The following is a 72,089-nucleotide window of genomic DNA, read 5'->3' on the forward strand; positions in this document are numbered from 1 at the left end:
CAGCATATGAGGTTAATATCAGCAAAGTTGTGGCAGAACTGATCTACTTCAAATGCAGGCAAAAATAAATTTTCTATTTTTCAAAAGAGAATTAAAAAAAAAATTACTGCCATTAAAAAGAAGGTGAGAGGATGACATTTTAGGAACTCTGATACCAGTATTATGACCATGAATTAGTTTCACTTTGCTCTTAAGATCAGGGAGGTAAATGACCTGACACTGCCATGTCTAGAACGCTAGCTTTTTTTCATTTTTATGCTTTTTGACCCATAAAGTCAATAGAAGATGTCCCAGAATTCTTCCAGCAGAAGTTTCCAATACAATTGTGATACAATTAATGAAAGTCACATACACACAAAACCCCAGGCTGACTTTGGTGAGGCCAAATCTCTGCTGTTTCCTGGGCCTTCTGTTTCATGTGGTAATGTTCCCATTAGTACCTGGCATGACAATAATCTGAATTAAATTGAAGCCTGTGCCTTTCAAAGCTAAAACCCACAATGTTTGCTTGTTAGACTGGCTAATTTTTATTAAGTATGCCATTTCAAATTGTACTTGGGGTCAAAGAAAAATTTATTTTTTTTCTTCTAATTTAATCAGTATGAAAGAACTGAGGAATCTCCAACTTTTCAACACGAACAGTGATCAGTGTCTTGGGTACCTGTACCAAACTGTAACAAAATTGTCTTTTCTCAGCTCAGTTACACTGCACCTCTTGATTTAAACTACTCACATACTCAGGCAATATCTGTAACAGTAAACCCTCAGTTTCTATTTGAAAAAAACAAAATACAAAAATACTGTTACTTGTTTGAAAAATAATCTTGTCTCAGAAGCAATATTTTTCAACAAAACAATTTAAAGTAATTTTCATGTAGCATACATTTACTTTTGCTGACCCTATTTAACCTTGTAGCATTTGAAACTCTGGTCAATTATATAGCAAATGACAAGAATAAAGAAAAAAAAATTGGTCTTATCTATGTATTTAAATTAATTACAATTGTACAACATACAATCAGAACAGAGGGTCTCAATGGAAACTGAAACCACAGAACAAAAGGAATCTTCAGCTTCAAATTAATAAAGCAAATGCCAATCTGACAGGCTGTGTAAAACAAATGTGGCATTCACTCTGTAGCTTCAAAACACAGCTGCAAACAGGCTAAGTCAGTGGTTACAAAAAAATCTCTCATTATATAAGTATCACAGATATAACTATGAATGTATACCTGAATATGGGGAATTAAAAATTAATGAGAACAAATATGTTCATTTAATTTGATACACGAAGAAAGTCTCCACAAATCCTTTAATTAGTTTGGCTATAGACCACAACTTTTCTTTCTCCAAACTAAAAATTTCCCTAGAGATGTAATACCTGCTTCAGTCTTATACTGATATATTCAGTATCTCAGCAACTAGAACCACATTTACCTGTTCATTAAGTTCATCTAAGAAACCTAATTCAACTCCCCTGTAAGGCACCTTGTTTGGGAAGGTTTCTATTAAAGAACCTTTGAGCTCTGATGCTGCACGTTATTTAGGCCTGAGTTTAATAGTCAAAGTGGCTGTAGTTAAACACAGCCACGTATGCAATACAAAAAAAAATTGCCCAAACAAAACCAAAACCAAACAAAAAAGAAAACAAAAACCAAACAATCTCCACCTTACATGAAGTGGATGCTCACAGGAGGACAATGATCACAAGCTGTAAAAGCAATTTTGATTCAAACCACATACAAATAGTTTAACATTTAAGTTCCGGGAGCAATTTTAAAATGTCAAGAGGTATGTCAAGTTCTTAACACCAAAGTTTAATTGTCAACAGCCAAAACACCTTCGACAAGAGAGTTATATTAATTCCACCTCCAAATTAACATGTGTTGGAAAATAATGTTTCTTCCTCTTAAACTAGGGAATAGTGCTTGGTTGGCCTGTATTTTAACTGTATATTATTTTCTAGAACACCTACTACATTGTTCATTTTAGCTTTATTTTCAAAGCAGTCAAGCACAGGAGATCTCTGCAAGACTATCATATTACACCATTGATCCTCACAAGGAGAAGACTCAATTTGCTCAGTAATAAGCAACCTGGGTCAAAGGCCACGACTGAGAAAAGACAAAGGGCATTGTTTACACCTGTGTCAATCAGAAAGAGCTCTACTGAAGTCCACTGAGTTATACTTGACTCAAATCCATACAAAAAACTTCTGTGTTTGCTGAATCTGGATTATGTAGCAGCCAGGAATTCACATTTATTAGTCTGTAGCAGGAAGCACTACAGACTGCTACACTAAAATACTAGTTTGCTATACTGGCTTTTTAACCAAAACTGGGTTTTACTCTCTTACTGGCAATTCAAATTCATGTCACTGCTTCAGCCTGCTCACTTCCACTGCATTACCTAGTGTGCTACACAGTACAAAGTAGTAGATTCTGTAATTTTGGATAAGAGAATTAATCTGAAGCAAAGAAACAGTAATTAGTGTCCTACATTTTAAAGAAAAATAATCAAAACTCCACCTCTTCCAACTATTTGCAACTACAAGCAAACTTTTGGACATGCAAGATGTTGTATTTCTTGACTTTTGATGTTCACAGAACTACACACTTCTAACAGTCCAAAAACATTAAAAGCATATTTCTGACCACACAGTCACAAGATGATTTACAAAAAAAAACTTAACTTGGCAATTTTAATTTAGCTTGCTCAGGGATCTGGATGGAAGCATTGCATGGAATACAACCCCAGAGAGATTTGTCCAGGAGAGCTGCCTTACTTTCAAGGACCACCTCATTCAAGCTCAAGAAAGGCCTTTCCTGACAAGCATGAAACCAAGCAAAGATGGCATGGATGGACTTAGGAAAGCCAAGGTCCTTCTGAAGTGAAATTTGGTGAAGGACATGGAAGGTCAGTAACAAAGGGATTTTATAGATATATAGCAGCAACAGGAAAGCTACAGAAAACATCTGCCAGCTGCTAAATGGGCTGTGAGATCTGTGACAAAGAATACAGAAAAGATCAAGGAATTCAGTGTCCACTCTGCCTCAGTCTTTTAATGGTAGGATTTGCCTTCAGGAATCCCAGGCCTCTGAAAACAGGAAGTCTGGAACAAGAAAGACTTAACTCTGGGCAGATCAGGGATCAGGGTGGGAACACTTAAGCAAGCCAGACCTACACAATCAGTGTAGGGATCTGATGGGATGCACCATAAATGTGGAGTGAGCTGGCTGATGTCTTGTTTGTCTTGACTTCAAGGCTTCTGGCACTCTAACTTCCTCATAGGCAAAGTGGTGAACTCTGGATGAGATAAACTGGCAGTGAGGTACACTGAGAACTGGCTGCACCCGAGGCTCAAAGATGTCATCAGCAGCACAAAATGCATCTTGACAGTCACTAGTGGTGTTCCCCTGTGGTGGGTCCTGGGATCAATACTATTTAATACCTTCATAAATGAGCCAGAGGGTGGGGCAGAATGACCCTCAGGAATTTTGCAGCTGATACAAGACTGGGAGGAGCTGTTGATACACCAGATGGTTGTGCTGCCATTCAGAGGGACTTTGACAGACTGAGAAATGGACATCTGTACTGCTTTGGTTCAGATGTGACATGAAAACGTGATGCTCCATTTCCCAAATGGGAACCTACTGAACTGGCACTGCATTGTCACAGGAATATATTGATTACACCAAACTGCTCAAGAAATAAATTGGGGGAGGGGGAGGACAGATCACTTCAAATGAAGAATTTATGTCCGGCATTGTTTAATTCAGAATAAATGTAAGAATGTAAGCAACTTCATTCATTTATGTCTTACTTCCAATTCAGATTTAGCTGAAATATAACAGAGAAAGCAACATAGAGAGGACTTCTTGTTGGTTTGTAAATTTTAGTAGACAAGGAAAATGTAAGACAATTTATCTGTGTGATGTGGTATACCACATAGGTAACAGTAAATGCAATTTCAGAAGCTATCTTTCATGACAGCCACTCAGTAGCAGCAGAAAGCTTAGAAGTCATAAATTATGTTTCAAACACATTCTATTGTCCAAAGTGACAAATCTCAGTCTTTTAAATTCATACAACCGTAAAACAGTATTTTCTTCCACCACAAAAGTAGCAACATGTTTAGGGCTCTTCTGAATCAAACTAATCACACTCATTTATGAGCATTCTGAAGCACTTTCATTATGTGGCTTAAATATTTATCATACCACAAACACGTACGCTTATATTACAATGAGACAAAATTAGAAGCATTGACAAAATGGAGATCAATAACTTTGACCATCAGTCTATATAGATCTTCTTCCAAAAGCTATTCATTTGAATTTATCTTACAATTAAATGAATAATCCTCTGGTAACCTTATTGATTATAAACACAACCTGAGATGGCCCACATAGGTCAGGATGACTAATGTGAAAATCTAAAAGTCAAAGAAGGGATTCATGCCCTCAGCAGTATCAACAATTCCCCTTGGCCATGATGACAAACAAGTGCTAATATATGTCAGAAAAACACAAGATTTTTAAAGTGATGTGAATTATACTGTTGTAGCATACAAGTGAAACAAGTGCTTTTAGTACACTTAAAGGTGAACTTACTATATGATCCAAAACTTTAAATGAGGTATTTCTTAACCTGTTTATTTTGTCACTAAATATAGGGAGTCCCAAAGCTTACTGTACCAAATTTTTTATTATTTCAAACAAACTTCTGTACAAAAACATCAAAGCAGGCCAAGAAATCCCGTGGCTTCGCAAACAGCACATGACAACTCACAGAATGCTTTAAGGTTTACATTTTTATTATACAAGTGACAAATAGTTTTTCTCTGGGCTACTTAAAGATAAGACTTCATTGTTTGACAAAAAATTGCAGGTAAGCATATATTAACTTCAGTTACCAAAGCTCAACAGAATGGCCTGTCATCCACCTAATTTACCTAATTGGAAGTGACTATGAACAAAGCAGGATTTTGCCTAAACATACATTTTTAAATGTCCCCCCCCCCCCATTAAAAATAGAGCCTGTAAACAGTGGATTTACTACTGTGAAAATAGTGTAGTCATTGCTTTCAGAAAAAGAAAAAGATGTAACGTGAGTGAGTTCTAACTCTCTCCCCAAGAACAACATAGCAACTGGCTGCTGCACCTGCAGAGGTGTGACATGAATGCTGGAGTTGTGGTGCTGTCCAGCATCAGGACATGCATGACATTGGCACCTGTGGGTTCTGATCATGTCTGAGAAACCTCATGGGGGTTGCTGTGCTCAGAAATAAGCTCTCAAGTTAATCCCTACTCCAGAGAATTTGTGACATTAATACTGTTTAAGGACTGAGTTCAATGACACAGTTTGTAAAAGTGCAGCCGAGTTCCAGCAGACCAAATGCATCTTCAAAGTCTTAAGGTAATGTTTCTAGAAGAGATGTGCATGAAAATTCCAGTGAAAGCACACAAACCCTGATTTATCTATAAGGGGAAAAGCAAATACAAATCTGAATCTGTGCACAAGCACTGGAGTTTCCACACATACATGCAAGCAAAGTACACAAAATCAAACACAATTTCTGAACGTGACCTCTGCAAGAATATGTACAACAACTGCAGACCACCCAGTAGACACAGATAACAGAGCATGAGCACTTTGCTGCTTTTGGCAAAGTATTTCTATTCCATTAACTGGAAAATTTACCAGAAAGTAAGAACAAACAACTCAGCAAGGAACTTAACTTCTTGAAGTATCAATCACATCTCAAAAGCCAGTGAAGAGCAGTCAGCTGATAAATATTTCTGTGTTGACTCTGAGTCATCTAATGAAACACACTACCAGGAACTTAATGGAGTTCCTAAGAACAGATCAGCTCTTCATTTTAAACCATCCCTCGTCTGACGCAGCCGATTTAACACCAGGGAAGTTTGCTACAGAAAAGTGTACTAGTTTAGATCAGCCAAAAAATTACTGGTAGAGCTGTCTGGTAGTTAATGTTCACTGTGATATATTTACACTGACAAACCTTTTCCATTTAAGTCAAGGCATCAGCATTTTCCCTTTCCTTTCTAAATCTAATAAAATTATACAGAGTTTTCAAAATCCATCAATGATCTTTAAGCATATTTTCTGTTTATTTATACAGCATCTGAAAAAGGATATTAATTTCCTCAGTTGTTGAAAGGTGTGGGTTATAGTTAATTAAAAAGGTAAAATTACCTGTTTGAAATACATTTTTGGATGCTAGACAGCACATAGTCCATAAATTAGGTGGATCTCCACTTATTACAGGAAAGACAATGCATTTTATGAGTGATGAACATTCAGGTATTCTCCTATTCATACTAGATCCCAGAACTGACTGAAAAACTGTGCACATGTTCTTCAAAACATACCAAATGAATTTTGCTTTCTCTTATATTAACTTTCTTCTTCTTTGAAGTTCCTTTTCTGTGGTACCTTTGACATTTCAGTCTGATTTCCATTTTGTCTTCACTACTACTTCTCTGATAGAGAAGGTGTTTAAGGATTAAAATGCACAGACAAATCGTCTTAACTGAAGTATCTAAGTAAAAAAGTATTTTAAAAGTCAAAAGATAAAGGCTAGAATAAAAACTTAGGTTGCACTATATAAAGTCAGTCAGGTTATGAACAGATTCATATATTTTAGCAATGTGAAGAAAATGGTTATGTAAATACACACAAGTATTAACATCAAACTGTATTAAATTATGTAAACATACACATCTTCTGTGATCAATACAAACATCTACTTGTCTCTGGATACTACTGCAGCATAGCTCGAATTTGTTTTGAAGTAGATTCATCGTTCAGGTGTTTTGTAGTGAACCTAAAAATTACAAGGTAAAACAATCATTTATGAAATGAACAGAGATAGGAGAAGTCTGAACTCTTGAGCCTGTTTTTGAAATCAGCACAGCTCAGTTACACAAAGGAGGAATTTACATGTTCCTCCACTGATCACTGGAATTTAACGGGTAAGAATCTGGTGCTGTTTATCTTCTAAATACCCTATGCAATAAATTATTCCCTGCTAAAAGGTGGAGAACTGTGGCTAAATCCTGTTTGGTATCAGTCTATGATACTGTCATGATCTTGGGTCAAAATGATCTCTCATTTTTTCTAGTTAAAAGCCTCAAAAGAAGCAAAATCATGAAAAGACATAAGAAATATGGTAAATACTAAAATGACTAAGGAATCTAGACTGAATTTTGGCATAACCTATGACTTTAAGCTGTTTTCTTAAATATTCTGAGAGGACTAAAGAGCTTTAGTGAGTTTTTTTTCTATTTAAACCCAAGCATTCTCCACTGTTTATGCTAATAGGGAGACTGATTATAACATAAGCTTGAAACACACTTGATACCTGTAGATTTAACTCCACATCAATTTAATTCAAATGACATGACAAGCAAATGTGGAAGTGCAGTTCTCCCTCTATCCAAGCATTCAACATCTAGAGAACTCAAAAGAACTCTGAAAAATTTGGGTTTGACAACTAACAACATTCTCAGCTTCAGAGAAGTGTCAGACCCCTGTGTGTCTTCCTTCCCAAGACAGCACCATGAACAGGACTGGGATTTAGGATGCTGTTTTCTTGAAGCTGTATAATTTAGCAAGATTAAAAATAAAAGAAAAAAGTCTTACTAAGATGGAAAGGGAGACGGGAAGCACTTAGGGTTTGAGAAATAGAAATCTGACACTTCATTTCTAAAATGTTCCAGATTCTGGGGTATTTTATATAGCAAATCTTAGCTAGGGTATACTGTTTATAATATTAACAGTTATTGTTTATTCAAGTAAAATGAAATGGGAAGAAATCAATATTAAAAACCCCCCAGCGATGAAGAGGAAATCTGAGAGGATAATCTTCTTAAATCAATCTTCTAAAGTAAAGAATCTTAAATATAAAGAGATTGGGAGAAAAACAAAGAGGAATTTTCTAAGGCTGAATCACACATACCTGAGAGCATTCAGAAGTCCTTCCACAGAGTCAGGTGGTTGTTCCTTTAAAACTTTTATGCATCCCTTCATCTGGGAACAGAAGCATGCCACTATTGAACAATAATATATGAATTGCACTAGCTGAAAACAAGGAAAAAATTCACCATATACAGGCAGGTTTTGTTTCTTACTAAGTGTTAATGCTGCTTTACATGACACAATAAAAATATTACAACTTATTAAAAATTATTTCAAAGTTAAAAACTTAACATTGGAGAAAATATCTACTTTAATAAGTGTTTGTAGAGAGTCAGTTATGTATCAAGTGTCTATATTTTAACTTGCACGCTGTTTCTTCAATTCCAAGTAAAAATTACAAAATTCAAAATTATCTGATGCAAGCTGGAAAAAAAAAGATTTTGGGAGTTCCGTGTCATTGCTGTTAACAACTCTAAGAAGAGATGTTTCAAATTTGACTTTTATTTTTATGTTTCCATACAAGGAAGTTAATTTCACTATTCAGTTTACAACAAATAATAAGTTGTCACTGGTTATGTTTACAACAATTTTAGTTGTAAACCTAACCAGTGACAACTTATTTGTTTCATAACTAGTGGTTAAAAATTTAATTTAAGAAGTCCATGGTGGTGATTTTAACACCACACTGAATGAACAACTTTGTGGAGACTGTAAAAAACAGGCTGAAACTCTGTCCAAATTTACAAAAGGGGACATGAAGCAGAGACAGAAGGAGTAGAAGTCATTTGACCAATTGTAGAGACTCCCTAGCTAGTCAATAGAGAGAAACAAAGAATTCTTCTACCTTTTCAGAATATATGTTCCCCAGTAGTACTTAATTCTTCCCACTGCTATGAAGACATTGAATCTAGCTATTCAGAAATTAGCCTAGATTAATTTCATCTTATTCAAAATGACAGATAAAGACACAGCTGAGTCAAGATGTGAATCCTTTAATTCTCCAAGTCACACTGGAGTGCTAAATCTACATGCAGAAATTTCTTTGCAGCTGAAGAGTACTTCTGCCTTATTAAGGAAGCAGATGATGAAACAATTTAAGTCAGGGTCCCTTTATGTGCCAGCAAAAATTAGTCAGAAAATGTAGCTCAGCATCCCTGACAGGGAGCAGCCCAACAAACACTGCTCACTGCTCAGCTGGCTCATTTCTACCTGGAAAGTGTAACTAGCTTTGCAAATAACAGATCAGATGAGATTCACAGGCTAGCACCATGTGTTTTGAAGTGACATGGTTATTCTTCCTAAATTAGAGAAGCTCAAGTCTATGTGCACATCCCTCAGTACAGGTTTACATGCCCCAGCAGATCTTATCAGACTAGACCAAGACAAAGGGGATAAAAATTCAAACAATTGTTTTTCATTTCTCTTAGAATCAGAATACCTAAAACAAGTATGCTGGGGTTTAGGATTCTTCCTTTTGTTAATTTCAGGGAATTTTTCTCCCATATGTGTTGCTAGGAGACAATAGAGACAAGAGAGACAAAAGAAGTTGCCACAGCTCAGGGGAGGAGAGCAGCTGGCTACTCCCTCCTTTTACCTGGGGATTTCCCTGGGAAGGGCAGACTGACTTGGGAAAAAGGGGTTGGGTGCAGCCCCCAGCTCTCCTGCACTCAGAGGCTGCAGTCGCTGTGGGAGAACTCGTCACCACTGAGGGTTCCATGTCCTGCTGCCTTTCTTCTACCAGGAGCGAGCTCTGCCCCTAAGAGCAGCTGTTGCACTGGGGCCTTATTAACACCCACCTCAGCTAACAAGGGACCCTTCGCCCTCTGCTGGGGTGCCTCAGGACAAACCCCAGGATCCCACGCCTGCCCTTCCCCTGCCCTGCTTGGAGCTGGGCTGTGGCTGCCCAGCCCCTCTGTTCCTCTTCCATGGCTCTGGTTTCTCTGCTGCAGCCCCACACCCCCTGCCTGTCGGGAGGCCCCGCAGTTCCAGCTACAGCTGCAGAGTTTCTGATACGACTCCTTCACCACCCCGAGACTTTTCCTCCTTCCTGCCATTCCAGCTTGCTGCTCCCGAGGATCCTGCTGGGGCAGTGGGATCGGCTGTCCGCGGGTTTGTAGCGAACGCCTTTTTTCCATCCCGCCATTGCTGCGCGCTCCCTGAGCCCGCAGCCGTGGGGAACCATGCTCAGAGAGCAGGAACACACTGTTTATTGGGGTTCTGGGGTTTTTTCTTTTGTTTGCTTTTGCTGCCATTGTTGATGTTGGTATGCCTTGTTATACACATACATACTAGTGAAGAACTGTTATTCCTTTTCCCGTATCTTTGCCTTGCACTTTATTTCAAAGTTATAATAATTCAGAAGGAGGGGGTCATATTTTCCATTCCAAGGGAGGTTCCTGTCATCCTTGGTAGACACCTGTCTTTCAAACCAAAACAGATGACTAAGCTAGGAGCCTGTCATTAATAGCTTCAAATACAGCCTCCAGTCTTGAAAGAGTAAGGAAAGGGTAATGTACTCCACTGTCCCTGAAATTCTCTTGAAATGGCTTGAATGGCTGAAGTATTTTAGAGAAAAGAATTGTTTACCAATTTGTAAATTGTTTACCAATTTGTTTGTTTGTAAAACAAACTCATAATCTGAAACATTAGGGTATTTTTTAATTAGAAAAGAATCACAGAGTTAATTACGCAAATCAAGATTTGGGACCATGTACTTGTTTATTTTAGAGAAAAGAATTGTTTACCAATTTGTAAATTGTTTACCAATTTGTTTGTTTGTAAAACAAACTCATAATCTTCAACATTATGGTATTTTTTTAATTAGAAAAAGAATCACAGAGTTAATTACGCAAATCAAGACTTGGGACCATGTACTTGTTTTTTTAAACTGAGTTGTAAATCTCCTGCCTCCCATTTACACCTACCTAACTTTCCTGTACGATGACAGGGCTTTAGGATAAATGTGAGAAACAAAGTACACACAATGTTCATTTGGTCCTATCAGAATTTCATTTGTGTTGCCTCGTAGGCAAGAGACTGAACCAGCATTCAAGAAATCTGCATTCAAGTCCCAGGCTCTATCTGTTTCATGACCTTGAGCAAATCTATTCACCTCTGTGACAAATCTTTTCCTCTGTAGAGAGTCAAAGAGGAGACGTGGCAAAATTCTGGTATCCACAGAAACAAAATGCTAAGGAAGACCCAGCATCATAGAGGGCAACAATATATATTTTCTTCTCTTTACAAGAGATGTCTCTCTTGTAAATCAAAAGACTTGACATATTTTTCATTAACAGCTTATTTCTGCTGAAAGAAATAGTGTGTCAGATTTAGGTTTGTAAAAATATGTAGAAAAGAGTACTCTTTTCATATGTGCTTGCAATTTCTCAAATGGAAAAATAAGCTTTATTTCTCTGTGACTGGCCATACCAAAGATAAAACTGAAGGGTCATTATCAACATTACAACAGTAACATTTCAGTTCTGCTACTTCAGATCTCAGACAAAGCAGAGAAAACACTGAATATCTACTTACTTACAAGAGAACTACTGCCCAAGACGTGCATTTCTACATCGATATATTACATGATTTATAAAAAATTATGACCACAGAACATATTCCAGGCTAGGTGTAATATAAAATTATTTTAGCCTAACTATACAGTTGGCAAAAAAGCAGAGGTAACTAAGAAAAATTATTATCTGTGTCTGGAAAAAAATAAAAAGGAAAAAAACCCAAACTGATGTATTAAAGAGCACAGGTGAAGACAAATTCTAAATTGCCATTCAAAAGTAATTAAAATTATTTCAACCAAGCCATAAGCTTGTGCTGAAAAACAACTGCAGACTAGTATTCTCAAACCTACAGAGTATTAAAGAAAGGCTTCTCTTACATCAATCTTTGATGTCTTTGAGAAAGCTCCCACAGGATGAACGTGATCGTACAGAATAATAACTCCCACCATTACTCGCATGCAGAACATAAGGGTCTCTTCACTGGTGAATCTACTCCTGTACTCTCTGGAAAACAGAAGAGAAGAAATAAACATTCTAGACCTTTTACTAGACAATTTTAAAAACAAGACTGGGAGTGCATGAAATCTGAACCAAAAGTATATTTTAAGGTTGCAGATGCACATTAGTAAGACTTTGAGTATCAGTGAATTCGGTAAGCCTGTGCCAATTTACAAGAATGGTTAGAGAGAAGATAGATGTAAACCTCTCATCATACCCATGCACAGCTGAGATCCTCAAAATGTATGTGATGATGGCTTCATAGAAAATTCAATGAAATATGATGGAGACTGATCTGAAACATTTCAGTTTAATCCCAGAAACACCACATGCCAGGACATCAAAGGAAAGCCACTGTTTTTGCTTGAATTCCTACTTTGGAATAGTTCAGTGGGATCTAAGTTCAGCAGCTGGGAAGTACAGGGCTTCACCAAGATGGATTGCAACAGTCCTTGTGCTCTCTCTGTGTATTGTAGTACCTGTCAGTCTACAATAACTTGAACTTTTATTCTTCCACATCATTGTAACATGAACAGACTTAAAGGTGACAGAAATTGTGATGTGAAAATGCTTGATTATCCCACAGTTAGTATTAAATATCAGATAATCTTCTAGATGACTCACAACTTTTTTCTCTATTTTTGCCATAAAAAGAGCTGACTCGTAAGGCTACTTTTCAATTACCACTTCTATGATGTCTCAGGATTGTGAGAGGAGTCCCACCCCTACAGACAGTTCTCCAGAATTTTCATGAACCGGCACAAAACTCAGGAGTTCTACTCTTTACATGGCTCTATGAACAAATGACTCATAAGCAGAAAGACTACTTTGACTTTATCTTACATGTGTTTTCCAGTCAAAGAGACGTCTAACCTAAAATATACTCCAATAAATGCATAGCAAAATAAAGAACCCCGCTGGCTATTACTGCCTACACTAGCAGATATGAACACAATTGCACAGCTGAATACATTTATATGAATGAAAATTCATACAGCTGATTTTTTTTTGTATCTAGAATAAGATGGCTGCATCCAAAAATACATCTACTTAAATGATCCTTGAAATAGCCCCTGTGTATTTGCTGAAGTACTGCCTGTAAGAGGCAAAATCTTGCCCTCTGTGTTAATAATTGAGAAGCATGGGCGAGCAGGAGGCAGCAGTTTGCTTTGGCCCTGGTTAGACAAGACACAGACACTGAAGCCTGTGAGTGCATTAGATTATTACACTGTATTTTAACCTTTCATGAAACACAGGATGATCATGTAAGCTCTCCCCAACAGAACTCAACACTGACTCGTGAAAGATATCATAAGGTGGTTAGAACAGGAAGCAAGGCTTTCTAACACCAGGTCATGCTTTTTATACAAAAAGAAGAATTTAAGGCAAAGATACAGGAATTCACTTGGAAAAAAGTGTGTTATCCCAGGTGGCTAATTAAAATGTAAGTTCTGTCATACAAACCCCCAAGATTTAAGATAAAACTTACGGTGTTTCCAACATGACTTTACATACACTGGCCATAGTACTCAGACAGTCCGTTGTATTTTCAATTGGTAACGTTTTGTTCTGGAAGGGTAAGAAAAAGGCAGTGTTCAGTAAACTATGTTTTAAAATTAAAATCAAGAATGTCTGTGTTAGACCTTTCTCCCCCTTTACATACTTCTGATACAAAATGTGTCGTTGCATTACTGAGGGTTTTCAGCATTGGTGTGGCCTCTGCATAGAAGAGGGACATCCTATTGGCCATTTCATTGTTCACTTCATTCTCAATGTCTAGCTGATGAAAACAGGAGAAAAAAAAATCTTAAAAAAAAATCTTTAAAATCTTGCCAGGAGCAAGAAAAAGATGCACTACATGTTCATGTCAGAAAGCAGACTGTTACTTGAATAGTCCTCTCTAATCACTTCATCCAGACTGCTGATTAACTCTCAGTGTGAAGGAGAGCTACTGAATCAAAAGCAAAAACTTTACCAAAAATGGCATAAATGCATCCTGATAAATAAATACTTCACTGTGTGCAGCACATCAGAGTTTATTTACTTACATGCATGTTGTTTATTCTGTTGCGACTTATTGTCCGCCTGTAATAACTGAAGTCGTTCTGAATTGCTGGGTTTCTCATCTTCCAGGAAGAGAAACAGGAAATAATCAATTTTGGTTCAAAATACACAGGAACAATCGACATACACTGAAAGACTTTATTAACCTTAAGTTCATCAAAACGAAGAGTAAAATGTAAGATTTCTGCAAACTCTTTCGCTAGAGCCTGTTCCCGTTCCAGGTGCTGAGTGGGAGTGTAGGGAGGGCATGTCAAGGATTCCAGTAAACTCTGCAGGGCTTTCTCTGAATAAAAATCAGAAGCACAAATTGTAGTCAGTCCACATAAAGCTTTAACTACATATCTAAAAATACTGCATTTGAAGGAAAGAAACCCTCCAAACATGCCGAGCCCTAAATGTTTTTTCTTACTATTCTGAAGTGAGAAGCAGTAATTAAAGACACCTGCCTCTTCAGCCTCTGCCATTTTCTCTCCATTTTGTATCATTGAATTCTTTTCCATTTTTGTCACCCTTTATCTGGGATCCTTATCAAAAATTCTAGAGAAGGCATTTTTCTTGCATTCAGATATTCAACACTTTCATCTTTCTCAATTAGCCATCAGCTCAGTATAGAGATTATTCTGGCATCTCTGTTACTAAAAGTGTACTCTTAGGCACTGATAGCAATATAAATCAGCTCCTGTGCCTGTAATTACTAGCATAACTCAAAAAGTGAAAGACATAGTTATAGGATGTTGTAGAAGAAACTCCTTCCACTAGGAGCACTCTCACTTCATACATATATTTTCATTCCAGAGTCCTAATTCAAAGAGTAATTACATCACCTTCTGTGTTTGTTGGGATGACAAAGTCAATGTACAACACATTCAACTTTGGATTTTCACCCTGTGAGAGAGTTTATTAATACATTTTCCCCATTATCTCTGCTTTTAAAAAGTCTCAAAATATGACTGGCTTACATTCCTTTTAAAACTCCAGGGGATCCAAATTACAAAAAGTAAATTGCATTAGTCCAAAATGGACAAGAGAAGTGCAGAAACGTGGCAGGAGATAGAGAAAAACTGTGTAGTTTTATCATGTTTTTTGCTTGTATGCTATTTCAGTAATATAGACAAACTAACCAAATATGAAATTAAGATTAAAGAGATGCCTTGATAAATGCAATTGCAGTTAAAAGTCCGTTTATATCAAACTGAAATAATATTAGCTCTAAAAGTCTTTAAAAAAGACTGTGGAAAGACAAAACTTCTTTCATTATATATAAAAAACCTATAAAACAGACGTACTAAAACAGGGCTCACCTAATCTGAGTGAAAACTCATAGAAGCGCTTTAGCCTGACAACCAGGGGACAGACTGAATTCCATGCTTTTTCTTGCAGCTGGATATCATTGGGATTTTGTATTGCCTGAAATGAAAAAAATACTGTAAAGACCTGTGATAAATAAATAACAAGCAAGAGGTGGTTTGGAATTTTCCTACATTATTTTAAAATGTATTGTAAAACACAGAAGAATTCTGAGAAATTACATTGCACAGGATTCAAGAAAATACCATGTTTTTCACCTTCCCTCTCCTCCTGTGACGTAGTGTTTCAAAATCATTCATTACAGTGAACCACTGACACACAGAAATATGTTCTAGCATATTCTTTTGGGAGCAAAACTATTGTAAAACCATCAGGTAAAACCTTTTGTGTAACTACTGGTTAAAAAGTAGCCTTTTTTTTTTCAGGTTTTAATGCTTTTGAAAACTTCAACATGTCGAGGTTTTTAAGTAACCAACACCTCACACTAAGAGTATCTACAAATCTGATGCAGGAAAAGTATTTGTCACCTGAAAAAAATTCTAAGTTACAATTCAGAAGTGTACTTCAGGACCAGTTTTAGAAAGTAAGATGCCTCTAAAGTGGATGTGAAGTTATAATTTACTGAGGTTCACTATTCCACTTACAGAATAGAACAACTATCTGTATAATGTATTTCTGACACCTGAGTATTACTTCTTCCATGTCCTCAAATTTGACTCCTGCCATGAGATACATGAAACAAGGTATATGAAATGGTGGTTATTAAAGTGAAAAATAGTAACTAATTACTAACAGAAAACCTGAAAGAAGTCCTAACAGCCATCATTTAATGATTTCAAGATAGAGCTTTATACTGAATGTTATGCATAATCTGTTGTGTATCTTATAAATACATTTTAAGGAGATTTTCACTTGAATTCATTGAATGTGCTTGGACAGAGACCAGAAGCAAGGAACACATTGAGTTTTGCCTGATTTTGCTTCCAAAGAACTGCCATTAACAAACATACATCTCTAATTTCTTGTCCAGCTCCTTTGTAAGCCTGAAGGTCTGCAAGCATGCTTTCTGAGTCCTGTAAAACTGCACTGATCTGATTCCAGACCTCCCTTTCTCCATCCGTGGGCTGTGCATCTAAGAAAGAGAAAAGCAAAGTGCACAAAGTCAAAAGGAAGCTGCAGTACAAATGGCAAGATTACTCAGTTCTACTTAACAATACCATATCCAGCTTGAGTATGTGTAACTCCATTCTGATGTATTTTTTTTCCAAATATACAATTATACTGCCATTCTGCTAACATCCAAGCTTCTGCTTTTTATAGCAAGGAAGGAAGAACAGTACAGTTTTTGTATGCTCTGGCTCATAATGCCTCTTCTCATAATGCAGCATTTTAAAGAGCAGCAGTATCATAAAGCAATGTTATTAGAAAATAGGATAATGCATCAGTCCTTCTCTTTCACAAGCTCCATGGCTCAATTACAAAGAATTGCTCACTTTTCTTGCAGCTTGGGGATAAAATCAGGCCTTTCAATGGATGGAGCAGTGGGATATTGCTCCACTTTGACTTTCCTCCAGGCTTCCTTAACCAGGGTAATTTATTTATCCTTTTGTAAAACAGATATAGTAATATTAAAAATAAAATTTTTCTTATGTATGTCAGGGATCATTCCTGCCACTAAAATAAATCCAGCTCTGCCAGTTATCAGTTTTCAGGGTGTGAGTGACCTGTAGACCTTTACTGTTAAGAGAAATGACATTTGAAAGTAGATCAATTTTCCTATTCAAATCTCCTCCTATGGGATTTACACAGCAGGGTGACACCAGGGAGTGATGTTATCCCCAGAACACTGACACATTAGACAAGGTAGAGATCTTCTGTCTTCTTTTACTTTTAAACATAAAGATGACAGGCACTGACCAAAGACTGGATGACCTACATATGGGATTGCAGTCTATACATGAAGGAACAATGAGATATCTACAGAGACACAAATATTTCTTCCCTTAGATTTGTACTGATAGCTTGTAAAGATAGAATATTAATTTTTATGAAATAATTACCTTGAAGTTGAATCTTAGAACTTAAAGACTATTTGTTTGAATTAAAAGCAGTAAATTCAGTTCAGAACTCATCAATTAGGATGAGCTACTGTATTCATCTCTACATTAATAGACAAGAAATATTAAAAACACTTATTTTATTTAGTCATCTCACTCTCCTTAAGAAAACTGACAGAGTTTTCTACCCATGTATCAGTATGGGATTAATTTACCCAGTCCCCATGAGAAAAAAAATGAACTGGTTCACACTGGAGTATATGGAAAACAGGCATTCTCTTCATGATGTTTCAGGTTAGGATAATTTGTTTAAATGTATGAAGTTACCTATGGCCCTTGCACAAACAGGACACAAATTAAATGAGATTTACATGTCTGTAGCTTCAAAGCAACTCATACTTTAAAACCCTTCTCATATTCCTATGAGTTCCAAAAAACTGGGCACATAATACTGATTGGACTTTACTTTTGTTCTGTAAGTTTTCCTTTATCTTATTTAAGAAGTGAAAATAAATATAAACTGGGCTTACTTAGCTGGGTTTTACATCCAAAATATTTAATGCAACTAAAAAAATCCACTATCCTTCAAAAAGTGAGAGAAAGGAACACCGAAGGGGAAAACTCCCCACAGGAAAATCTGGGACATGGCTGTTGAACTGACCCATCAGTCACTTCAAATTTACAGTGTTCCAGACTGGTTCTTTCCTCAGGCTGCAAGAAATATCAGGTACACACCATAAGGGGTTTGCCATCTTGTGATAAAGAAGCAAAACAGAAAACCCCTCTGACTTTAATGAGGAAAGCAGTGATCTTGAGAAAGTTACATACCATACAACAACAGAGCAGGGGAAGGTGGGAGTCACATAAAAATCAGTACCTATATTTTATTAGTTAAGATAATGAAAATAACATTTCAGTGAATACTAACGCAAAAGAGAATAAATAACTTGTTAGTGAAGTTCATGAATGTAAAATTTGCATGTGCAGGTAACCCGAAGCATCTTGTTTAACTTTGTTAGTTAACAAGGTACTTCTATGTTAATTTTTACAATTTATTTTCTTTAAAAGTACTAGTGCTTAAGGGGATTGCAAATGCTATAGACTGCCCAACACTTTGGGACTTCAAAAAGGCCTTTAGTAACATCCTTTATTGTAAGTCTTTTTCAAAAGTTCCCAATTCATCTTTTGGAAGTTGGTGGAAGGAGGAATATTTGAAACTCATTGAGCTTTCTGCAGTATCCCAGCACCTGGAGACAGAGTAGGAGCAAGAGGCAGGTAGGTGTGTGGGAGAGGGAAAGAAAGGGAAGGGAGAGGGCTGCAAAGGTTCCAGAGCAGCAGGCTTAGCTTGCACTTGCAGAAGCAGTTTATATTTATGCTGGAAGTGTTTAGCTTAAAAAGAAAGGTAGGGAGGATGATTCAGGCTTTTTTTTTTTAGGCATGCATTTATTTATGAAATAGAAGTTATGCAAACAGATGTTCTGCTAAGACCATGGCCATTTTTCAAAAGGGATTTTACAAGAAGATGCTGCCAAAAATGGTCAGCTAAAATAACTGAAATGTATCACTTTGAAAACAATTTCATCTTACTGTCAACAACAATAATAAAAATAGCAGCAACCACTAAAAGGAATAGAAACTTCTTCATGACAGATTTGACTTTTAGAACTGGCTTGCTATTTCAACGAAACCAAAGCTTGTTTCTCTGCTCTGAATTAAACAATGCCAGTCCTGAACCACGGGTGGAATCACTGTTTGGCCGTGCTCACCTCTCATCCCTGCACTGCCAGAGAACCAGCACGTGCTTCAGAAATCTGAGCCCATTTATAAATGAAACCACTTCCACTGGCCAGCCCGTGGTGAATGCCAGCCCTCTCAGTAGCAAGTTACCATAATAGCCAGACTCACTGCATTTCAAGGCTGGGTTTTTAGAATGCTCATGATTAGCAATCAGAGCATTCTGTCTTTAATATGACAAAATAGAAAACCCTTTTACCTCCCTTTGGACAAATGTTTCTAATGTGAACCATAAACCACACAACTACATGAATGCTGTATCAAATTAATGCAAGAGTCAGGTGAGGCATGAATCTCCCATATACAGATTCTACCAGGAAAATCTGAAAATTTTAGCTCTGGACAGAAATACACTTCCACTGACTCCATCAGAAATAACCAGACCATGGTAATTCATCCATTCCAATGAACACATGCTCTCTTTCACATTTACACATGGCCTATGCCATGTTTTGGATGGAACTTCAGACTTCACAAAGAACAAGTGGAAACCTGGACCCGCTACAGCTCATTTATGGGTGCATTAAGAATTTCAGGTGAATGGTGGGGCATGAAATTGGGGTCATCATTATTTTCTTAGTAAAATACCTGTCATTTGTTTCAGAAAATCCTCCTAACAGTGTAAGGTATCTATCTCATCCTTCACCAAAATGTGCATTAGGAAAAAACAGAAACTTCTACGTAGGTAAAATATTAGTATTCATAGGATAAGACTAAATATAGAAAGGATGTGATGCATTTACCAATACCAAATGAAGTATAAAAATACCTCAGTAATTAATTTTAATGAAGAAAGAACACTACTATGAAGAGTACTAACAATGGTACTTACAAGAGTACTAACAACTACCAGAAGCATTTCATCTCACACACCCTTTCTGAATCTGAAATGCAGACCAAAAGCTGAGAACTTTATTCCACCCTTAGGTGGTTAAGAAGATTCCCATTGAGGCTGATTAGTTCTTCCATTTCAGTGAATGTAGAATCATACTTGTCATAAAAATACCATGCTCTTCTGATCTTCACAGCATAGCAAAAGAAAGTGAGTTAAACAAGAGCTTTCATGGGTTCTGCTTTCAGCTTTTCTTGTCATGCCCGCTGCTGAACATGGCAAGTAATTCCTCAGCTAGCAAGTTAGAGAACAGTATACATATTAAACTGCATAATGCTATAGTGCTATTTCAGATTTGTCACCATGACAATGACTTTTTTCCATGCCAATCTGGGACAAAATTAAAAGAAAATCTCAGAAATTAGTAAAGGCATTACAATTACAGTGAGTAATGCACTTCAGAGGGTACCAGAACCTGCTGCACTCCGTACATTAATGAATCCCCAGTACTGGATAGAAACAGTACTCTATCCAGGCTACACGGGATTTTTTAATTTCATTCTTTCTAAACTAGCTAGAATAAAGGGAAGCTCACAAAACTGTTAATACTGGCTGCAGGCAGGGTGCTGTGCCAGGGAGATCAGTGCCCAGCTTCAGCTCTGTGGTGGACGGGGGATGGACACACAGCACCTCTCTGACTGAGCTGCAGTTTGTGGCTCAGGGCATTCCAGAGCTCGGGAATTGAGTGCAACCTCCCACAGGCTGGACCCAGATTATATCCTCAGCCTTGCTGCCTGTGCAACAAGAGTATTAATTAATAGCCTATTATGAGAAAAGTGGGCAGTTGCTCTGCTGCCAGACACATTCTAATAATAGATCCTTTTAATGGTACATGAATAATAACTGAAAATTTCATTAATCTTTCTGGGGACGTGGGGGAATCCTAGAAAATAAGATTCTTGGAGGGGATGAGAGAGATGTAACTAGGCTTAAGTGAAATCCACCCAGCTAACAGTAAAAAAAAAAAAAACCAAAACAAAAAAAAAAGACCTGCTCACATTAAGGTTAGAAACATCTTATAAGAAGTATTTGAGGAGAGGATGGGACTGTAGGTGTCACTTAAGGACATCTTTGAATAATCTATAAGCTTTAGTCTTTAAATTTAAGTTAAATTGTTGCCTCAAATTTCAAATTATTTCCAAGAATTCATGTGGAATTATTTATTTACTTTGCCTGAAAAAGACAGCAGTGACTTGACAATAGATCTTCTGCAAAAAAGAGCAATTTTAAGATGGTACAGAAAGAGCTCAAGTACCCAGAATTAATTTATCTGCAACTAATTTAAATAAGGTCAACATTTAAAGTACAAAACAGTCTTCAACTGAAGATCCATTTGAAGAGAATTTGCTGTGAAATCCTGAAATCCACATTCTCAAGACTTGCCAGGCACTCACATTTTCTAGCATTATTTTCAAGCTGAGCGCTAAGAAGGAATTAAGGTAAAGTAGGTGATATATAATCAAACCAAGAGGTAGCAGCTTGATTAAAAATACTGTAAAACAACAAAATGGTGCACTTTCTAATAAAGATGAAATTATTTTTTTTATTTATACCTTTCAGTAGACCTTAAAAAAGAGTAATTTGGCTGAATGCATCAAGTCTGCAATACCCCTTTAAAGAAAAGGCCTTTCCACCTGCATGGAGAATGTTATTCCCCACACAGACCCAGCATAACTGCCCAACTCTAAGATGAGTACTGGGGAGCAAAGAGAACTGCTTTTGCTATACAGCATTAACTGAAATTAATGCTGGATTCAAGTTTTTTCAAGTATGACCATGGAGTTACAAAACTTGATTTCCAATTTGGATTGCAGAATAATGTCAGATGTCAAAAAGAATTGCAACTGACAATGTGGAAACCTGCATGAAAGTAGGGGAAAAGAGATTATTTATGTAAAACTTTTTTTTTTCTTTCTTCTTTTTTTTTTTGTAGCCAGCTAATGAAAAAGCCCACAGCAACTAAAAAGCAAGATGCTGATGCAAATAATGAATACAGTAAACACATCAGCTCAGCCCACCCATGACCCTCTGAATGGCCACCTGTAGTGACCATGTTCACCCATGAGCTCAAACTGACAGCTCAGGCCACAGAAAAACACATTTCCAGCAAGCCCACACCAGACTCTGAGCTATGTCCACTCACTCAGAGTCCTTTTCCACTGTACCATGGCCAGTTACAGGAGACCAAAGCACAAATCCACAGCTCTTTTTTAGTCACATCCCTTTGAGCCAATACAGATTTTGTGCCACTAAAAACCTCCGGGGCTATATTTTGTGAGAAAAACTTTTAACTTCCACTTACATGCATGAAATTCTCTGAAATTTGGAGATGACAGCTCCTCTCCAGGTAGGTGTGCCTGACTAGTGTGCCCTAACCACTGGCACCTCCTGTGGGAGAGGGTACTTCATTCAGTTCTTGGCCACGTGCTTTTGGAAAGAAAAACAATCTTCACTGCCAAGGCAACAAATTCAGTATTTCCCCCTCTCACCACCACCTCTACCAAGGCTCCCCACTGCCAGAGCACCTGTTTCCTGCCAAGCCTGCAGCCTGGGTCAGGAGCACTTTCTTGCCAACAAGGACACAATGGGGCTGATTAATCCTGTGAGCTCAGAGCAGCTGAAAGCTTTCACAATAGCTTGGCAAAGCCACAGAGCACTGCCAAGGCTCTCAAAAGTTTGGTAGAAAAAAATTAAGTAGTGATTTGGCTAGAGGTTTGACATCCTGGGATGACAGCAAAGTTTTCAAATTATATATAGAGAGAAGAATGGATAGATACATGGCTTCTGCTAAACCCAAACGAACCAATTTTTCATATTTTAAAACTGATTTTTTATAATGAGATAATTAAGCTCTAGATGAGAAGATTAAGGCATGTGCATAGTTCCAGTCACACATTCTAGCTCTCATCTAAGAATGCATGTTTGAAAAATTTCATCAAATTTAAATACGTATTTAAATGACTTTTTGAAGGAGTGCTTCTGAATGTACACAGACATACACGCTCATAACATGCCAATTACTCCTTTCAGAAAATAATTCAGGAGTAAATTATTAAAGAACAAAACTATTTCAAGATGACAAAATATGTGTCTAATCACCTGAAATGCTCTTTTAAACCATGCTACAAAAGGAAAGTATTTTAAAAACACTAGATTTCCTCAAAACTTTTTGGTTTTTCAGTTGGCTTCTTTTTTTTTTTTTTTTTTTTAGAACAGAGGTATTAAGAGAGAAAACGTCACACACTCTTAGTGTTTCAAATAAAACACATTTCATGTATGTGGTGAAGACAGATTAAACCCATATTAAAGGATTTGGTGACAGTGTCTAGTAGTAGATGCAGGGAAACTGTAGTCACCAAAAGTGAAAACAGGTTTGGATCAAATATAGGTGTGACAAGAGAACTGGAATGGGAACACTGTTCTGCAACTGATAACCATGCAATTTAGAGAGATGCAATCAAGCACATACACTGTGACCATTTCACTACTTTTTAGAAACTGTAAACCCAGCTAAATCATCACCGGACCAAGCAAAAACAGTTCCACCTCCACTGCTTAATTTTTTCCCCCAGCTTTTTATTTCCAACATGTATTTCCATTCAAGGAAGAATCATAGTTTCTCAAACCCTGATTTGTTAAAGAAAGCTGAGGCTGAGTTCATTCATATGTAAGTTTAACAATGGCTCATAAATGTTTTCAATTTAATTCAATACAGGGTTTTACTTGCATATCTGCCTCTCTCCCCTTTTCTCTGCTCAGAATAAAGTAATTTTGTATGGTTTTATAAATATCAGAAAGCAATATTTACTGAAGTGTAATTTGATTTGTTTGCAAATCCCTTTTGAATTGCTTTATGATGCATAAGCACATGCAGTTTATTAGGAAATAATAAGCAAAGAAGGCAAGCCAGGCAAGAAGCTTTGCTCACTTTCAAAGTCAAGGAAAAAATTTGGCCCCTGATCAAGCTCTGTGCAAGTGAGAACTTTTAAAAGATTTCCCATTTGGTTCCTGAAAAATAGAAAAGGAAGAAAAAAGGAGTCCTGAGTGAACAAATGATTTTAGAGACAAGGACCTGGACAGATTGGTTGTGCTGGAAAATACACACTTTAAGCAATCAGATTTTAAAAGTTTTCCTCAGTTTGCTGCTAAGTCAAGGAAAAGATTTTCTCATTGTCTTGCAATTGTTTGAACTTACTTTCAAAATCCAGGAAAAAATGTGGATAGTTTTCAATTTCCCTGGTAAGGACCTTAAGAAGATTACCCATCCCAGCAAACCTAGTAAATGCAACAAAATCATAAACAGTTATACATGTAAACTCACAACACTACAGCTAAGAGCTTGACACAGTCTGCATCATATATTCAACATTTTGGCAAGTTCTGGACCATGAGAAACATTTTGTTGGTCAATTCTGTGATATCTATATAGAAAGAGCAAGACCTCAGATAAACACAGAAATAATTCTGTTCAACAAATTGGATTTTAAACATCAGGACAACATCCCAGTATATAAACAGATATTTATGAATTTATTCACTTAGCAAGATAAATAAACTCAGAGCTATATCTCTATTTGTTAATTCTCTAAATTGCTGGACTCCAGATTACTTAATACCATTTCAAATTAAAAACTGACATCTTAACACTTCTTTTAGATCTTCAGCAAAAATCCATGTCATTTTAAGAAAATAACTCATTATAAGGAAAAAAAATCTAGTTGTTTCCAGTCAATAAGATTTATAATAAGATTACTATAAAATACTATCAAAAAAGACAGCTAGAAAGATTTTTAGCTGTTAAAAGTGTATGTATGCATTAAAAAAATCCCAGAGAGAGTAAAAAGGGGAGGTTTGAACCCCATTTTTTATCTGTTATTCCTATCTTTTATCATCTTGGAATTCTTTGCATTTCAAGTTATGAACAACTCCCAAAAGAAAAAGTGGCCAGTTCTCAAAAAAGAAAGTCTCTACGCAAGGTAAAAAGGAAAGAGATTATAAAAAGGTTTTTTGCCAGTACAGTCTTTAGGAAGGTAAGCTATTCTAACACTGTTTAAAAGTAGAGCTTTTTTGGTCAAACTTAAACATTTTCTCAGAAGACAGAAAAATTAAACCATGAAAAGCACGTATCAGAATAAAGAGATCTGCCTGGAGGGATGTAGAAAAATGTAATTTTAGATTTAAAACACAGATTGAAAACTGATTTTTGCCTCAAAGAGAAATATTCTCATTACTCTAAACCACAGCTCTTGGGGATCACATCTGATGTTCATCTGTGATTCAGTTTAACTCTTTTCCCACTTAAGAAAGCAGACCACAAAAAATTATTCTAAGCATGTACATGGCTGATACGCTACATAAGGAGACAAAGCTTTTTTCAAGTTTTCCCACAAGCAGTACAGTAGAAAAAGTATCATCAACTCTAATTTCCATGTGCATATAAAGGATGCATTTCTACATCAGGAAAACCTAGGAAAGTAATGTGAGGCTTGGAGATTTCAAAGCAGCCACAGTCATAATATAAAATGATATAAATTTAATCAATAGTCTCTTCAGAACATGCAGTTTCATGTAAGCAAGGCTTTTGTTAAATAAATGGCTTTGTTTTGCATTATATACTTCTTCAAAGTTTTCTCTCCAGAACAAATCCAGTGAGCAGACTGTCAAGCCCTTTGTAATTAGCAACATCTTGCATATACAAAATTGAAACACAAAGAAACATTTTCCATTATTCATAAAGTTACATCCATTACATGCAGGAAAAGTATTTACACTTTTACTTTCAGAATAAGATCAGCACCTTATACACTGAGTTTGACTTTCTGATTAGCCAACAAAGGGGAAAAACATGCAAACAGAGCAAAACAGATTTTATACAGTATTAAAACTTCTATCTTCAATAATTTAATATTTTCATCACACTGGTATAATACATTTTATCAGCATCAGCTAGGAGACACACGATAAAGTACACACACTTATTTTCCTTTTCATAACCTTGAAAAAAAATTATATTATGTAATACTATCACAATCGACATGACTGACTCAGCTTGGATTCTTCACTTTCAACTCTTTTTAAGCCATAACTTACCTCATCGCCTTCAATCTTCAGAGAGTACCCAAGCATTTCTTCTGCTGCCAAAGCTTGCACTGCATCCAGAACTGGTTTAGCTGATAGCATGCTTCGAACAGCGAGCAACCCCTTTGTGCCAAAAACCTGAGGATAGGCTCCCTCATTTGCATGGAGTCGCTTGGGGTCATGTGCCCAAGCTCTGCCTCTGATCCTTCTTAAACAAGTACAGCACATCTCGGCTTGGGAGATTTCTGAGTGTTTTTCCAGAACTTTTGTTACATTTCCTTGCTTGTTTTTCACTTTATTCCCTCTCCTTCAATCCCTGTGTAGAAACTAATCCAGCTATTCAGGTCACGAGTATGGAACAGAGCCTACCACAAACTTATATACACACGTTCATGCAGGTGGCATTTTCCAATCATCCTGGAGGCTCTGGTTTGACACCACCTATTTTCAAAGCACATCGACCCCAAAAATAGTCATATTCAACATCAACATCCAGAAAATATGGTTCAGGCAGCTGTTAAACATCTTTTAATTATTTTTTATATAATTTCTTTCTGGTTTCCTAAAAAACAAAGCTAAAAGCAACATCTGGTTCCATGAAACTTTCACTTTCAAGAGTAATTCATCATTCAGCACTAAATTTTAGTTTCAAATTAAAAGGCCAAACTTAAAGGAAGTGCTAATAAATGCAAATCTTTGCCTCAAACTGAATTATTTTATTCTGCATAGCCTACTGCTTCCCAGTACTTGGCTCTTTCAAACTGTCTTTCCTTAAAAACTCTAATAACATATTCTAAACCTCAGGAACTGAAAGTCACCTCCAGGATAATTTTAATGAGATTTCAAAGTAACTAACAGCACACATTCTGAGCAGGTCTATATATATATATATATGTACTGTGATTGCAAGAGAAATGCAAATAACAGCTGATGTACAGAAGCAAATCATAAAGGTTTAACGTAGGAGCATAAAATTCTATTTCATTAAACCAGAAAGCATTTATTTTACTTACTGTAAAATCAGTTTAAATGTTGAACTGAGACTCAATGCATATATAAAAATATTGCTGATGCTGCACCACTAAATCCTAGCAGCTTCTCTTTAGTGTCTAAATCCCTTAAAATTACAACTTGTAGCTATGCCTTAAAAATTATGACATGTTGATAACAATGTCTGCATTTTTCCCTATTGTTTTCCAAACCATTAAAACTTACCCTAAGATATTACATAAGCATCTAGAAAATAGTTTTTAAGCTACTGTTGACATTTTAAAGCTCATTGCTTAATTTTTGATGCTCAACAGTTAATCAGTAGCACACAGAGATAAATAAAGCATAACCCAGCAATGAACAGTAAGGTACATTTAACATTTTTGCATTTCATTTACCATTATCCAGTAGCAGGTTTTAAAACTTGAGCTTTGAACAAAATATCACAGGCTGGTTTTCCAACAAATAACTGTGTTCCTGAAATTCCACTGATTTAATTTCAACATTCTAAAGGTATTATGTTGTACGGGAAAATAAATTCATTCTACCCCACTAAAGCAATCAGTTTATTTCTGAATTGTGATATATAAAATACTATTCCCGCCAAAAAAATCAGAATTCAACCCTAAAAATCTGCCATGGATTTTACATACATATACTGAAATATATTTATTATATACCTAAATCCACTTCTGAAAATATACTAAGTGTTCCCAAACTGGGAACCACTAACTGAACACCGAATATATAATGTTATTCAACACTTCTTTAAAATTTTGGTTTACACAGTGTTTTAAGCAGCTACACAATTCTCAAGTGTGGTGTTTTGCACCACTTTCAAGTAGCAGCTACAGTACTACACAGACTGCTAAAGAAGTACTGATTGACTTCTTCTCTTACAGGACTAATTCAATCAGTACCAATTCAACACCATCAGCAGCACTGTGGTACACTGAAGATGTTAACAGAGAGACAAAAGCTTTAAAACTTTGTGTTAGTGAAAAAAGGACACATTCACCAGTTCAAGCCTTTGCAGCTCATCAGTGCTCCTTTGCCAGATAATATTTCCTAAATCTGTCTGCTCACATAAACATGGTCTGAAAGGCTTTTGTCAAAATGAGCTGGATCAGCAAATACCTACTGCTTAACCTCATTTAGATCATCCCAAGGAAAGCAGGGCTTGTGCATGTTTTCATGAGCAGCCCCACTGGGATTTTCAGGAGAAAGGCTTCCAAGCTCAGGAGTGGCAATGGATGACTTGGAACAATAACTTCTAGTGGCACACCTAAGTGGGTAGAGACAGGAGGCATCCACTCTACAGTCTGAGGGAAATGTACTAAGCACATCAGCATCATTAAAATACAGGAACCAACCTTGCTGCATGAATAATTAACTGTGCTTTCAAAAATAGACCAGCATCTGAACAAACTCAAGATCTCTCAGATCAAAAGCATGATTCCAAATCACTGTGATATTCACTCATACAGTTTATTGAAGTGCTTGTAAGGAAACAGCAGAAGCGCAAGATTGAAAAAATTATCTTAGGGAAACTGGCTGCTCATGGCCTGGACAGGTACACAGGGTAAAAAAGTGTGGTGGTGAATGGAATTAGATCCAAATGGCAGCTGGACACCAGCGGTGTTCCCTAGGGCTCCCTCAGTACTGGGGCCAGTCCCAGTTAATATATTAACCAGGGATCTGGACAAGGGGATTTGTAGTTGTGAGGCCACATCTCAAGTGCTGTGTCCGGTTCTCAGCCCCTCACTACAAGAAAGGCATTGAGGTGCTAGAGAGTGTCCAGAGAGGGGCCATGGAGCTGGGGAAGGGTCTGGGGCACAAGTCTGATGAGGAGCAGCTGAGGGAGCTGGGGGTGTTTAGCCTGGAGAAAAAGAGCCTCAGGGGAGACCCTGACACTCTGAACTACCACCTGAAAGGAGGCTGGAGCCAGGTGGGGTTTGGTCTCTTCTCCCAGGCAACTGGCATGAGGATCAGAGGACATGGCCTCGAGTTGCACCAGTGGAGGCTCAGGTTGGATACCAGGAAGGACTTCTTCACTGAAAGAGTGGTTAAACACAGGAACAGACTGGCCAGAGAGGTGCTGGATTCACCACTCCAAAAGTGCTCAAGGAACAGCTGGACATGGCACTTGGCTCTAGTTGGCATGATGGTGTTCAATTAGAGGTTGGACTTGGAGCTCTTTTCCAACCTCAATGATTCTGTCATCTGTACTTTCAGTCAGGTCATAGATGACACCAAGCTGGGCAGGAATGCTGACCTGCTGGAGGGCAGGAAGGCTCTGCAGGGGGATCTGGACAGGCTGGACTGATGCTAAGGCCAGTCGTGTGAGGTTCAACAAGGCCAAGTGCTGGGTCCTGCCCTTGGGTCACAACAACCCCTGCAGTGCTACAGGCTGGGGAAGAGTGGCTGGAAAGGGACCAGGAGGAAAACAACCTGGGGATGCTGGTGAACAGCAGCTGGACATGAGCCAGGGTGGGCCCAGAGTGGCCAGCAGGACCAGCGAAGTGGTAATGCGCAATAAGACAAGAGGAAATGGCCTCAAGTTGCACCAGGGAGGTTTAGATTGGATGTTAGGAAAGATTTCTTTTCTGAGAGGGCAGTCAAGCACTGGCACAAGCTGCCTGGGGAAGTGGGTGAGCCAACATCTCTGGAGGTATTTAAAAGACTTGTAGATGTCATGCCTAGGGATATGGTGGATTTGGCAGGATGAGGTCAACATCTGGACTCAATGAACTCAGAGATCTTTCCCAACCTAAATGATTTTATGTTTCTATTACTTCTTCCCATCAATTCCACAGTAGGTTTATTTGTAATAAAATCTTCAGTTTTCTTATAGTTGAGAATATTTGCATGGATATGGCATTATTACTATCTTCAGCTGTTTTACTGCTAAGTGTTTAAATCTTATTAAACGGCAGTTCCATTGATGAAGAAAAATATAACAGCTGATATTTAATAGTCTCAGTTGTGCAAATACTGTTAGTTTTAAAAAATGGTATTATTTCTCTATGGACTTTATTCTAAAAATAAGTTTTAGAAGGTATAGTCATACCAAGAAAAAGGTAAAAACAGCACATATTTGTGTTGAGATGATAATTGAACTAAACCTCCAAAGGTATTTGATAATGAAGTATGTACTATATTGTCTAGAAAGGCACAGATAACACAAAAACATAACCAAACTCTTTTCAGAAAGCAAGCCATATTAATTTTCCAGAAAAAAAGAAATTATCCCCAATGCTGGCTGCTAAACACTAAATTTATAAAGTTTGCATAATACAAATAACATACATAAAGAGCACCAAGTGGCAACCTATACACAAGCAAAGAAAAATCAGCACCACACATTCCTTAGGCAGGTGAAGTATAAACAGACAAAAAGAAACCCCAACAAAACTCAAAGCCAGAAAATATCTATAAAGAAGTGAAAAGTAGAATAAGAGAAGAAAGTTGCTCAAGGTGAAAGTAACTCAAGATAAAAGAATCATTCCCTCTTTGAACAACCATTTTATTAAAATTCCTATTTAAGGAACACTTCCAGCCAAGAGCTTTTGCTGTTAACTGATATGCAGATTGCAGGACACAATTTAAACCTACAAAAAAGTGATGTAAGTCAAAGGGATTTAATAAATGAGTTGTAATGACAAATATGTTTTTCAGTAATCATAAAATGTTTAAAGAGTTGGCCAACATTAATATCTGTAGCCTCAAGGATTACAGAGCTTGGTTTGCGGTTTCTCTAAAATTAAATGCAAAAAAAAAAGAAAAAATTACCTTAGATGAACCTAAAACTTATCCAGCAGGGGGATTTTTCTATATGCCAACCCTCACACCTGAATTTACTTTGAACAGAACTCCTGTATATTTTCAGAGTCTATGTCAGAGCAGCCATCACGAAAGAATGAAAACCAGGCATCTAAAATATCTGGATTTTGATTCATATGTCATAATAAATACAAAACAAAACATGAACCAGACAAACAAAAAAACACCAACAAAAACATAGAATGGAATCTAATTAAGCAATTAGAGTAAAATTATATTTGAATTTAAGAAAGTACTGCTGCACTTTGATCCTTCTGCCTGAGTAACTAGAGTAACCGAATCTGAACATGGCATTGCCTGCACAGATGCTTTACACAAACCAGGGACACAATTCCTCTGTACACAACACATGGAGCTTCTATCAATTTTCACAGCAGGGAGACACCTTTAGAAGACACAGGACAGGTTCGGATAGTTTGAGTGTTTCTTCCTTCCAAAAAAACCTGCTCTATTTTGTTACAAGTGGAGTTTGACTTAGTTCCTTCAAAATCTTGTAAGAGAGCCACACTACAATCTTCCCCTTAAAAGTTTTATTGTCCTCATCATTTCCCACCAAATTCAGAGTGGGAAAAGAAATAAGCCATCTTAGAACCCATTCAGTTTTGGAAATCTAATGATTTGAACATTTGAGAAGGTATCTGGTTTCAATATTTGTGAATATAATGAGTGAAAAATCTATGCTAGAACATATAAAAATTAGAATCAGAAAGGACTTTTGGGTGAAAATTCAGAAACAGAAAAAAAAAAAAAAAAGTTCCTGGTCCTTTTCACCTGTAAATGACTGCTGATCACTCAGTCTCCTGACTATGCCACACACTGTATTTTTATTATACACACAGAAAATCCAATGCAAGTGTCTGAAAGACAAGATAAAAACCATCATATTCTCATTCTATGGGCAACTATGGTAAAAATTTTCCTCAAAGTGATTCTATTTTCAAGTTATTTCTTGTGCCAGTTGATAACAGGAGTAAGCCTTTGCATGCTAGCATTCTTTTCTTTCTATTTTTCTTCTTGTTTTAATACATAAATGCCAAAACAGTACATCTAATCTCAGTAAGTCAAACATAAATACTACAGGGACTGGATTTCTTAGTGCATACTTCCTAGTGATCTGCTCTGAATATGTCAGTATGTAGGATATAATGCATTTTGCCATTTTGTATTTATGGTTTGGAAGGTAATAATTTATAAGATATGGATCAGAGCAATCTTTACAAGTATGGTTTCCTAGGAAAGTGGAACGAAGTTAAAGAACATCTTGAAACACTAAAAGGACAATTAATTTAATCTAAGATACTGACATTAGTGGAATTAAGACAGCTATGGCTGGCAATAGTTACCAACAGCTCAAGATTTGAGGAATTAGAGATGAAATGTGGATCTTTCTAGGGATTTGCTGCTTTTAGCTTAAAAATTTGTCATAGTGGTCCTATTTAATATCTCATTACAAAAATAAGAAAACTTGCTGACATATTACAAGGCTGTTACAAGGCTGCTGATGGAAATAAAGAGTTCTACTAAGAAAAAAAAAATCTAACCCCACTTTAAATAAACTGGAGGATAACATATGCTTTTAAAATGTATTTAAAATTTCAGAAAAAGATAAAAGAAAAACTTCTATGTGTGTCTGGGTGAGGAAAAAAAAAGAAGAAACAACAGGTAACATCCCAAAACAGCAACTTGAGAGACCACATAACCAGGGAAGTGTTTAAGAAGGTTCTGCTGAAGTATGGAGGCATATGAGAAACAGAATGGGGCAAGAAGCTTCAGAAGTTAACCATGCATCTCGACAGGCTTCTGGAGTAATAAATGTCCTTTTGAGAGGCTATTATTGACTTCTATGATAGTTATGGGGAGAATTAACTGAATATAAGGATGGAAACACAAGAAATTAAAAACAGAGGAGGTTACTAAACAAGGGGAAAAGAGCAAATTAAACTGATTTCACAAAAGCAGTTTCAGTACTTTCAGGTACCTAGAAGGACAGGTCTCTTGGAAACTTGATTTAAGGGATAGGAGAGTGCAGGAAATGTAGCAGAAAATACACAACAGGTTATTTTAATGGACAAGAGAGACAAAACGAAGGCTCAGAAATCAATACACCTGCATAAGCACAGGACAGAATTGAAGAAATATACACAGGGAAGTTTGACAGAGCACTAGTGATCAGGAAAGAGAAAATGTTATTTACTACCATAAATTTGCTAGAACACTGAAAATCTGAAAAAGTAGCTGTCAGCAGTTTACTGGCAAAAAAAAAAAAAGATGACGGCATTTTTAAACAGTATCTGTTTTATAGATCTGGTTTTTTTCAATACTTTTAATTAGTGACAGGCAAAGAAGAAGAAAATACCCTTTTAAAACATGCACTAAGCTAGAAGGGAATTAAAATATTCTGGAAAATAGTATCGTAATTCAAAATACTTTAATAAACTGGAGATACTATCCAGAAGACATTCCATAAATACAAATGTAAATTATTCCACTCAATGATAAAACCAAATCAATCCCACATAGAAAGATAGACTGGTAAGCAAAAAGACCAAGGAAAAAATATTGAATCATTATACTGGACTATAAATTAAACATAAGGCAGGTTAGGAAGGTGCTAAACTCTGGTATTTTTCAATGACTGCTCTCACAGTCAAGTTAAGGACTGAGGAGACTGAATATTGAACAATAAAAGGTCTTCTCCAAAACATTAGTCTAACGTGTAAGTATGCAGGAGTTACTGAAAAGTATTAATTTCAATACAACTCCTTCTTTCTTCTTAATTAATTCCGTATAATTTTTAAAATCCTTCTGATATTATTTTGTTAGTGCACATACTTTCAAATTAAAGACTTGATTCATTAAGGCATACAGGGCAGAATGGATGTGTGGCATTTTTCTGCAAAAGAGCCTGCCTTGAAAACTGTGTTCATAGACAAGCACATTAGGCTTCTTAATGATGTAAGCACAAAGAGATTCTTAATTTTGCATTGTGCCTAATACTTTAAGAAGCACATTCCCTAGTAAATCTATTTTCAAATAATGTGTTTTGCTCACACTGACTGGCAAACAAGCCTTGTGCCTCAACATGAGCTGCTAAAAACACTGCAACTTTTCCGGGTATATTAAGAATTCTGTCATTTGCCTGAAATGACAAACAGGGAAGGACTAGTATGGATGGTGCAGAATTAAAACCATCCTTTTAATTAAAAATTAGATTTCTTGTAAGTGTAAATGAAAATTGAAAGCATGTACTGACCCTGGCAGGCTCTGCAGTAATTAATTCCAATCACTCCTGGAAGCCATTCCTAGTATAGTAATGAAATTTGCACAATAACTTTTTATTAAGACACTAAAATTGATGCACGGTAGTGACTTTATACCCTACTCTCACTTTCCTCTATGTACGTATGTACTGCTGACTGACCAGTGCAGATGACGGCCGGTCCCAGACCCATCTATGCCCGCTGGTTCCCACCCTGGGAGGCGCACAGGCCTGCAGAGGCTCATTATCCGTTAGCCATTATGCATTATCCTTTATCCATTATCCACCGGCCATGGAAAGCGGAGCGCGCGGGCGGGACGGCGCGGGAGCGCCCCCTGCTGCCGCACGGCCGCCACCGCACCGCCCCAGGCTTTGGAACCGCACGGCGAGGCAAATGAACCCACAGCCCCTCAGGGCGATCCACAGCCCCTCAGGGCGATCCATAGACCCTGTGAGCTATCCACAGCCTCTCAGGGCGATCCACAGCCCCTGTAGGCAATCCATAGTCGCTCCAGGCGATCCACAGCCCCTCAGGGCGATCCACAGCCCCTCAAAGCAATCCACAGGCTCTCCCAAGCTATCCACAGACCCTGTGAGCCATTCACAGCCCCTCAGGGCGATCCACAGCCTCTCCGAGCTATCCATGGACCCTGTGAGCCATCCACAGCCCCTCAAGACCATCCACAGCCCCTCAAGGCGATCCACAGCTCCTGTGGGCGATCCACAGACCCTCCAAGCAATCCACAGCACCTCAGCCCCCTGCCCCGGGCAACCCACAGGCCCCCATGGTGATCAACAGTCCCTCAGGGCAATCCACAGCCTCCCTGGGCAATCCACAGCCCCTCCAGGTGATCCACAGATCCTCAGGGCAATCCACAGCCACTCAGGGAAGTTCTTCCTCATGTTTAGGTGGAACTTCCTCTGCATCAGTTTCTTGCCCATTGCCTCCTGGCTTACTGCTGGGCACCACCAAGGAGATCCTGGTCCATCCTCTTGACATCCTCCCTTTTACACACATTGATGAGGTCTACTCTCACATTTTTCCTCTTCAGGTGCAACAGTTCCCTGACTGTCTCCATAGGTCACCTTCCCACCTGAAGAAAGGCCATGGAGCCCTCACACCAGCTGAAATCAGCCCAACAATACCAACCCCCCTCTGCACGATCAGCCAGCATTTCTGCATCGCCTCCAGCTCCAGGGCATGACCTTCTCCTCTATTCCTGCAGCTCAAACAAAACCCAAACTAATCCAGACAATATTATAATAACCACATTGCAGAACTAATACCAGTATTAGAAATCAAATCATATTGCTTTCCCTTTTTTCCCGCTGAAACTCAGCACTTAGATTAAAAGTAACTGACGGCATCTGAAATTATCAGAAGTGACATTTCCACTCAAAGGTTGAAGAGCACATGGGGGCTGCTCAGGCTTGGCACAGTGAGATCCTGAGGCTGGTGAGGATTCTCAGCAGGGCACCCCCACCTGGCATCTGCCATGTGCCACATCAGCTCTGGCACCAGTCCAATCTGTACAGAAACACTGGTTTTATTTACACTTTCTCAAGAAGCATGAATTAGAATTATTTCTTTTGAATTCAAGAAGCATCTTAGAAGCTGAACATGAAGAAATGGTTTTGTAGTCTGACTGAAAGAGATACACAGGATGAGATCTCTAATTTTAAAATGCCAGTTACCTGCTACCAAAACCAAAGGGAAGCAGTCACATCCAAGACTTTCTTACTGCCTTTACTGAATCCCATTTCAAAGACAAATCATGCCTTCTAGAACTAGGAACTATGCAAGATACACTATATTTAGGTTTAGAGAAAAATTTAAAATTTTACTTTTGCACAACGCTGTTTTATGTTCATTTGTAACTATTTTGCCATCACACTTAGAGGTGACAGAAGTCACATCTAAAATACATCCTTGAAAAGGCACCATTAGTTTCTGAGAACATTTCAAATTGTAAATAACTATTTAAATAGAAAATGTAAAAACATTTTAAAACTTTGTTGAAAAACTTAAATTTTGTAAAAACTAAAAATGCAGACATGCAAACACCCACTATGTGCATGTACACAGGGACGTGCAAATGAGCTTTCTTAACCAAGAACTCAGAACTGGCTGCTTATTACAGAAAAAAAAAGGTTAGATACATCCAGATTACAACTGTAACAAAATCAAAAGATTAAACACATTGAATTAACCAAAGGTTTCTGACTGGTGACTGAAAGCCATCTATGGGCAGGAAGAATGCCTGGGTGACTTCAGCTGCATTAAGAAGAATCCTACACCTCAGGTTCCTCTTATCTCATGACTTAAGATCATGTGAGTTCTCTGGAGGATGGCAGAAGGCAGATAAAACCCAACAATTATTCCTAATTTCACTGTAAACAAACAGAAGATAAGAAATCTTCTAAAAAAATATTGTAACCAAAAATACTGTTTCTAAAAAAGATTGTCTTTCAATCTTCATTATTGATTTATCCAGCCTGTAATACAGCACTAAAACATGTTTGGAAACTGAATTTTGGTTTATTTTCCTCTAAGCCAATTACCATTTTAGTTGCAAATTATTCAACTGATTTATTAATAAAAACAGCATACAGAAAAGCCTGAGAGATTAGGTAAAAAAATACATAGTGATTGAAGATTATCAGGGTCGATGGAAAATGAGAGAAAGTTACTGAAGTAAAAAAAAAGTTCTAACAGAGTTCACAGACTAAAAAAGAAAATGAAAGACCTAAATCAACGCACATTTCAAAAGTCAAAAAAATCTTGTCCATAATAATCCCTGTGAGGGATTTAAATTGGAAAAAGGATGATATTCTTTTTGTATAGACTAGATTTTTTTTTGGAACACTAACATTAGAAAAAAAAAATTATACAATATAGACTATATATGTATTGGTATCAGATAAAAGATGGAATTTTATACGTTTACATTTTGTATCAAATTCACCAAGTTATTGATACTACCATCCAAACAACTTAGCAAAAAAAAGAAACTTTATTAAAAAAATATATTCAGGAAATGGTTACTTTCACTGGCAATGGTAGAACAGACATTTGGAGTCTGTCTCACCTTTCAGATCTTCCAAAGGAGAACTACACAATCACAGAGCACTGGGAGTTGGAAGGGACTCATGAGGACCATGGAGTCCAGCTCTGAAGTGAATGTCCCCCGGGGGGATCAAACACCCAACCTGGGCATTATCAGCACCCTGCTCTCACCAGTTATTTGAAGTCTGAAAAAGTCCCATTACAGCAGGGCCTATCCCACTCCCATTTTGGATACATCAAACAAAAGGTACTCACACTACTTTCTTCTAATCAGTTCTTGAACTATCAGCTTGTTCCAGGTCACTGTTTGCCCAAACACTGTCAACAACCAAAAGGGCTAAAGCAAAGCGTTGCCTAAACCACCAAAATTCTCACCTTACTGTCAATTAATATTTCATTAACCTAAAGAATCAGTGCAAAGTGACCAAGACTGTGGTTTAATGTTTCAAATCAAAGAGGCAAATAAGATCCCTTTTTTCCTCTAAGTTCAAAATTCCGTAATAAATAATTCCTACATTTTAATAAATTTAATTAGAAAACTGAACAAGCTGTAATAAACTTCTTAAAATGCACATGATAATTAAATTTCTTGAAAACATGCTATAGTCAACATATTCTAGGCAGGAGGAAAGCTTCAATATACAAATTAAGAGAGCTGTCTGGCACCTGATTTGGCTTTGGAACAGGCTGCAGTTAAGGCAGATATCCACTAAGTGGCATTAGCAATCCAAACACCTAATTTTGACAAAAAATAATCATAATACAGACCACTTTACCTCCCACAAACAAATCGATGGAAAAAGATTTCCTTTGAACGATTAATTTTATTCAATTTTGTCATAACCTTTGGCATAATTCCAAACAGCATTAGCAATTTCCTTTACAGATCAAGACATTTGCAAATATTTAGCAGGATGGTCAGATTAAAAATAAAACCATCATGACAAACATATTAAACAAAGCAACCAAAATATGGGAGTAATGCGAGTTCAAATTAAGACACATAAAAACTACAGCAAGATATTTTAAAAGTAGTTGGGGTTTGAGAAGTGCTGTATATCAACAAGCCTGTTGTGAAGTGCAAAAGTACAAAAGTCACACCAAATGTTTACTTTACATAAACATTTGAAAAAAAAAAGATAATTCTAATAATTTAGATATACTGATGCTACCTGATTCTAGGGAGTATAAAAGATTAGGACAACTGGGAAAGCAAGAAAATTACTACACTAATTATTTATGGATTTGTTTTCAAAATATTAATGAAGGGTTAGTAACTGTAAATATAGGGTTCTGAAAATTATTTACTGGAAAAATGCCTTTAGGAACAGAGAAAAGTATTAGAACAGCATGCTCATTTTAAAATAGTTTTCCACTATTCCTATTGTTTGTCCCTGGTCTTTTATCACTGTCAGTTTTTTCATACATAAACAGCTCATTAATATAAAGAGGGTGGAAAAATCAGCACTACTATATACAAGACTACAGAAAAATTAAATGAGCAAGTACTTCCGTCTCTCTGCCTCATCAAAGCATATATTTTAAGCTTGTGAAATATCCTATATATGCACTCAAAATTCTCAGCATACTTCAGTGCTACAAGGAGTAAGACATTCCTTTTCCTTTTTTTTAAGTGATTTTTTTCTCCTCGCTGGCCACAGAGGAATTGCACTAGGACATAGTCCTTTTTCCCTACATCCGCCTACGACAAACATTTGCTGCAAGTCAGCGACTCCAAAACCAAATTGTTTACAATTAACTCAAAAAGCCATTAAAAAATTGTTTCTTTGTTCCAGTTGGAAAGAGAGAGAGCCAGATGTGTGGCTTGTTGATCTTGCTCTTTGCTGACCTCTGAGTGTAGGAAGAACTGCAGCTGAGGAAGGAAGTCAGCAAGTTGTGTTAATGAAGGTGAACATTGCAAAAAAAGGGCTTGCAATTTTTTTCATTAAAAAAAATATATTTGAAAGACTTTTTATTAAAAAAGAGATAATACAAGGCCTTATTTTTTCCTGTGGGTAAAAAATTAGAGCCTTTGTTTCAAAAGAAGTAACTGAGTTTGCATCTTTTGCTACTTTTGAAAAATGTTACCCTTAATTTCGAAAACTTCATGAAGTTTCACTGAGGTGCCTGTAAATTAGCAGACACCTCATCATTAACACCTGCTGGAAAACCATCATTCTTTGAGGATGTAAAAGTCAGGAAAAGCCTTTTAATTTTAGGCTCTGAGTCACAGTCTAGCACTACCGACCAAAATCTGGCATAAAACTGAATTCCAGATTGAGAGTGTGCCCAGTTCTTGGGAAAATACATCTGGTCAACAATACAAGGCAAACCCGACAATTACCACAGTACTTTTCTTCACAGTTCTCCCTGAAACACATTTATGCATTATATCTGTAAAATACCTGGCAATGTATTACCTAGAGGTCTGTGTTAAAAACTTCATTACGTGGTACTCCTCCGTACAGAACATGCCTGTACAAGATACTCTGTGAGATAAAGACAGGCTCAAAAACCGAACAGCAACAGGTGTGAAACGTTATCAACTTGTTTATAAACTTCTAATTACTTTCTAAAAAAATGTTTGAAATGCATTCTGAAATTCTATGACCAGAGTGCTCCTCATTTTATCAAGATACCTGAGATGTTAGTAAGTTATCATGGCCTAAGGTAAACTAAGGACACATTTGTGTGTGAAGTACAAATTCACTCCCGAGATTCAGCTTTAGATATTAAATCTGGCACTCAACATCAATCCTTAAGCAGTACACAAAGCCTACTTCAGACATCCAACTTAATTGTCTGGATTAGGCTAAATGTTTGATCTTGCTCTCCCTGCATTGCTAACTTCATCTTAAACACCTCACACTTCTTTTGGTGGAAAATGATGCCTAATTCTTGTCAAGCAGTTACTATTTTAAGAACATACTTACCATGTAAAGATCTGAATATAATCACAGTTCATCTTCCAAATGTCTATTATGGTATTATTTAATTAAGAAACTTTCCAATGTATTCTTAGAAAACAGGAAATTGAAAACGAAAAACAGTTTACTCCCTTCCCACCCCATTTTCTCCTGCTCCCAAGGTCATTTAAAAAAACAACAGTAATAGATCACCATACACATGTATACACAAAACACTTCTGAAAACAGTTATACTATTATTTAATCTGATAGGAACATTCAAACTCTGGAGAACTAAAGCAATAATTCATGTCACATTTTCCAAAAGTTGTAAAGGATACTGTCCATTTTAAGAACAGTCTATAAAATTCAATTTTCCTCTTTGCACTGAGAGAACTGAAAACCTTATGTAAAGTTCCCAGCACAGCTCAAACAGCTCACACTTAAGAGCACCAAAAATTGCTTCTGCTGCATTAGTATTTAGAATTTAGAATTGGCTTTTCACTTTGATATTAACATTTGTTTTTTCAGAACTTTTCCTTTTACACAAAAAAAAATCTTCATATGTTTCTGCAGCTTGTATTTAGTTAGTCTGAAAAAAATTAATCTTTGAGATCAGTAAAGCCATATTTGAGGGTTTCATCTGAAAAAAAAGTCTTAACTGTGAAAGGTCTAACACTAACAGCCAACAACTTCAAAAATATATCAGGTAAAAAAAAATACTAACTAATTTTCTTACCAGGTGTAATTCCTACCAATTCCTACTTTCTACCAATGAACTTAATAAAAACAGTCAACCACACTATAGCAGTATTAAGTTTATATGGAATAAATATTAAATAGTCCATAATTTAACAAATCTTTATTTTCTCATTTCACTCCCTTTTTTTTTCTCCCCATTTCCTATTTCTTCTGTCACATGAAGAGTATTCATCTCCACTCCTACCATTTTTCTTTTTATTCTTCCTTTTCATTCCACTTGTCCTGTCTCTAAGATCTCACTTCAACTCATCTCAGTCCCAGCCACTGGAGTGGATAAGTCCATGCTGAACACCCGGTTTTGAGATTCTCTCCTCTCTGGCTCAGGATGGTCCTGGGCCATCAATCTGAGCTGAAATGCTATTATAAAATTTAACAGGTATGTCATGTACATAATTCCTATTTCAACTCCCATATGACTATAACAAAATAGGAGCTCTTTTAATGGAGAAAGTAAAACCTAAAAATAAAATATGCAAAATAGCCTTGCTGGTTGTGTATACAGTCCTTACAAATTCACATCAGTAGTTTAAAACACAGAGTAATTTTCTACCCTGCAGAAATTGTCAAAGCTCTGATTGAAGTCTTTCATCCCAAGTCTCTCCTGCCACCCCTTCCAACCACTTCCTCCCTTGGACCTGGGTTTGTTGACCCATGCAATGAAATGAAACAGGAATATTGCTGTCTTTCAGCTGCGCTGGTTCCACATCTTTTGTGACCTTAAAGTGATGAATCTCTACACCTTCCTCTGCAGGTGGCTTTATTTCTTTTGAACAAACCTCCACATGATCAGCAAACACCTTCATTTTGACAGACTGCCCTGACTCCACCTGGGTACTGTGAACCAGCTTTGACAAAAACCCAGTCAGGCTGCTGCTGTGTTTGGCTTGGTTTTGCCTGCAACAAGTGGAAGTTTTTGTGGTCTTTTGCCCACAGCACCACTTGTTGGATGCCTCTCACAGCAAGCTGAATTAATGACAGCATTCACTGTTACTAAAGCAGGGTTAACTTAGAGAATCCTTTTCATACTCAATGGTTTCCATCTCTCCAAGAAACAACTGGATCAAAGCTACCACCTAGCACAGCCTTACTACCAACAGTATAGTTAAGATACTATTGCCTTTCAGATTTTAGGTGTTACACGCTGCAAGAGCTCCAGGTCAAATGTCCTGCCCGCTTTATGCTTCCCAGGAGTCCAGGAAGGGCTGGCAAACAGCACCGTTTGGGTCACAACCAGAACCAATGACCGTGACTCTCAGCCCTCCAGCCCCAGCACAGTGCTGACCACAACTCGGCTGCATGTGAAGTGACAGAGATGTCCCTTCTGGTCCCTGTAATCTTTGTCAAAAACACAAGAAGCCAGACTGGCACAACCTCTAGTATTTCACTAAGTGGTTTGTTTCCAGTGACAAATTTTAATTACATCTACAGATCAAAAACCTTCCAGTTCATCTCTATCACCCTCTGCTTCCCCCTCAGCTACTGAAGTTTGCAGCTGTTCACAAACATTTTCTTGGAGCAGAGAGAAATAAGTTTAAAGCCAATAAAACGATTTGTTGCTGCAGGTACTGGCACTGATTCCCTTGTGTTGATACCAGTACTTGTGTGAATCTGCAGTGAGCTGATGCAGAGCCTCTAAACTGACAGAAGAGTAATCCTCCGGGAAGCCTTTGCAATCCCACAGATTTTCAGCAGCAAATTCCCTAAACCACCACATCCTGCTGAGTGAAGGTGTTGATGCAAGAGAAGGGACAGACAGCACTCAGCTAACCCTTCTAGATGGCAAGGAGCTAATAGAACAACCATACACCTTATCACAAAATAAACTCCTGTACATATATTGACCATACAGAGTGGCTGGTGTGGTTTCTCTCAGGGAACACAGACATTTAGGACGAATTAACTATTAGCACTTAAAATCTCAAGTAACATTGAACAAACACAAAAACACTGCATAAAGCAAAGTCCAGCATACTGCACTCTTCAGCCATCTCACAATTCACATATTAAAGGAAGAGGGTGCTTCAACAAACACACAGTTATGTCTTACCTAGAAATAAAGTGGTTCCAATTCACATTCAAAACTCCAAAGAGGTGGTGCTAAACATTCAACGTCCGTCTGTCATGAAAAACATTCAAGATTACACTTGAGGTCAGCTTTGCTCTTCCCTATCTCAATTTTGCAATAAAACTTTCTAGTTTAAAAAAGAAATTTCCATGATAAATGGAAGTTATTCTATTAAAAGTGAGATCTGCAACATCCAAAAATTTTTGTACTCATACCATTAAAAAATGCAGCTGGGTTGAAATGATCAGGTATTCAAACTAAATTTTATCCCATATAATTCTGCTGAATAGATTCAGCAAGTAAGTTGGATTTTATAACAAGCTGTTGCCAAGACTGGTACAGCCAAATGAAAAGAATGTGCACTGATAATGGTATGCATTATATTAAGAATTAAAAGATATAATAACAAAATCATGGAAATGGAATACATTTCCAAAACATTTAGCAATTTAGTATAAAGGCTATATTTATTTAAAACAACATTTATATTGGAAAAGTACAGTTAAAGCAGTTCTAAGTTCAGAAAATTAATTTTCCAATCTTTTGAAACTACTGAAATAAAGAATGTAATTTAAATGTCCAATAGCAATCATTTCATTTTCCAAGTGTTGGGGCAGGGGATGTCACTAGAAAAACAAGGGGCCAGGTCCTCATAAGGTTCTATACAGACAGCTATTTTAATGATACTTTTTCAACTCTCAAAATAACTTAAAAGAGATGCAAGCTTGCTCCCAGAATAAAGGTGAAAGCAACAAGTAACAAGGAAAATAAAGCCACTACAGAAAAGCTTGGAAGTGAACTTCAATTTCAATCATAACCTTAATAATGGTAATATAGCTCCACAAACACTTTTCCCAAATATTCAGCTTCACTATCCTCATAGCCTCAGAGGTCAAGCCATCAAGTTAATAAATCAGCTTAATTCAGCTTCATTAGGCTTTGGCTTTGAAAAACACACGGTTGTGTTTCTGCAGCTATATTTATAAATATGTGACTGAAAACTGGGTTTAATCTAATTATGGACTTTTATTCATTCAACTTCAAAACAGTAACCTTGATTGCAGTTTAAAGAGGAATTATCTCTTGAAACTGGTGTGGTGCAGTGCAAATCGGGGTTTTTTTCCTAAAAATATGTTCCTTACTGCAAATTGCAACAATTCATTATAACAGCAGATTAAATTATATCAATACGTAACACTAATTTCCCAAGTAGAACACCCACACAGGGAACTAATTAGGAATAGTTCCTCTGTGTAAACAAATCTTTGTACCAATTAGTAGCTGGTCAAGTCAGGGAACTCCCTCTCTCTAGCAGAAAAACATTTTTTTTTTAGCATAGATTTATTTTGCTGCTGGCTGCAAATTCTCTCCAGTTCTGTAGCAATGCATGGTATTTGCAACTTATATCTCAGACACTTTGATGGGAACTTGGTCAAGATTTGGAAAAAAAAAAATGGTAGTAGAAGACCCATAAAAATCACAGAACCAGGACTTCAAAGGGGATGTGAACAAATCCTGCTCTCTGCCTAAGCCAATTCTGTCCCAAGGGTTTAGACAGACCAGAACAATAACAGTGAAATGACTCAAAACAAACAGTGGAGTAAATGAAAAAAGTACATGGGAAGAAGAATTCTCAATTGTTGTTCTATAAAAAAGAAAAGCAAACAAATAAAAACCTCAAGGCGAGAATATTATGCCCAGATAGTATTCTAAAAGTGTCAGTGAGGTACAACAGTGAAACTGCATGAAGGATGATATTCAATGAGTGCTGAGCATTCATTTGTCATTGATGACGTTCAAATCTGCTCCACAGCTGTTCTGTGCTAGTCTGAAAGGACTGGAGTTGACTCTTACCTTGTTGAAGATGATCCAGAGCCTTCCCAATACTTAAACAGAGGCTGCAATCTGTGGATTTTAAAATTTATTTAAAAGGATCGTTATTAATGAAACTGTTTTAATTAACGAGTAAAAATCAGAAAAGTTACTTAAATGCCTTCAATAACTTCCTCTTTTCATAAAAGCAAAGAATACTCTGCAAGGTGTCTTCTACTGTGCATTACCCCCAGAGCCAAAGGTCAATTAATCTGATAGTAGCGCACACCACGGTAGTGAAGGACTGTTGCAGAAACACCTCAGGACAGGGAAAGGACTGGCAGCACTGCACAGAACCCAGACAGCCCCCCATTCCCACAGAGCAGTGATGGAGTACGAGACAACGTCTGACCCTCCAGTGCTGCAGGGCTGCAAAAATCAGCCCTAAATGAAATCAGCTCATTGTTTAGTACAGCATTTACTGCTTAAAGATGTAAGAAAACACGTCCCCTTCCCTCCTGACCCAACAACAACAAAAATCACAGGTCGGAAAGACTCTGGAATTCCAGAACTAATTACATTTATATAGAAAAACTAAATTTTGGAAAGAAAAGCCCAGCAACTATCAGGGAGAACCTCCTGTTCAGCTGAATTAGGAAACTACAAAACCTTTGCAACTTATACAGAATAGCTATCCCTAAGCACAACTCAAGTAGTAGCTAGGACTGAACTAGATTTTTAATTTAATACAGCATTCTGGAAGTCTGCTTTTTAATATTTTAAAATCATCTAAAATTTGTTCAGTATAAAACAAAATGAAACACAAAATCAAATGGGATATAGAAACAATGTCAGTGTAATTTTCAGGGTTAATGTGATTAGCACGTATGAAATGGGCATTAAAAAAAGACTACAAACAGATGCCAGAAATCATTTATTGTCTGTGAGCAATAACTGCATGGAGTGGGCTGCAAGGCAAGTTCACTGAGGTATCACCTTTGGATTGAGAGAGATGCCATTGAGTGAGAAAGCCAATGCCATGGGCGGGAAGCAGGATAAACTTCTCTGAAAAGTTTAGTTTCCAGTTTGGTTTCTTTAAAATATTCCTTTAAAAGTGGAGATAAACATCCCAAGATTGGTATCAGAGTTTTCAATAGGAAAGCAGAGGGAAGGAAGAGGAACAACATGCTAATGACTTCATAAAATAACTAAGTATCAGGACACTTTCTTACAACACTGTGACTTAACCACAGGGTGAAGAAATGTATTTATGAGCAACCACTCTTGTTCTTGGGAGAATTTGCAATTCCGAAAGAAAGTCAAGTGATCATTTCTTAAACACCAGACTGACAAAGATGGACTGAAATAAATAAGGCTCTCTGAAACTTTAGTAAAATGCTGCTCTAAGGGAAGGATATTAGCAAGGAGGCAAACCATAATATATTAACACAGAAGAGAAAATTCTCTTTTACTATTTTGGGAAGCTACAGCAAGTCAATTTATCTCTAGTTAAAATGCATTTATACAATGAAACACGGGAGTCAGTTCAGTTCCCTTAGCGTAGTAGTCTGGGAGACCTGCTGGGAGTAAAGCTTATTATCCTCCCAGGGATTTGAGCAGTCATAGTTCACAACCAATTTGACTTAAGGAAAAACACAGCTGCTATTTTAAAAGTTTCCTGCTGTGTAAGAAATAATTAAGGCTGTACAATCAGTATTCAACAAAGCATAAATAGCAGAGATGCTAAATTAATTCTATTTGGAAATAAGGAGTTAAGTGAAGCTACATTACAGAATGGACTACATAATGTTCAAAGGCAAAAGAGGAGAGTTAAATGAGAGGAAGTGTGCATCAGAGGCCAAACTCTCTATCCTAACTATGCAACCACAACCTTATTTCATGTTTTAGAAGTCCTTTACTCAAGAAGTAGAAAGTACAAGTTCCAAAATGAAGCAATGAGTTTTATTCTGATTTAAAACAGAAAACCAAAAAAAGGAGCAGCAACTGAAAACACTTATCAATGTAAAATCTGAAAAAAGCACAGACTCCTTAAAACCTCTACTACCAACCTGGTACTATTTAAATCTTACGCAGAAAAACACGAGAGATGGCAATGGCAATATCGGTAATGCAGGGCAGCTCATCCTTAGAGCATCCTGACCTGAGTTTTGATTCTCTCCCCAAAGCATAAACTCTACCCGGAATTCCCAGCCCAGGAATGGCACTGTCTGTGTGGGGACTGGGAGGTCAGTTTCTGATCGCTGGACCACAGCAGGTGGAGGAACACATGACAAGGTTACCAAGAAGCCCATGCCATCCCACAGCAATTCCTCATGTCCTGTAGAAGCAGGGTGGTGAGACAGATGGCTGTGCTCCACGGACTACAGTCAGCCCCTGAGTTGTCTGTCGGACCAGACACTGTTAAGTCATTAGGATGCTAATAGCTTTAACACTGCTTAAGGAAAAAAACAAAACACCCCCACACAAAACTTTACACCCTACAGTTTTTGATAAATATAAGGTTAGACTTGCACCTCCTAGACAGAAGGCAAACAGACAATTAGAAGAGGGCTGAAACATCTGCTGAAAACAGGGATTCTCCAGGGAAAAGCTAAGGATCATGACAACTCAGGTTTGCACTAGCACTGCTCCTTTAGCTAACAAAAAGCAAAGCTTAGGTCAGGGATAAGTTTTACTCTACTGCCAGGATACACACCCTCCAATTGAGGACATTGTAGATGCCATCTGCTTAATACTCAGGTTATTCATTTTGATTTAAAATGCCAGGCCATAATTCTTAAAATATATATATATTTTTTTTTTAAGCAAGTGCTTTCAAAATGGCTGATTATAGTTGTGTATTCTCTGGGGCTTGTCTTATAAAAGAAATATGAAACTCAATTATTCCATGATTTTAAGTTGCTCTGGCTCATTTTTCCAGCTTCCAAGGCGCCTCTCACTTCCAGGCCTGAAAGAATTTTTCTTCTGCCTTCCTAAGCACACAATGACAATACTGCTACTGCCTCCCCAAAGAAGCTGCTGAATCCCAGCTTCCTGGAAAGCAGGATCTGTGGCCACATATATGTCAAAAAATAAACAGACCAGGGCACACAGCCATGTTCTGGGCTTGGAACCAGCAAATACGTTACAGCTTGTAGCTGGACAACTAAAACCCTATTCCTCCATACAGCCCAGCCAGATCCAAACAGACTTTTGGAATCAGTCCATCGTCTCTCCCAACCCCAGAACTATGCTTGGGCATTATCTGGGAGAGTGTTAGTTGGCACAGAACAAAACTGTGTCATGAGGACTAAAAATGTAACAGTAGAGTTGCATGCCATACCCACTCCTTATTTAGTTCCTGCTATGAACGTGCATCACAAATACTCAGTTGCTTCTGGAGAACATCATTTTTAGAAGTTAATTCCATAACCAGCCAAATGTGTTTCAGAATTAACAGATCACCCTTGCCTAGGTGATTGCTGCTTTCAAATCAGGGGAACAGAACCACATCATCATGTAACATCTGAGCATTTGTGTTTCCACAAGTATCATATGCAGCACACATGAAAATTTGCACTCTCTAGGTTTTGGAGCTTTTTAATGTGTTCAGATGGACAGAACATGAGCATCTGATTTCTTAATTTCAGCAAGCCTGGACTGCTGCCAGTACAACATTAGACCTGATTGTCAGCTGGTACAAAATGGGCATAGCTCTATCAACTGCATTCCAATGCACAGCTGAGATTCTGCTTCTCCAAACTTCACCCACATATGAGTGATGGCCAAAGAAGAAATTCATTTTACAAGATCAGCATTTTAGGAACAAAACTGTGGGTTTATTTCAATAATTCACGAAGTTATGTATATCTTCACAAATTTGGGGTTTTTTAATCTAAATTAATTACTTAAAATTCCAAATTACCAATTATCAAATTAATTACTTTAAAAAAATCATGTAAACCTGAATTGAAAACACTTACCCTTATTTTGCATGAAAAGGAACACAAGCAAGAAGTTGTAGTAAAGACAAGAGAAGCACATAAAACTTTCCAAAGGAAAACACAACTACTGTGGTGCAAATATGGATGTAAATATTGTACTTGGCAAGAATTACTGTGTGTAAAACTTTGTATAGATGTGATTATGCAGTGTCATAGGGGACTGAAAAATCATTCTGACAATACAAACACATACAACCCTTCCACAACTTCTGACCCACAGATCATCATCTTCACTCCTCACCTCGGAGTCTTACGTGCAATGGCACTGTGTATTGGGCTTCCATGGCCAGGTTTTGGTAGGGGGGAGGGCAGTGAAGGGGAACAGGATGGATGACACAACTCGCCACTGGCCAAGGCCAACCCCATCAGTGATGGTGGCAGCACCTTTGGGATAACTGAGTTAAGAAGCGGGAGAAATCTGCTGCAGAAGAGCAGCTGAAGAAAAGGGAGAGCATGAGCACAACAGCCCTGCAGACCCAAGGCCACTGCAGAAGGAGAGGCAGGAGGTGCTCCAGGTGCTGGAGCACCCATGTCAATATTGACAAAACTGCTTATTACTCTGTAAAATCATGAGCACCCATTTATAACTGTTGCAATACCAGCTGCGAATCTGGTCCAGTGAGTTTACCTAATAATCTCCCTAATAACCATCTGCTCCAACCTAATAGTCCCAGATGAACTCCCACACTCTGATTTACCTATGAATACTTTAACTGTAGTGCCTTAAACTACAGGTACAATTTCAGTCTTGCAAAGAGATGAAAAGATGACAAATATATCTCAACAATGACATCAACACTCAACTAAAGACTATCACCCCAATAAACCATAAAACTGTCAGATCTTTCGAGAAAAACAACCAGAAGTCTACAACACAATAAAAACCTACCAACATATGTGAAGTAACAAATTTATTAAATCCCAGTGATGATAACACTGCAGGCATGAGACAGACATCTGTTTTCCACAGATCTTGGCCTACATCCTAGTTCTGATGTTAAAAAAAAACCCCAAAACCCAACAGATAGAAAAAAACCAAATTACTTTAGATCCATAATTAGTATGGTCCTTTTGCTCTCTCCCCAGGATACCTACAGTGATACTAGAAAAGGGTCATGCTAGGAAATGTAGGAGATGACTGTTCATTACTAAGATCTTAATTTTCTCCAGCTCCCTTTGGACAAAACGCTTCACTTCGTATGAAAGTAAATGTTTGGCTAGAAGATTTCCATTCTTCACAGTTGTCAAAGAAAAAAGTTTGGTTTGCACAGACAATTTGCTGTGATTTCTAAAACTTCTTGTTTTGGACTGAGCAAGAAGAGAGACAGCTGATTTGTATGCCCCCATGTCAAATCACAGCATCAGTAAATAAAGGGAACAACAAGGCTGACTAAACCCAAGCTGATCAATACTGTGAATCATCAACTCAGAGATGGCTTTCAACACACACACAGAGGACTTTAGCTGGCAACATGGTTGGGAGTTGACCATTCTGGTGCTTGCTGTGCACTATGATGCAGAATCAGGAGCCCATCAAACACCACCTAGTAACCCATGCCAAAAACTGGGTGGAACTCATTTAGAGCTGCTAATTGCCTTTGCTCTGTGGAGAAACTGTGACCCTCATCAGTGGGAGGGCTGTGCTTTTTGTCAGAATATGTCAAAGGAAGGCAGGCAACTCCTGCTTTATTGTAAAAGACAGTCACTGAGAAACTGCAGAGTAAGAGAGCTCAAGGATTTTGTGAAAAAGGCACAGAGTTGTCCAGATTTGATCTCTGAGCAAATCTTCAGAGAATCACTCAATTAGTCTGCTTTTTGGAAAAACTGGAGATGAAGCTTCTTAACAGTGCAAAATTAGGCAATGAATTCAGGCATGCCTACCTACAGTCACTGGCAGAAGATGGGAGAATACCACATACAGTCATTCCTTAACAACCAGCAGGAAAGTGTCTGCAGGTTTGGAGGACAGCCTAATCCCTAAGAACTGAAGTTATCTTCTTCCAAACTCATTTATATCCCTTCCCTTCAGAATCTCTCATGCATGCATGCAGAAAAAAAAAAGAAAAGAAAAAAAAAAGAAAATTAAAAAAAAGAAAAGAAAAAAGAATGAAATGTCTGATTGCAATGTCAGTTGAAGGAAATACTACCACATACTTTGTTAGTAATGCCACATTAAACACAGAAAGCAGAATGTTTTTTATCATGTACAAGAAACAAGGGTACCTGAATAACTTCCCCCCACAACCCCTCCCTCTGGCCCCAACCTCATCTTGTGATTCTCTCTAAAGCGAGTCATATGGCAGCACTTTTCTCCTTTTATGGGCAAAAAAAAAGGATAAAGGAAGTCGGCAGCTGAGCAGGACTGCAGTGCCACATGAATTAAGCAGCTCAGAGCTGTGCTGCTCCTCTCGCATCCCCACCTCAGTGCATTATGGCTAGTACTCTCAGAGAGGGACACTGAATCAACTTCCACTTAATGCATATATAATTACATGTCACTGAGTATTTCACACTCAACTCGTCACCACAGCATGTATTAAAAACCAAAGGATATAAGGCATGTAATATATTTGCATTTGCTTATCTACCATCTCCTTCCTTTGTGTGAATGTCCTGTCAATAGCAGGCAAACCTCTTCTTTGGGAAACAGCTGTATAGTATGACACTGAGCAGCAATTAAAATTATAGTACTTTCTGCTGCAAGAATTTCCATGTGTTCCACACTGCCCCAGTGCCTACCACCCACACCCACCTCGGTCCTTTTCACCAGCAGCTCTACAGGTTGGAATTGGGGAAAGTTATTAATAATCCAGTTTAGCCAATGTGGCACTTTTTTTTGAGAGAGAGAACTGTGTAAATTTCATTAGCTCAAAGTAGGGAAAGGTAAATGACACACAAAATTCCCTATGTATCAAAAATAAAAGCCTTATTATTATTTTATCAATGGAAAGAAAGGAATCATTGTTTCTGCCTCAATAACTGATACTAGACAATATGAGGACTCACATCCATAAGCAGCTACAGTATTGAGAAATTATATAGAAACCCACCTCCTTTCCATCAACATGTGATGGGATCAAGAAGTTCTAAGTACTCCTATCTCCCACACAAGCACAGGCAGCAGGATCCATCAACCAACAACAGTGTGCACATGGCCACAGGCAGAACACCTGCTGTGGGTCTTGGAACACACCTGTCAGCCTTACAGGTACCACCACTGAGTCAGAGCCACCCTGCTTTCCTATAGCTTTTTATGCATACTCAGAAATTCTGAGTTATATTTTACTATTACAACTTAATTTGACTACTAGAACTTGACTACTTTGTTTGAAAGTGATGCTGAAAACAACTGAATTCAATTACATCAGCTAGGCTTGCTGGGTCACAGCCCACACACTTCAAAGCTAAAACGTAGATAAGCATTTCCAGGGTCAGAGGTCCTGTCCTTAAAACTTTTTTTGGGATTTTTTTTTAGGAAGGAAGCAGTCTCCCTGGTTATCAGATCATTATCAGGTCAGATCAGATGGCCAAAAGAACAGAGTTCAGTAAGGAGTTTAAAATAATCCCATCATTTTTTGAAGTCTAGCACTCTCTTGCACGAAACATGGAATTTGTTAAATATATGTATATAATTCTTATTGTTAAAGATTAACTATTTACACCTTAGAAGTTTTCAAGTGTTACTACAGTATTTCATTCTCTATTGACAAATGTAATTTCTTTATAAACACTATTTCTTTAAAAAGTAGTATTTAAAATCTGTAGGTGTCCCTTTGCCTTATGAATAAATTAGAAGACACTGAGTAACAGCAAGCGACAAAGTACAAACACTTTATTACAATTGTGGTGACTCAGACTGTCAGGATTTGGCAGCCCACAGTGTTCCTCAGCAGCAGAACAAAAGGGGATTTTTTTTTGGCAGTTTTACTTCTAGTTCAGTAAAGGACAACATGATACTGTCTGTGTCTTAATGAATCAAAACCTCTGTAAAGCAAAGGCATAAGTAGTCAGACCCCAATCATTTTCTGTCTCACAGTATAAAACCGGACAAACATATTACGTATACATCTAGGACCTCTAATATGTGTGCTCTGTCCTTGTCTACCAGGGAAAAAATAAAATAAATAAAAGCAGGAAGATTATCTAGCTACATAAATACAAATCAGTTCTACAGGCAACATAGTCCCAAAATACTTCAAGATCAGGAAATATTTTCTGCTTTCCTGTTGAATACAAGAGACATTGATAAAAAATTCTAAGTGGATTTTTAAACACCTTCACTAACTAAAAACATAAACCCCAAAGACCTAAGTATTGCTTAGGTCTATAATAACACAATCTCTAATGTATTCAGAACATAAAACACATTTTGAGGGAGACTCATTTTCCAGCACCCCCCATCATGATCTCATCTGGAACAGCAAAACCATCCCTGCAGTAATTGGTATTACAGAGCCCTGCAGCAGCACAGCCTTAGGAGAGGGAAGCATTCCAGTCAGTCCTACAGGGCTTTTATGCTTTAATTATAAAAAAAACCCAAGGAAAATAGTTACAAAATATTAGAACCCATTTCCTCTGCCACCATCAATTCTTAGGGAGAGGATTACAAACTTATTTCCAGAAGCTTCTAAAGATGCCAACATCCATCATGAAAGCTGTATTTGAAGAAGTCGCCAACTGCCTACAGATGATCCTTGAGCAAAATACTGCAATTACAGAGCAATACAGTACAGACTGTGTGTATGTGGGAGGGACAAAGTACAACTGAGACAAAATTAGACTGTTCCTGGAAATAAAACATAACAAATTTAACAATCTAGCCATTTCAAATCTAAACAGATCTCAACAACTCTGAGAAATGTTATCGAATTTTCCCCTTGCAATTGCTTCCCTCCCCAGTTTCCACAGTATTATAGCAATCCCCTCTGAAAAATTAGGACCAACTGATCACCCATACCAAATAAATATCACTGTATGTCTCCCATGGAGGCTATTTAAATACAATTCTGGAATCAATTTACTGGAGATAAAATCATAAGAATCAGTTACCAGAGAGAATTTTCCTTCTTCTCCAAAACAATTCTGCTCTGTAAGTGGCACCATCACTCAGCATTTTGATAACAGCTAAAAAAAAAGTAATGAATTTTTGCCCCACAGCTCTACACCATTATTAACATGCACAAGAGAAACCAGAAGATGAACTTTCTCCACTCTTCCCAGAAAGCCATTAACTCAAACTAACCTTCCAGATTTTATCTGGGGCAGCTGCAAAATGAAAATTATAATGATCAAGCTAGGTATTAAATACACTCACAATAAAGAAAATAAAGCAGAAAGCAGGTTTGCTCTGAAATATCTTTGAAAAACATGAAAACAACCCTTTCCTCCCATTTCTCAGACTAACCACATACAGCTTAGGCAACAATAGTCTTAGGACACTACTGGGCTCAGTTCAGTTGCAGAGGAAAATAATACTGAGCTGTTTAGAAACATCCCAGCAGGTGCTCTGGCACATGGGTCTATGCAGGACATGGGTCTTCTGGCCTCCTTGCTCCTGCTAACCAAGTATAGATGCAACAGTTGTTGCAAAGCATCTCATAAAAGACAAAACATTTACACCGGATAACTGAATCAAACCAGACTCAAACTGCATCCTAAAACCAAAAGAAAGACTTTCTCCAGAAGTCCTCAGTCTTGCCAAAGGCTGGCCTTCATCCCTTCAAAATCTACACTCTTCCTAGATTTACTTATCCATGTAAGTCTAGAAACCCAAATTGGACTCACAGGAGAATTTTGAGCATGGCTGCAACAAATTTGGGTATAGAAGGGAAAGTAAGATAACTGGGATAGCAAGCAGGAAGCCATCTAACATAATAGGTAAGAAAGTTGTGAAGGCTGTACCTTAAACTGATGTCACCTGTTCCTGGAAGCTCAAGAGGTACCTATGTTATTAAAAAGGGTTGTAAAACCCTCAGGCCTCTCTAGAAGCAACATACATTCCTTTCACAAGCTCCTGAGGAAAGGAGTCACGCAATGTTGAAGTTTCGGATGAGAGGGCAGGAGCATGCCCTCAAGCACCACGGAGCCATTTAAAAGCATCAGGAAAGCAACCACAGAGGAAGTAGAAGTGGGTGGTAGGCTCCTTTCAGGTTGAGAGACTGCCTCCCAACCACATCTCTGCACACCAGAGTAGTGCCCTAAACCACAGGCTATTGTCTGTCCTAAGACTATTCCTGCAGAAGTTATGAAATGGAAAAATATTTACTGGACGAAAGAATGAAACACCTATAGAAACCAGACTTCCCTCCCCTGAATGCCTTAATCACAGGGCAGGAGTTTAGGCTTCTGGCCTAATTACTGTTTTGTTTTGTTTTTTTCCCAAAGGTTGCAGGTGAAATAAAGGACAGCTTATGACACTCTGCTTGTTTCAGTCTCTTGGGAAGAGGGTGATGTGAGCTCAAGGTACTTAAAGCTGAAAAGGACAGAGAATAAAGTGTCACACTTAACGAATGTGGGATGCAACTAATGCACCATAAAAAATGAAGAGGAGAGAGATTAACATAATTGCAAATGCTTTTACTCAAGTTTGAGTAAATAGCTTACACTTAGTTCTTAGCAAAACAAGCTTTTCTAATCCTGAGGGAACATTCCCATCTCTGGATGCCAAAGGCAGTGAGGCAGGAGAGAGATTCCACTCTCCAGAACAGTCTCAGTGGTTAACAGCTATGGACAGATGCAGAACAGAAGCCCTCGTGCATCTCGTTTTCTTCACAGTAAAAAATGTAGAAAAGTGTCCTTTCAGACATGGGTTTTAGGACCATCAACCTCAGCTTTGAGGCATCTAGTTGTAAAATAGGCCACTCAAATAATTTATGAACTCAGGCAGAAATACAGCAGAGAGAAGAGTTCCCCCTACCCCACCCCCCCACAAATCCCATAAATTATATATAAGAAAGCTTCTAACAACTATTTAATCTTTAAGTTAAACCTATGTGTATCAGAGAGATACAGGACAGTAGAAATTACTTTTATCTAAAATGTCAGTTTAAGTCTACACATTCCCTTAAAAACACCCAACCACTTCCACAGTGTTTTTATATTGTGCGAACTTGCACTCTGTCATCCCGAGCTCATCACAGACAAATGGGATCAAACTCAAGATTTCAGTATGTTCCATGCCATAGTCTAGACACGACAGCTCCCATGCTGAGTGGATGCTATGGATGCTCTTCACCAGGCCTGAGGAACACACGTTCATGAATCACATTTATTAACCCAAGACTTGAACCATACCAGACTAGCATTTATGATAGGCACACTTAACACTACAAGCTGCACTGCTACTGGAACCTTCAAAATTTAATGTTTCACACATTATAAACATCACAAATTCCTTAGACAGATTTATTCAAATATAAGACTAGGACTTACGCATTAGCTTCACCTTTTGCACTGCTGCAATCCAAACCATGTTGTTGAAATCTGTCAACCTGTCCACAATGAAAAGCACTACCAAAGTACTATTATGGACAGGAAAAAAAAAAAAAGATAATATGCACAAAGAAGTTCCTCAGAGCACTGGCTTTCTAGTCTATTGACAAGTCCATAAATTAGACAAGAGTATTTCAGTTGTTAGCATGCCAAAGTAACCATTCCTGAGTTAAGGTAAGGCTGAGTGATGTTTAACTAAATCTCATGGTTGCTATCTTCATGTTGGCATAATTTCTAAATATTTTAAACCCACAATACTAAACAAAAATCTTTCAAGCACTTGTGTGTCAGTGCTGCAGGGTCACACCAGTCCTGAAAGGTTCTTGTCCTATACCTATTACTGTTATTTTTTCTGTAGGATCAACTACTGCTACCAGTTTAAATAAAGAACTTATATTGAGCGGTATGTACAGATAGAAAATAAGACATGTTTTTCATTTTAATTGGAATCAGGAATTGGAATTTTGTCTAAGTAGAAGAATGGTAGATTCCTGGTACTTCATAATAATTAGGACCTGTACAGCTCAAATCATTCAGATTGCTCTCGTCATCATTCACATGAGTGCAGAGCAGCTTCTATTACAATTTTAATTTAAACAACAAAATTCAAATTTATGACTGCATTTCTTTGCAGCTCTCAAACAGCCCCATATATTAAATATTTTAATTCATGCCTCTCAAACTGTTTTCTCTGATTTAGTGTTACTGTTTTGCATTCCTAGATAACATGAGTAGAAAGCACTGCTAAAAGAATGATTGATAATATTGAAATAGATCCAAATACACACTGAATTCTGTAACAGAGGAAACACTAAGATGTTTGGCTGCTTCAAATTAACATACATTGTTAGCATCAATACACCCCTATCCACTGACATTATAGGTCCCAATAAAATACCCTGTCTGTCTCCAGGGATTTTAACAGGAGACTTAAAGATGTCTGGATCATATACAGGGTTTGGATATAGAATAGCATTTGTCTGGTTTGTATAAAATGTGAACTGAATGATTAAGTTCATGTGCTACTGCATGTAATATACATCTAGTGCTCAAAAATGCTAGTAATTCCACAAAAAAATATTTTACAGTTTTTTCAAAAACTCCAATTAGAATGGCATTTGGAAGTAGATAAAAATATGCTAAAGAGATCTTACTTATACTACCTGTACACCTACAAAATATTATTTCTGTACAGGAATGGTTATTCATCTAAATAACATAGACCATTCAAGCTCATTTGGTATATCACACAATGTGGAAATCTGCAACATACTGCACATGCAAATCCTCAATGCCTTTGTAAGGTTGCCATACTGCTGAGGACAAGATATTTCAGCCTGACAAAACAGCGTCAAAACTGATGTCATGAGGACAAGCTAAGCACACTAACAATGAATTATCTTCTCAGCACTGTAAAATTCGCTAATAGACCCACTGTCATGGCAAAATGACATCTGACGACAGTAATTATGCAACAGTATCCAAGATGATCACCATTTTTTCTTTCTGACTTAATCAAGGGGGTTTTATTCTAATTACTGGTATACACTGTCTTTTCAATCACTTGTGGTTTGTTTATTTTCAGTTTTTAATAAAGAGCAGAAGTTCCGGGGGGAAAAAACAAAGCATCACTGCAAAAGCAGCATAGGAGGGTACTGAAGAAGTACAGAACAGAATACAGGAAAATATTGCACAGTCTTTGAGAAACCATGTAAGTAACTCAGAAAGCCGTGCTTATACTTGCCATAGTTCACATTAAGTGAAACTTTAAAGAACAGCAGTTAAACTATAATACAGCAGTTTAAGTTGAAGAATAAAAATCTTAGAATTTTATTCTTCGTTGGTACTCTATGCTCTTTATAAAATTAAGTCAAACCTATCATGATGTTCCCATAAACTGTAATTTATTTTCATTAAAACATTTTTTTAAAGTCTAACAAAGGAAAGAGCAGGACTTTATAATTAGTTTTTAATTTTGGCCTGGTAAGATGGGGGCTTGGGGGTATTACAGGAGAGTAGAAAAGATTTAAATGCAAGAAACTACAAGGTTCATTTTTAAAATTACTTTAAAAAGTACATTGCTGATGTGACAGTCTTCCTTACATGTTATAGAAATATGAAAGTTACCATAACAGAGAAAAAGGAAGTATCAGCTCAGTTCTTCCCTGTGTAACAGGAGTTGGGGTATTTTTGTAGAGCTGTGCTGAGCATGTGAAAATCTTTGCCCACAAGGCAACCTCATGTCACGACAGCATTTCATTCCATATCTCCCCCCCACCTAAGAGTTAACTGCCAAAGTAATTTTAATTTTTTTATGGCCTTGCAGATGATCAAAACAGAAGCAAAGCAAAGATATCTCTGTCCCCCTTAACCTACCCTTTCCCCACACACATATAAACCGACTTTAGAACTGGTAACAAAAACAGAGTGGAAAGATGGTCTGTATGGCAGCTAGAGACAGGGAACAGGCTGGAAATCAACTCACATCACCACCCTCGGCAAGTTATTAGCAGCACCACTGAAAGCCTGTGCAGTTAAGAGCCTCGCTGTGTTGCCAGTGAATTACAGAGCATTCGATTTTACACAGTAGCACAATGTATTACTGAGACCTTAGCAAAACAAACCCCAGATAAAGATAAATAAAAACAAACAGTCTTGGAATCAAATCAGGAGAAAAATAATAATAGGAATAATAGATACAAGGGTGCTATCTGTTCGCTGTAACACCTCCCAACATAGACAGCGATTTAAACGAGATGAATGCAGCACTACTGGATGCAGCACTACAGAGCCTGCCTTTTATCTCCTATCTAGGTACATCCCGCTGGAAACACCACGCTTATGGCACCCTGCATCCAGCAATCACCAGCAGCTGGAATAGAAAGTTTTCGGTATAATCTAAGTTTGAAGCTTTATCTCCCTTTGACCTCCCCCGCCGCACTCAGCCCAGCCAGGCACAGCGACGCGCCGTCTGACGGACACCGCGGGCCAGCGCGGAGCTCCGCCGGGCTCCCGGGCCCTGCCGCGGGCACAGCCGGCTCCGCACCCACTGGTCGCCCCTGCGGCCGCGGCGGCTCCGGCACCCACCGGCCGGCAGCTGCAACGCGGAGACTTCACCCGGGAGGGCCCAGTGGCCGGGGAAGAGTCTCCCCGGCTCGGCGAGGCCAATTGGGAACCTCCGCTTGGGCTCGCACCGCACCCGATGCCTCTCCAAGCCGGGCTGGGGGCGAAGCCAGCCCCCGGCGCTCACCGCCGCGGGGCCGCTGGCAGCGCTCCGGGGCCGGCGCTTCCCAGGCAACAGTTGGCCGTGCCCCTTCGGGTTCCTCCCGCCACCGCCCGCAGTCCCCGCGGTGCGAGGGGCAGGGTTGCCACGAGGAGGGTGCCTCGGGGCCGGGGAGCGGGCACAAAGGCGGCTGGGGAGGCTCAGAGGGCGAGGGGAGCGGGGAGACTCCGGGGCTGCAGCGCGCCGTCCCCGCCCCGCCGCGATGCGGGGGCGCCGAGAGAAGGAGCAGCAGAGGCGGCTCAGCCCCCACCCCGCGCAGCCCCGGGCCCCGCCGTGCCTCCCCGCTCTTACCTGGGCCGCCCGTCGCCGCTGGCCGCCGCAGGTACCCTGGTCCATCCCCCGCTGCTGCCTCCGAATCAGCCGCCGGCGCTGCGGCGCGGCCCAGCCCGCCCGGCCCAGCGCGACGCTGGCAGACCCGCCCCGCCCCGCGGTGGCTGCGTGCGGCTCCCGCCGGCGGCCGCCCCGGGCGAGGCTCCCCCGGACCCGCCTCCCGCCGCCGCGGGCGAGGCGCCCTCCGATGGGGATGGGAATGGGGCTAGGGATGGGAATGGGGATAGGGATAGGGATAGGGATGGGGATGGGGATGGGTCTCTGCAGACCGTACGGGGGGACGCCCTGGCTCCTCAGCCGGCAGGTCGGGGCGCTGGGCTGTCCGCTCAGCGGAATCGGGGCAGGGGCGCGTGTGACTGTCACCCGCGCTGCGCCCCGCCCGGGGACAGCGGCGCTGACCCAAACCCTCCCCGTTTCGCAGGGATCCCATCCCCCTCTCTCCGGTGGCCTCTGTTGTGGCGTGGGGGGAAGTGGGACGGGATGGTTTCTGTGTGATTCTGTGACTGAACCCTGGAGTTTGGAACTTCACATACATTTTTTTGTGTTTCTGGCTTTGCAGAAGGCAGCGCTTCCTCAAGACGTCAAAACCAGATCTGAGCCCATTCACAGCTCGTGAAAATACTTTGTACTTCCTCTTGCTGTGCTGAGGGTTAAATGAGGTTAAAGTCGCCAGAATGGCTGTGCAGCGCTTGGTTTCCCCCTTCCCCAAAAGCCAGTCTGTGCGTCATTCAGAGTGAGAAAGCAAGAAAAGGAAAACAAAACAAAAAGTGACGATATTAGAAATAGAGTACAGAAATACCTGCTCAATTGTTCAAAGGGCTTTGCTTGCTGAGCTCTTTAAATGTGAGAAGCTGTGATGCTGACCACAAAGCCATCACAGCTCCGTGCCAGTGAAGCTGAGAGTTCACACACAGCTGCGTTCTGCCTCGGGCAAATGTGTTGAGGAGAGCTGTGTGCTCAGAGAGGTGTGATTCTCATGAATAAGGCAAGTTTTGGAGCGCTGCTGAGTGGTTTGGTGGAGCTGTGAACATGTAGGGCCTGCTGCTGCCTTGACCCTCTGGCCTGTCACCCCCTCTGAGCAAGCAGCAAAGCAGCATCGCTTTCATGATTTAACTTCTCCCTTTACTCAGGCTTGATCCAGATGTCCTTGAATCGTTCTTTTTTTGGTCTGAAAATTCCAAATTGTCTAGTTAGAAAATAATTCAAGTGACATACTTAGCCTATTAAAAGGCTGTGTCTCTGTTCCTGTAGCACATTTAGTATAGCTACCCTTACAGCACCCAGCTTAGTAGAACACTGAGCTGCTGGCTTGCATTTTTTTACCCACAAGTCTCAAAGTACCTTTTAAAAGAAGTAAATAGCATTGCTCCACTTTCAAGCGGGAAGAACAGTCACGTGGAAAACTTGAACCAGGAGAAAGAACTGAACCTCAGATTCCCAGCTAGCAACGTAATGTCCCCTTTTAATTATTTTTCTGGGGCATGCATTCTGACTGCTTTATAATGGTTGTGTCTTGAACTGGATGCTTTTACAAAAGAAGAGGCAGCTGTCACCTATATTTTGGAAATATCCTATCCATCTATGACTGGATGCTATGTATGCTCTCAAGTTGTCTGCACTGAATACATCAAGGACTTAGCCAGAAGAATATTTTTATTCTGCATACAGGTAATATTTAGGAGTTAGAAAAATCCAACTTTTAAATCCTGCCAAAATAAAGGGACTGCTAGATATTGATGAAATGAACTGTAGAACATCTACATGTAGTGTCACATACTACCATAAGACTGAAGTTGATCAGCCTGTAGGGGAAATGGCAGGCAAGTGATAGATTTCAGATTCTCAGCTTTGGACAATGACGTTAGAGACCAGGAAACAATTATTTAACTGCCTGCTGGGGTAGTAGCCACAACTGTCTGTGTGAAACTATTATCTTAGTGCTTGTGTGAGACAAAATCAGTTTGCAGCACATTGGGTAGGGATCAGATTCCTCAGTAATGGAATTTCTTATCACATAGACTCTGTGAGTAATCCCACATATCAGCCAGTTTTTCTTTGAAAAGATTCAGAATACCCATGATTTTCTGTCTTATCTCTGCCAGCCCCGTCGCAATACCTCAAGAACCCTAAACTTTCTCAGGTTGAAGGATGTGCTTGCATTTACACTGGTGAATTGTGCCTCTAAATTTGGGTATACAGACACCTCTAGTCTGTATATTCTGTATAAGTCTGTGATTTCTTAGACATTATTTAGGTGTCTAATCTCCCATTACAGGCAGTACTAAAGTCCAGGTCTGGTGCTTTCATGAAGTAGTTTCGCACATCACAGGAAGCAGGTAGGTATCTAAAATCAGTTCTCTGGTGAGCAATGCAATGGGCCAGCCAGTAACACTCTGGTTATCACAGCTTAAAGCTACCCCAGTCCTGATCCATGGGTGGGATGAGCACAAACATCCAGAGATTTTGAAGTTACCCTTGGGTGTCTTGCCTTATTTTCTACCCATCTTCCAGAAGAACCTGTAGGTCCTGTGGCCTGTAGATGTAGGTCAGAATGCCCATTGCTACCTAGGCGAATCTGTCATCACTGCAGTAGAAATTTAAGTCACTTAGCTAAAGACACCTGCTGACAGACATCCAAAACTTAGAAGTCTGAATCTCACACTGAATCCCATCCAAATTGATTTGCAGTCTGAAATCTGAGGGGATTTTTACACATTTTATTTCATGGTTACAACAATGTATACACAGCCAGTTGCCATGGCTCAGCTGGGACATAGGAGCATAGCAGCAATCTCTGGAGTTTTTTAGGTGCTGGTCTTATAATATCTTCTGAAATTTGAATGGTGACATGGATTCTTTTTTTTTAAAACAGGAATGATTCATAAAAGTCATCTGCAATACTGGTAAATACTTGTATTTTTATCTACCTGGAAAGTGTTGTTTAGTCTTTTGTTGAGTATGGTGCCTTGCAAGTCCTGAAACTCATTGCTTTTTGCAGAATTGCATTCAAAATCACCTGGATGCCACCAGCAGTTGCCGAACAGATGGGCAAACGACTTTTCAGCTTTTGATGTTTAACTTGCAAAGTAGAACTAATGTATTTATCTAGCACTTTTCTCCAGTATTACACGTGGGAGTTTGTTTGTAGAATAAAGGGAAATCTTCCTTAATGCTCATTTTAGCTCTGTGCAGACTGAAAGAAAACAGGTTATTACAAAGAGCATTTTGAGGAAAAGAAAGGTTTAGAGCTCTGTTCAGAAATTACCAAATTCAAAGCACAGGGTCTTTAATTTCAGTGCCCATTCCATCAGCCCCTTAATCATTTCCTCAGTCTGGAAGCCCTTTATTTTTGTGGTTAACAGAGAAAAAAAGGATAATTATATATTCTATGAAGTAAATTATATGAATATTCAATACAGTCCTGTCATCACTTGTATAATTCACAGTACCATTGATATTGTTTGCAATGGCAACTTGTGAAGAGGAACCGCAGTGCTATTTTATAATTTAGGGACATAATCTTCTTTTTCAGTTATGTGACTGAAAATTAGGAATGAAGCCAGTAGCTTCCAAGACACAACAAATCAAAAGAGGAGAGGAGGGAGTTAATCTATAATTTTATAACTCTGAATTGTGTCTGAAATGGTTTCCTATGAAAGAACAGTGCTGCTGTGGCTTTGTCAGTATTTTTCTCTCCTATTAAAGAACCAACCATTTATAAGGGGGTGAACTTCCTCATTTCAATTGTCTCAGTTATCTTCAGCATTAAGAGGTTTTTTTGGTTTTTTTTTGAGCCTTGACTGTAGTAACCCCCAGTTTCTCTCTTGTATCAGCTGGCATGTGACATTGGCAGAGGCACGGGCAGCCAGCCCTTTGCTGACAAGGGACCAGCCATGGCAGGTTAGAGCAGCTACACACTCACCAAAAAACACTGGAGTCTCATCTGAATACAGCTGGAAGTCTGATCCCTGTTTGTCTACCTGTTTGGAAGTCAATGTACAGGATATATAATCCCCTTCTAAAGACATGTAACAACTTGAATAGCAAACAATAAAAATGTAATTATTTTATGCATTAAGTATCTTCATTAGGCATTCAATGCAAATGAAATAAATTTACTCAAAAAAGTGATATAGTTTAACTTCTGGTACATGCTTTTAAAAATATTGATATGTATGTGTACAGCTTAAAAATGGAGATTTATAAAATACAATGCTTCAAATAAAAATAAATTATATTTTTGTCATCTTTAGCAAATCAGAATTATATACATTAAATAAGAGTTTGTCAGTGTCATTGTATAGAATGTGGCTAGATCCTAAGACTTTTTATTTTTGGCTATGATTGTCAACTATAACTACTTTACCCACAAATTATTCATGGAAAAAGCATAATAATAGTGTTTCTGTACACTGATAGATGCTTGTTGTTAAGGCTGTAGTACTGAAAATTATAAAAACAATTAACAAGAAACTTACAATTTAAATTCAAAAGTTTATAAAGAAGCAAGCATGGAATATTCACTTTGAATGCTGCTTCTGCAGTAACACCTCAGGGTATTTGAGTAGAATTACATTGTACAACCATTAGTTCAGATGTGCTTGAAGTAAAATTCCTTTTGCCAAACAAATATTAATAATTTCAATAGCTCACTGGATATGTAATGTTTCATTTATCACTATTAATGTTAATAAGAAAATGTCTAAGTTCCAAACTACTTTAAGCTGGTCGGCACAAACCCATTTTCATTTGCATCGAGCAAGATGTATCCTGGCAACCGTATATTTTTGGATTCGTAACAATTTATTCTATTCATTTTATGCAAATGAGGTAACCAATACTGCAGGAATCATGAGAATACAAGATGGATAACTTCCATCGTTCAGAGCTATAGATAGATGAGTAGGAATTTATATGAGTTAGTTTTTAAAAAAATAATCTGTTAGACATTTCCTTCGTCGTATTTATCTAGCTTAAATGTGTATCTGTCATGATTCACATATTTTTTGACTCAAACATGGAAAGCAAGCATCAGCCCCACCTGAGTCCCATGCCATCATGATTATCCCAAACCACAGCCCAGCTTCTTCTCTGTTATTTTCTGTGTGGAAAATCCTGTATTTTTCACCAAACTCTCATATAACTTATGGAGACAAGCTGAGGAGCAAAGGCTTTCAACATTCCCACACCTAGGAATGCTGACTTGAAAGCTTGAGAAGCTAACACAGCATCTTCAGCAACATGAAGCTGAAGTGCTATATATATGTGTTGTATTGTGTGTGAATGTCATTGAAAGGACATTTTTCAGAGAGCTGGCTTCTGGTTTTGGTGGTTATGTTAGTTATGTCAGTTAATTTTTTTACATTTGGTATAGAATTTTTTTTTATAGAAACCTGTGTATCTTTGGCATACTACAGTATTAGAAAACAAATTCTTTAAATTTTTGGTAAGATCTATGGAAACCATCAGGGACAAAGCTTGTTTGTATGTACCACGTATAATACACTATAAATGAAGAATTGTTTATAAAAATTGATTATTCTTACCTGGTTTTTTAAAATTAGTTTTCCTCAAGAGCTCTCAGCCTGGACCAAAATCAGAGTCTGAATACTTTGAACAGCCAGGCCTATGTGGTTCCTTTCAAAGCAGCAACCATAAATGAATTTTCTAGCAGCATGGCTGGTAAGCTGAACCACAACTCTACAGCAACTCCTCAGTGAACATGATAGCTATTGTTGTTCTACACCTAAAATTATTTTCCTCAGCTGACTAGCAGGACTCAGTTATACCCAGAACAAATTCAAATTAAAAGCAGCAACCATAAATGAAGTTTTTTCTAGCAGCATGGCTGGTAAGCTGAACCACAACTCTACAGCAACTCCTCAGTGAACATGATAGCTATTGTTGTTCTACACCTAAAATTATTTTCCTCAGCTGACTAGCAGGACTCAGTTATACCCAGAACAAATTCAAATTCGACAGCTGAAATGGTCCTCAGTCACTTTTCCTGTGCTCATGTCAGAGTTAAATGTACACATAGCAAGAGAACTGTTTCTGAAGCAACTCCTGAGCCACTGACTGTTGGTGGCCTAGGACCCTTCTTTCAATTTACAGTCATATAGCTACAACACAATATTCAGAATATGCTTCAGGAAATAAGCAGTAGAGCTTTCCTTGAGTACAGCAGGCTTTTTCAAGGAGAGGAGGACAGAGCTGATGGAAATGGAAATTTCAGCCATCTAATTTTGCCCCATTGCTACATGGCAGTCACCAAACTTCAATTGAGCTGAAATCATTGAAGGTCATTTAAAAGGCCAGGACTCAAGTCTGAAGATGTGTGAAGTGGTGAGCAGTTGTTATAGGAAATTACACAAGTGTTTCAAGTGACAGTTGGGTTGCTAAATTAGATTTGTGTCTTTTGTAATAGGAAAAGCCAGGCTTTGAATTTCCCATTTTATATCAGTGTGGATCCAACTTTTGCAAAATCCATATACATGAATGCCCATTGTTTATAGACCAATTCCCCAAGCCTCTGCTTTTCAGCCAGAAAGAAGGGTAGATGCCCAACTGGACTATAGGAAATGTACATGAAAATCTTGATTCTGATATTTCCTAATTCCTAAAATCTTAACTTTGCAGCTTTAAATACTGGTTTTAGAGAATGCTTTGGGTATGCACCATCATTGTTTAAAGAATACATCAAACCAAATATGACCTAATACCCTGTCTTGCATTAACTATTTGGAAAGGATTTGCAGGATGCAGACCCTCCTTTGCAGGGGCATTAAGATGTGAATAGATGTCATCTTCTCAGTTCCATTGTATTGGTACTACCACATCTCCACTCACAGCTTGCCTCTGTTTGTTGTCCCCAAAGATTTGTGGGGGTGATTTGCTATTGTAGTCAAAATAAGACAGATCGGATGAAACAGTATAAGTAGTAGTCCTTTCCTGGGTCACTCCATTTTGACTGAATCATATTAAGATGTGCTCACCCTGTCAGCTCTAAAAGGAGACATGAGTAGATGTGACAGCCTCCAGCACAGTGTGGAGAGAGATGGGCTGATTGTTCCTGGAATGGGCATCTGCTTAGTGCCCAGCCAACTCAAGGAACTTAATAAACTGAGCAAACTTAATAAACAATTATCTGGCTCTTCTCCTATAGCCAATAACTTAAAGCACACGCTATAGCTTTTATCAAAGTCACTTGGATTTGTCTGTTCTTTGCTGTATCAGGATGTATAAAAAAAATTTGGTGTAAATCTAGTGAGTTTTTTTCTGCAGGGCCCTTTTTTCTCTTTGTCTATGTTTCCCAAAATGTAGAACATCTCTACTACATGCAAGCCACTGAGAGACTAACCTCTCTCTTTTTTTCTATTTTTTATTTATCTGAGAACAAGGAACATAAGTTTAAAGCTTTATTATGTGTCATTTGACAAAAAATCCTCACATTCCTATAATTATTTTTTTCACCCAAAATCTGAAGAATCAGGAATGCCACCTCTTTAAAAAGGAATGAAAAAATTAATAGAAAATATAAGTGTATCAGTACTGTTAGATTCCATTTGAGATGGTGCCAACATGAAAAAAATTTAAGCCCTCTACAATTAGGACTTTCCAAGCCTAGACTATCATTAGTCTAGCATGTTATATAAACAGCACAGCAATAGAAGTGTTAGGAACATTGAGATAATGCTTTCCTCACTTCCAAAAAGTGCATTTTTATTTTTTCTGTCTTATTAGAATTAGAATGATTAAAGCTCCTATACTATCCTTTGGCTAGATGATCTTAAAAAAAACCAAATATCCTTATTCTTAGTATTTTGGCCTTTTCTGGCATCTGAACTAGAAAAGCTGAATATGCTCTTCTGTGTTCTCTAAATAACCTTACATCTCTTCTTACAAGCACTGAGTCTATATGTAAATGAAATAAAATCTCACTAAACTGAAAGGTAAATGCAGCAGTAATTATGTAAGTCAATAGTCAGCAGTCAAACGGATGTTTATAATGAACATAGTGAATTCTGAGTCAATTATAAGGATAAATGGAAGTTTCATTTATATGTGTGGAAACAGACCTGTGTCCACAAAAAAATTGAAAAATCTTAGGCTCACAGGATCATAAAATAATTCCTGTTGGAAGGGACCTCAGGAAGCTTCTAGTCCAACATCCTGTTCCAAGTAGGGCCAACTAAGATCATGTAGCTCTGGTGTTTATCCAATTGGATCTTGAAAACCCTCAAGGAAGTAAAGTGCACAGCCTCTGTGTGAAAGCTGTTCTGCTTGTGACTGTCCTCGTGTTGAGGACACTTACAACCAGTCAGAACTTCTGTTTTCAGCATACATGTGTTGAAACTTCTCCACCTGCCACACAGCACTCAGGAGAGCCTGTCCCTCTCTTAGAATCAATCACAGAGTGGTTTGGGTTGGAAGGGACCTTGAAAATCAGCTAATTCCACAAGGCTGTGTTGCTCAGGACTCCATACGACTTGGCCTTGAAAAATTCCAGGGATGCAGAAGGGATGGGTCTTCTTGATAATATTTTCAAGGGCCTTAGAGAGCTGCTATTAGTTCCTAGTAGTAGAGATAAGCAATTGATGGTAAATGTTTGCCTCATTTTCCCCATCAAATGCTATCATTAAGAAATAAATATCTTATGCCATCTCACTTTTTTTTATGCCATCTCACTTTCTTCTGTTTATCCAACAACATCACCTTTCCTAATTTCATCCCCCTCCCCATTTTATCTTTGGAGATCCATTCATCCCAAAGCCCACAAAGCCATCTTCCATGATGATGTTGTCTTGAGCTTTCATTCTAGGGAGAGGAGCTTCTCACCACTGGTGACAAGAGCTCAGAGGGTCTCGTTGCATTGGTACTGCTTCTTGCAGTGGTCCTAGTTAGACATCCAGCAGTTCTGCCTTGTAGAGTGATTTCAGTTCGTCACTTCATTGCAAAATAAAATATGTTTCAGACAACAGGTTGTGCAAAGTGTTTTTTAGCTCATTAATAAGTGGCAGTAGAAAACTGTTACTCCTATGACAAAAATTCTGTTCATACAGTTGTTAAGGAGCAACTGAGCCCTGAATTATGGAACAATTGATTTTGCATATATAAATATATAATATTATATAACAAATGAAGCATAAAAATGGAATGAAGCATATTCTTTAAGTCTTTAGGTGTATTTCCTGCATGTCTTTGCTTAAAATTAGTGGTTACTGCTGCTGGTAGCCCTTTAAGAAAGATCTGTTAGAACCAAGAGCTCTGTCTCAGTGCAGCCTTAAGAAGAAAATGCTTAACTGCACCACAGCTTCTATCACGATGAAAATTGAAAAAGGATTAAAACAATTCCTAGAGAAGACAGCCTCTATGTCTCAAGGATGGCACAGAAGTCAAGTAAAATAGCTTTTCTTGTCATCATTACCAGATCAAATCACAAGCAGATCTATCTGCAGCACAGAGTTTGAAATTCAGTTAAAATCTGGGGAAAAATTATTTAGTTGCATGCTAGTCTTGCTAGTAACACATGCAAAGCAGAAAAGAGCCCTGCCTTTTTCTGAGGTTCAAGATGAGGGAATGAATTTCCTTTCTGTGTGTGTTCTATTTGTGCAGCCATGATTACAGATGGTATTTTCTTTATCCTGAAAGCTCAGCAATAATAGAGAAAGCCATGCAATTGACAACACTTAATGTGCCATTAGAGTTTTTTCCTTCCCAAGCATTAGTTTGTATCACATTTTGTGCTGAATTGTACCAACTCCTTCCCACCAAATAAAGCACAGCATAAAGAGAAGGCTTAATGCAAAAGAGTCAGTGAGGTAATTAGTATTTTATTCAAACAAGGAGGTTCAATTCATGCAGTACCCAATAAGCATTTCCAGCTCTGCTTCCCTGACAGTCTTCACTATTAAGTGAGCACATCTAGCTTGCAGTTTGCTGAATAGCACGAAGATGACGCCATGGGCCACGCTGCTGCACATGGCTTGCAGTCCATTGATTACCCTACAGCAAACAAAGGGGGAAAAAAGGAGAAGGTTAAAAGTTGTATTTTAACCTCTTAATGGCCATGAAACCTACAGAGTTTAGGGTCTGTTCCAGGGTTTCAGTGTCTGGCAGTAGCAGCTTTCAGATCTCTAAAGGGTTCCTCTCCCTTGGAGGGGAACTGCCCTGTGAATATCAGGGAGAAGCACAGATATGCATATTCAGTCCTGGGCACAATAGCTCCATTCTCACTATCAGGTCAGCAGTCAAGTTCAGTGTAACTCCTCCTTCTGTTTCTGAATCAGGACTTTATGGAAATGCTGAGGATTTTTAATAAAGCAACTCTGCTGTGAAACAAATCTGCCCTTCGTGACAGCTCTTTGCTAAGCAGCGCCACTGCAAAGCTTATTAAGTCAAAATTTTAAAGTTCAAAGGCAGCATCAGGTTTCAGTAGGCGTCTCTCCTCATCTGCTCTTCACAGCAATATAATTTGCTACCACCCATATTTTTATTACACAAGTAACGTCTACAAGCTCTTGCTGTTGTAACACTCGATCTATTTTAGTAACTAGTGAACCATTCGCACATTTTTTTTTTCCAAAGCTAGAACTTCACATCTTTATACTGATTCTCAGCCTTTTTGTTCCTAAATTCAGGTGCACTCAATTGTTTCTAACTGGTGGCAAGCTCTTCCATAACCCTGGAAATGGTCATTTTCAGTGATCCGTACCACTGCGCAAAATTAAATTCATGCATCACAGAGCAGAGAAGAATATTATTCCATGATTCTAAATTCAGTCATTCATATGAGCTGACTTATGGTCAAATCTTGCTTCACAGAATATAATTTATCATGTGGGTAAATGACATCCTTTTAAATTTTAGTGTTATAGCCTTTGCAAAAGAACAGTTGCAGGTGATTCTGGGGTGAAATCAGCATCCAAAACTTTCATTTTTAAAACAAAGATGCAAAGCTTGCCATTTCTTGCAACTCTCAAATTAATAGATATTTTCTTATTGTTTTTTAGAAAGCCTAAAAAAATTTTTAAAAAATAGTCTTTGCACCAATTCATGGAAATTTCTCCTAGTTTTGTATTAATTTCAATGCTTTGAGTTACAATCACATGGAGCCCGGTTTTTAAGTGCAGAAGACTTGTAGGAGAGTTAAGTGCATGGAAAATTATTTCCCTTAAATTTCCAGTTCTTCTGGTGCCCATCTGTAGGCAGAGTAACTGTGAGCCCTGCAGTTCCCCCACTGTTATGAATCCAGCCACTGGCTTGAATGTGGTGTCTCCAACGCAGTGATTGTGTCTCTGGATCCATTTGATGAGGATTTATGAATGCAGACTTACTGCTGTCCTTCTTTATCCCACAGTAATCCTACAGATAGCTGCTGAGGATCATTGCCCAATGCTACTGGATGTTACTTCTGTGTCCAGGAATCCTTCCTCAGCCACTGCCAGAAAAATTCATCTTAAGTCATAATTAAAAGGTTTTGGAAAAAGTATTTTGAAGACAGCCAGTCTTCTCAGTGAGTAGAATGCAGTGGATTAAAAAAAAAAAAAAAGGGGGCTTTTTTAAATTACACCCAATAATTCTTCATAATCTTCTGTGATCAAGTTCATATGTGATCAGTGAGCTCAGTAGAAGCTGGGTGGGTAGATCTGAGGAAAGATCTCACTGATACATTTTTTTCCCCAGGGTAAACTATTTTTTTTTTTTTTGGTCAAAGTTTCCATTTTCTGTGCAGGAAGTTTTCATTAAAAGAGCCCGGGGAATAAAAAAAAAAAAGTGGGCTTTTTTTAATTACACCCAATAATTCTTCATAATCTTCTGTGATCAAGTTCATATGTGATCAGTGAGCTCAGTAGAAGCTGGGTGGGTAGATCTGAGGAAAGATCTCACTGATACATTTTTTTCCCCAGGGTAAACTATTTTTTTTTTTTTTGGTCAAAGTTTCCATTTTCTGTGCAGGAAGTTTTCATTAAAAGAGCTTTGGTGTCTGAAATGGCATGTGGCATATCATGGGAGGTGACAGTAGAGTAAATAGGATGCCTGCTAACGAAAGTGAGTTTCCTTCTACACAGTCATTACTTTTGTCATGCTAACTTTCCATATCCTGTAAATATGAATCTCACCTCGA

General features: G+C 38.3%; 1 protein-coding gene across 6 annotated transcripts; it reads right to left on the reverse strand.

The window, feature by feature from the left end:
* Positions 1 to 4,688: 4,688 nt before the first annotated feature.
* CYRIA (CYFIP related Rac1 interactor A) lies at positions 4,689 to 60,115 on the reverse strand. Of its 6 annotated transcripts, XM_039721597.1 has the most exons (14): positions 59,924 to 60,112; positions 44,897 to 44,947; positions 43,025 to 43,093; positions 24,268 to 24,347; positions 24,001 to 24,080; positions 16,340 to 16,461; positions 15,323 to 15,428; positions 14,168 to 14,304; positions 14,006 to 14,083; positions 13,621 to 13,737; positions 13,447 to 13,526; positions 11,837 to 11,963; positions 7,985 to 8,055; positions 6,293 to 6,850 (listed from the first exon to the last, which is right to left on the reverse strand). In XM_039721597.1, the coding sequence occupies exons 5-14, from the start codon at positions 24,071 to 24,073 to the stop codon at positions 6,787 to 6,789; spliced, it is 975 nt and encodes a 324-aa protein (XP_039577531.1). In that variant the 5' UTR covers positions 24,074 to 24,080; positions 24,268 to 24,347; positions 43,025 to 43,093; positions 44,897 to 44,947; positions 59,924 to 60,112; the 3' UTR covers positions 6,293 to 6,786. The 6 variants fall into 6 exon arrangements, 5 of the variants coding, with proteins under 5 accessions (XP_039577530.1, XP_039577531.1, XP_039577533.1 ...); XM_039721596.1 differs by lacking the exon at positions 24,268 to 24,347 and having other exon boundaries at positions 4,689 to 6,850; positions 59,924 to 60,111; XM_039721599.1 differs by lacking the exon at positions 24,001 to 24,080 and having other exon boundaries at positions 59,924 to 60,110.
* Positions 60,116 to 72,089: the final 11,974 nt, after the last annotated feature.

This window comes from Passer montanus, unplaced genomic scaffold (assembly GCF_014805655.1).
Source record: "Passer montanus isolate IOZ18808 unplaced genomic scaffold, ASM1480565v1 scaffold46, whole genome shotgun sequence".
NCBI classification, from domain to species: Eukaryota; Metazoa; Chordata; class Aves; order Passeriformes; family Passeridae; genus Passer; species Passer montanus.

Bases quoted from the DNA above. Each gene is read 5' to 3' on its own strand.
- CYRIA (XM_039721596.1), bottom strand. From the start codon at position 24,073: ATGGGAAATCTTTTAAAAGTTCTCACTTGCACAGAGCTTGATCAGGGG. The intron at 13,527-13,620 runs GTATGTAAAGGG...TTACCCTTCCAG, and splicing joins CGACACATTTTGTATCAGAA to AACAAAACGTTACCAATTGA. The intron at 11,964-13,446 runs GTAAGTTTTATC...TCTGTTTTCCAG, and splicing joins AAAGTCATGTTGGAAACACC to AGAGTACAGGAGTAGATTCA.